Below are 72089 nucleotides of genomic sequence, written 5' to 3'. Positions count from 1 at the left end.
ACTGAGCTTTAATATAGGACAGTCGAGAGATTTAGAAGACAGCAATTTTGAAAAAAAAAACATTGATAAGACTAAAAAAGACTTTTTGTCACCCAAAAAGGGTAAAATACCTAATGACTCGATTTTGGTGCCTCGAAAGGTGGTATATTATAGTGGCCGCCGTCTACCCCCCTCCGTAAAATACCCCCGCGGAAAACAGAGTTTTCGAAATTTAAGAATTTTATTTGAATTGTGTGTTGTTTTTTTTAGTTTAAATTGGAAGTGCTAAGGAAAGTTTACGGATAAAATTCTTGCCAGACAAGTTCATCCCCACTGAAATATAATTATTCCCAAAAATTTTCTACCCAATTTTCAACTTTTATAAAGCAAATATTTTTAAAGGTCACCAAAGGCCAGTGCCCTCTAGAGGGAGAAGGAGTGGAGATTATTACTTCAAAGTACCTTCCCGGGACATACTTTAGTCTGAAGATCCATCCCTGAAAGTTCCATTTTCCTAGCCTAACTATTTTCCAAGATAGCAAAAAGTTGCTTGTCTAGAATTTTACCCAAAAAATGGTATATTAATAACTGTAAATTCTACAGGAGAGCAAAATAACTTACAACTTCGTTTTTGGTAATTTTAAGTAGAATTTTAAGCCATATCTATGCTGTTTTTTTGTTTTTTTTTGTTTTTAATTTACGAGACGTATTTGCAGATCTTTGAAACCTCGTAAATTGAGATTGAGGAATGCTCTGAAGCTGAAAACACTTTTCTTCTACTTCATTTAAGGTATTAAATAAAAAAAACAAGTTTTTTAAACTGAAAGTAAGGAGCGACATTAAAACTTAAAACGAACAGAAATTATTCCGTATATGAAAGGGGCTGTCCCCTCCTCAACGCCTCGCTCTTTACGCTAAAGTTTGACTCTGTCTCACAACTTTATTTTTTAAAAGAATAAAAATTTTGACTTTCTCACAACTCTATTTTTTAAAACAATAAAAAACTTTAGCGTAAAGAGCGAGGCGTTGAGGAGGGGACAGCCCCTTTCATATACGGAATAATTTCTGTTCGTTTTAAGTTTTAATGTCGCTCCTTACTTTCAGTTTAAAAAACTTGTTTTTTTTATTTAATTTTTGATCGTTTTTTAGTTAATGCAGCTTTTATTTGCATAAAAATTTTACTTTTCTTTTGTTAAATTGATGTCTTTACAAATTAACTTACGTAACTAACTTCTATGTTCGTATATTTTTCTTCTGGCAAAAAATACAAAGTTGCAGATTTTTGCAGATATGAGCTTGAAAACTATGTAATATGGTTTTCTGATACGCTGAATCTGACGGTGTGATTTTCATTAAAATTCTTTCACTTGTAGGGGATGTTTCCCCCTCTTTAAAAAATCGAGTAAATTTTCTCAGGCTCGTAGCCTTTGATGAGTAATACTAAACTTAATAAAATTTATATATTTAGGATCAGCATTATAAACACATTCTTTTGATACATTTATTGACATCAAAATTTCGTTTTTAAAAGTTTCGATTACTATTGAGCCGTATCGCTTGTTTTTTTATTGTTTTTTTTTATTACGTATATGTTATTACTTATATGAGGGGGTTCTCCCCTTAGTCAATACCACGCTCGTTAATTTAAAAATTAAAAAAATTTTTATTCAGAAACCCTTGAAACAACAAGGCCGTTTATTTCCAAGATAGAGAAATATTTAAATCACTAAAAAAAAAACTGTACCGTAGAGAGCAAGCTATTGACTTGGGGGAGAACCCCCTCACTTACTGTATAATTTCTGTGGGTTTTAAGTTCTAATATTCATTCTTAAATTTCAGTTGAAAAAACTTGTTTTTTTTTATTTAACTTCTGATCGTTTCTTAAATAATGCTTGGAAATCCGGCGCCCCCTTCATAGAAATGTTCCTTACCCCAAAGAAACATCCTCCACAGAAATATTCTCCAGAGTACTCCCTTCCTCTAGCCCCCCCCCTCCAGAAAAAATCCTTCCTGAAAATGGTTGTATACTTCCCAATAACCAATAAATAATGCTGGCAAGTCCGGCGCCCCCTTCATGGCAATTTCCCTTCCCCCATGAAAACTTCCTTCATGGACAGTTCCTTCCCTATAGCCCCCGTCCCTCGCCTTCCCCCACCGACCAGAAAAAATCTCCTCTGAAAAAGTCTGTATACTTCCCAATAACCAATACTATATGTTAACATTGAGTAAAGTTCATAACTTTCAGCCCTCCCCCTGGGGACTTTGGGGGATCAAGTCATCCTAAAAGACATTTTTATCATATTTTCGACCATGCTGAACAAAATGGCTATCTCAAAATTTTGATCGGGTCACTTTGGGGAAAAAAATGAGCATGTGAAGGGTTCTAGTTACCCTCCATTTTTTTTGGGTCACTTAAAATGGGACCTGGAAATTTTAATTTCCGTTTGATTGAGTCCTCACGCTATATTCTAGGACTACTTGGTCAATACGATCACCCCTGGGGAAAAAAAAAAAAACAAACAAACAAATAATTACATATTCGTGATCTTTCGCTTGATAAAAAATGGAAAATTTTACATTTTTAAAGATAGGAGCTTAGAACCTCTACAGTAGAGTTTTCTGATACGCTGAATATGATGTTGTGGTTTTCATTAAGGCTCTATTGTTTTTAGGGGGTCTTTCCCCCTTTTTTCGAAAATCAGACAAATTCTCTCAGGCGCTAAACTTTTAATCTGTAGCACTAAACTTAATGAAAATTATATATTTGAAATCAGCATTGAAATCTGATTCTGTTGATGTATCTATTGGTATCAAAAATCCGTTTTCTAGAGTTTCGGTTACCATTGAGCCGGGTCGCTCCTTACTTACAGTTCGTTACCACGAACTGTTTGAAAGATCTATTTCGCAAGGTTTCACTTTTATAAAGCAAATATTTTTAAAGGTCACCAAAGGCCAGTGCCCTCTAGAGGGAGAAGGAGTGGAGATTATTACTTCAAAGTACCTTCCCGGGACATACTTTAAACTGAAGATCCATCCCTGAAAGTTCCATTTTCCTAGCCTAACTATTTTCCAAGATAGCAAAAAGTTGCTTGTCTAGAATTTTACCCAAAAAATGGTATATTAATAACTGTAAATTCTACAGGAGAGCAAAATAACTTACAACTTCGTTTTTGGTAATTTTAACGTTATGATTAACGGACTGTTGTCTGGACAAGAAAGGTTTTATGTGACCAATAGTAATTTTGGCCACCTAAAAAGGGTTATAAATCTCATAATTTCTTGATCGAATGAGCGGTCATAGAATTAGTCGGGTTTCATAACTGGTATGTCATAATTGGTAGATGGTATATTACATAGTGTAAATCCTAAAGGGGAGCGAAATAGCTTTAAGTTCTAATTGAACCATAAATTCACAACAGCATAAAATCAACCTTAATATAATAATCCCCCATATGGCTCTATGGCCAGGAAGGAACAGGGGGAAAAAAATACCAACAAAAATATAAGCGAAACACAAAATTCAGTCACCAACCTCAAAATTTCCTGTAACCGTCATCTAGGTAGGGGAGTAGCACATGATTCCACCAAATCGAATAAGCATGAAACCGAGTCAAAAGACACTGCTCTAGGGAAAATCATAAGAAAACTTAATTATCACCTAGAAATTCTTTAGAATTCCTTTCGAAGATACCAACTGAGTAGTAGCTCCATGCTGGCACATTGTTGCCAGATTTTTGGTTTAAAGGATCACCGCCATAAATATGAAAATGCACAGAAAGATTGTTTTTTTAGTGAAAATGCGCCGAATGAATGATCCCCCTTCTTAAGAAAATGTGCCGATTTGAAAAACTCAATGCGCAACTGCATCAAAAAAGCACCGAAATGGCGCAATTGCGCCCCATCTGGCCACTCTACACCGGCAGTGTATTCCAGATCATGTTATAAACTGTCATAAGGTTGACTTTTGACCATACTGATAAAGTATGAGGACTCAACAGGTCGTTAGTAAGTGCGGATATCGTAAGTCGATTGATCAAAAATAAAAGAAATATGTTACATATGGCAGCAGGACGATGGCCATCCAACTGTAGAAAAGTGGAAGAAGCACAGGATAGAAAATAGCGATATTTCAAATCAAGCAAGGGTTTAAAGTAAGAGCGCTTAGTCTCCTGAAAATGAGTATTTGCTTTATCAGAGGGTTTTTAAAGGGGCTTCAGTGACGAGGGAAAGGCTGACATCCAAACAGCAAGACAAAATGAAGCACAAGATTGAATAACATCTTGACGCGTGTATTTCATTTATGCTAAGGCAAGCCTTTGAGAATCTCTCGAAAACGAGAAAACATAACTTTGCAGCATTTAAAGCAAGCTGATTTACATCTAACTACTGGATAACTTTTTATTCTAAAGCGTTATCATCTTTCTACGAAGTTGTGGTTCGTGGTTCTAATGACTTTGCCAAAATTCTGTCATTAGCAAAAGTAATAAGGACATGCGGAAAAGACAAACTCTTGTCACAATTAGTGCTAAATGCTGGTTGACAAAGACGACAGAAAATCATAGGTTATAAATTTTTAACCGAACTGATAAGGCCATTGACGTAGATTGAAAAGAATATTGGCCCAAGGAGAGATCCTTGCGGAACACCAGCAGTATTTCAGAAGGGTTACAAAAGAGCGGACCAATCGAGATGACTCGACCACATAAATATGAAAGAAATAAAAAATAAACAGTTCTCTTATATCAATATGGGACAGTTTTCAGATGAACCTTGTGTTTGTTAATGACTAGAATGCTTTTCGTACATAGGGAAGAATAGCATCAGGCGTAAGACAGGTTTTATAACATTAAAAGGGAGGGGCATGTTTGATCTTGGTGTCCGATTGCCTCTGAACTTTTGGGGGACCGTTCTTTATGCCTGTAGCAAGAAGGACACACATTTGTTACGAAGGGAACATGTTAGGGGATATGGAAAAGCGCTTTAAAAAATCTTGGTCTATTTGAAAATTAAAGATGGAAGTCCTTGATCCTAGAGGAGGCAACGCAACAAATCTGTTTTTTTTTGGCCCGGCTTCAACTCCCCAAAATATGTGGCTAAAAAAGGACTCTAAAAATGAATCCATTCTGAAACGTATATCCTTAAGTCTGTATACTAAGGGGACTTCATTAGAGAAGGGAAACACAGAAGGAAATGTTAGCTCCCCCAAAATAAGAACTGTTCAAAAAGAAAACTTTTTTCTTACCAGCTTGAAACTTAAAACTCGAAGGGGCCAAGGGGAGCATCATATACCGAACAATTTTAATTTTAAGACTTTGTAGCGCATAAAATTCTATACCTTTGATTTAAGCACAGCTAATCCAAAGCATATTTCAAGTCACGTTTGGCTCTTCACGTGATATACTACGTCGGATGATAAAAACTTTCTATCAAACTTTCTATCTTGCCTTTTTTCCTATATTCTAGTTAAATTTTTTGTAAATTTTGTCATCTTTTTATTTTTTGTCGTGTGCTTATTTCACTTTTCATCGCTTTTCTCTGAGCAATCTTCGTCATTTACGTAACGTTTTTGTCCCATTCACTCCATCAGTCAGGTCGGATTTCAGTACCCTGACTGCTTTTCATACTCCCTCAAAAGCTGCCGGATTCAGCTAAACACTGTCACTCGTTTAGTACTTTCAAAAAAATTAAAAAAAATTTTTAGACTTCAAAGGAATTGTTTCTTTTTTGATCGTTCTTATTACCTTTTTATTGGTTCAGAGCGATCACTCAAGGTAAAAATAAGAATCAAATGCATAAAAGCTCATCCGGGACTTTTTATTTCTCGGGAAAGATGCAGGATTCCATACTTTCTTTGCTGAAGGGCCAAGTCATACGCTCCATGAGTTCCAGGCCGGTTTAAACTAACGGTGTGATTTTCATCAAGATCACACTCTTTTTTATGCTTTCCTGCCTGTTTCAAAACTTAAGAAAGTTTTGTAAAGTTTCACACATTAACGATTCGTTAAATCCTAAACACAAACATGTTTGTTTGTTTTAAACGAACAAATTGAGTTTGGTCAAAATTATGAAGTTTTTAGAACAGTATTACATCTTTGTCAGTGTTGCCACAATGAACCGTGGCAATAAATAAGGAAAAGTGTATAATGTTTGACAATGCGTTTTGGCTATACAAATTCTAACAATCTGTTAATTCCAAAAGGCAGCTACACCTTCAAAGGAAAAGCCTTCTTAAGCTGTTGGTGGGAGATGATTTTCGCTTTTTTATTGCTGATTTTTCACCCACGTTCTTTTTTTTATTTGATTTGCCCCACGCTGTAACCATAAACTGCAAAACTACATATGGAGGGTTTTTTCAATAAAATTAATTGCTGTTTTTTTCTATCTTTTAAAGATGTTTTTGACATTTTTTACTTATAAATTTAAAAAATAAGATTTAATTTTCACTGGTTGCGGTACTTTAGTGTCCATAAATAATTCGTATATCACGGTAAAATAATAAAAATAATACAAATTTCTGGATAAATGGCATACTTGCGAAATTTTTTTACCTAATTATGTTATACTTTGTAAACATAGAAAACACGGGAAAAAGAGGATTTTTAATTAGTGGCAAACGCTACTTTTTGCTTATCGAGAAAATAATGTACATATTATGTACGTGATGACAGATTGCCAAAAATCGTCCTTGTCGGCCAAACATCTAGGGTCACACGAAAGCAGGGTGTCCCCGAACGGGGTGGGAGGATGTCGCGAGGAAAGATTTAAGGGATATTGAAACTTCTTAGGAGGATGTAAAGAGGGAGAGCCTTTAATAGACTGAGGTGGAAGAGGAACGTGCGCAACTGTGTTGGTATCAGGTAGCTTGGTGCTGCAGTGAGTTTTTAGTAGCAGTAGCAGAAATATATGGGTTTTTAACCTTTGCTCTTTTCATGGCTTTGATAAATACATGGGAGTAAAACATAGCAGACTGAGATGCCAGAAATAGTGGCAGTAACAGGAGGAGCGTGTGCAGACATGCTGGCGTTAGGTGGCTTGGTGCTGGGATGATTTGTTTGCAGTAGTAGTCAAACAAACAAACACAAAATGAAACGTCCCTACCATGAGCGTAGATAGGGGGGGGGGGGTAAGGGTGTGACAATTCCGAAGAAAACTCAGTGACCCCTTGGCAATAATCCCCTGAAGCGAGTTTAAATCTAACTGGTAAGAGATTCTGTAAGATGTGTCCCCCTCCCAAGGAGAAATCTCTAGCCGTGCCCATGATTTCGCTTATAAGAAATTCCGGTACTTTTGCATTATTCGGTACACACTCAAGAATGTAGATCTACAGATAAGACAATAACCGGTTTTCACCTGTCAGTATCCGAAGAAAACTAACTTAGGCTCAGATGAAATCTACGTTGTAGGTATATTTTTTATTAAATGTTCAATATATAGAGATGGCATTTTGATTGATTAGGTGAGGTTTGGCATTCAATATAATGCGTCCCCCCCCACACCATAATTCTTTGTTATAGTTTTCATAATTTTGCTACTAAAGTATTGTATTTCCATCATATTTCGGTATATTTCATTATGACTAACCAAACTTGATTTCTCGAGTGTGTACTGAATAATGTACAAGTACCAAAAATTGCGAACTTTTCAAAACTAGGTAAAGTTATGCAATTCTGCCAATATTGATATTCAAAGCCGATCAAAATGTATTAGTCGGTCAACGGTACCTTTTTGGGCTTCAAGTACGGTCATGCATACCAATCTAATCATTTGCTTTGTTCACTTTTTTTTGCTAATAGGCCTTAGGGAAGGCCGTTGCATCACGATATAAGCGAAAATAATATTAAGGAAGGACGTTTTTATTTTTTATAATGGGAATAACTGTTTGTCTGTTATAAATTGCTATAAGCAATTTTCTTTTGAAGAAACTATCAATTAGGGTCACTGACTTACAATGGCTATATTTAGTGATTTATAGTTCCAAACAATGTTATATTCGAAGGTAGAAGCGGAATAAAGGAAAGGGGGTTGTCTCGCTATACGAAATATAATAATAACGGTAGAGGGTGTACAAGCCTACTTGACATACTTGACTTAACCCTCTTGCTTAGCAGGGTCGCCAGTGTAGAGGGAACTGGTTGACCACGCTGTCGGTCTTCTCCAAGCAGCCCTGTCCAGGCCTAAGGATGGGGCCTCAGTTGGGTGATGTTACGGTTGAAGAGGCGTTGATTTATAACATCAGCCCATCTGGTGCGGTGCCTCCCTCGAGAACGTTTCCAGACACAAGCCTAGCACAAGCCAAGCAGGGTTTAAATATAATAAAGAAGAAAAAGCATAGGTACTTTTATGATATACGCCCTACCTAATGTTCTTCTAATATATTTTTCTGACGATCAATCCTAATGAAATATTCCAAAGTCAGATAAAAATATTATACTTTAGAAACAAATTTGGGATATATAATTTCACATTAGGGGGTAGGGTGAGGTAAAGTATAGCGGGTCTGCATGCCTAATGTGTTAGGTACAATTATTCTGCATATTATGTAGTAAGAATTGTTGGTACTTGTCAGTTAGCTGGAACCCACACGATATACTGTATGGGGAAATGCTAAAGGAAACTAGTCAAACTTTGTCAATAGAGAATTGAATCACAGACCGTGGTTCCTCATTGCGTTTACAATATTTAAACTATTTTTTTTGAGGGGGGGGGGGTTAAGGGGAAGAAAGTTACCTAGATTGTTTTAGGTTAGGTTAAGTATTTAATATATGCTATTCTTTACCCCCCCATCCCCCTAATGTGCAAATATATAGCCCAAATTTGTTTTTAAACTATTATATTTTCAGCACACTTTTTTTATTTCATTATCATTAACCGCATTTGACTTCTCGCGTGAGTACCAGCTAATTGACAAGTACCGAATTGTTTTCTAACTTCACAATGTCTAAATATTTTATCCCCGCCCCAGTACCCTCCTAGTGTGAAAATATTTAGCCCAAATTATATATTTTCCATCTATTCTGTCACTTTTTTGTCTTGTCTCACGCTAAGCTGAAAGAAACTAACGAAAAAAACCGGTTATATAATGCGTCAATGAATGAAACACTTCAGCGGTAGAGGGTTTGTCATATAAGTACCCCATACTTGACCACTGTCAGGTGGTCAAGTCAGGGTGTTAATTTTCGGAGAACCCATGCTTCAGAGCCATATTTGACTACTGTCATCACTGTAGCTTCCAATATCCTAACCTTGGGTCGCACATCTATCTTCCTATTCTTCCAAACTTTTTTTAACTGTGAAAAAACACCATGGGCCTTTTTACCGTCTTTACACATAACGCTATCTAGGTAAGTAAAGCTGTCCACTTGATCGATCTTCTCATTATCAAACATGACCCCTTCACCATCACTTACTCCTAGGCTCAGCGACTTTTCCTTCTTGTTGTTCTTGACATTAATTTTTTAACCTAGTCTTGCTCCCTGAACTCTCAAAACCTCTAAAAGCTCATTCATTTTCAAAACCCGCCTATATATATATATATATATATATATATATATATATATATATATATATATATATATATATATATATATATATATATATATATATATATATATATATATATATATATATATATATATATATAACACAAGTTTTTTCAACTGAAAGTAAGGACAGCATTAAAACTTAAAAAGAACATAAATTATTACGTGTATGAGGCGGTTCGCCCCCTCGTTGATACCTTGCTCTTTGCTCTAAAGTTCGAATTTTGTTCCAATTCTATAAGAATGACCCCCTGAATCACAAAGGCCGTTTAATTAGAATAAATAGCTCTTTTGAAAGTACTAAAAATACTATAGCGTAAAGAGCGAGACATTGACGGGGGGGGGGGTGAACCCCCTCATTAAGCGAAAAATTTAACATCAAGTGCCCCGAATAGAGCTAAATTCTGCAGTTTGGTGATAATCAATCGGCTTAGCATAGCGCAGATATTAACCTATCCAGTAGGGGTAAATCTGTTGACCTCGATATAAGTCAGCAGAAAATAAAGACGATGGGGACAAGCGGTACTGGAAACACACCCGTCCTTTCATTGCCGTCAAGAAGGAAGCGAACCCTTGATCGAAGGAAAAGAAGTGAGCAGATGGTCGAAGAACCGGTTATGTAGCATCAAACCCGTCTTGGGGGCACTTAGTGGTTTAGGAGTAATGGCAAACACTGCTGGTTACTGATTTCCGAGCCATTGGGGTTGGACCAGCTTGTACCCATGCAGTATAATGTATGGATAGTACTGCTTGAGCAGAGTGAGGATTCCAGTACAGTTTTACAAACTAAGGCCTTTGGGAGGGGGAATATGAAGTGTGCCGTCCTCAGGATTATAATATTGTAAAACTCTGATTACAATTTTGTAAAACTGTAAGAGGTTCTAACTCAGAGCTTAATAATTCGTATGTACAGTAGAGGGGGGGGGGTCTACATTAGCTCAAAAAGATTTCTTAGAAACTTGGAAGTATTGGTCTTTATTTTGCTTTTTGTTTGTTATGACCCCCTCTCCCAGGACAAATGACCTGCCCACCACTACCTGCCAAGGTTTCTACTATTGCCGTTGACGAGGAAACGTGTTGGAGGTTTTTGAAAAACCTGGTTATCTACTATCTGTTCTGATTTGAAGCAGCTTGACGATTTCAGGAATATATGACAGACGCAGATTTTGAGACTAGTGGTCGATCGTCAAGCCATCAACTGTGAAGAGACCCATCTAGAACTGAACATGCCATCGAATCTTAAACGCCACATTAAGCCAAGGTCTTGCAACGAGAAAAAAGTACAAGCAAACGGCTTGAAATTATTAAAAAAAATTTAAACAAAACCGTAAGGACGATACAAGCTATCCTCAACTCCCTCCCCCTTCCCCCACTCTTTATGTTAAAGTTTAACGTATGTCGTCTTATAAGCCTTTTGTAACGCAAAAATACAGCCTATTGGAAATTGTGTCTATTTTTTTTTTTTTGTAAAATTGCCTTTCGAAACAGAACTGAAAATCTTTTTGTTTAAAGCAGAAACAACTATATGAATCTTTTCACTATCCAATAAAAAGGTTAAAATTTAGCGCAAAGTGGGAATGGGGTGGTATCTTTTTCACTTTTAGAATAATTCTGTCTATTCCAAATTTGAACATTACTCTTTACTTTTATTTGGAATTTTTTATATTTTATTCGGTACTTGTGTCTTATAGCCACCGCAGTCAAGAATTGAAGTTAGGTCAATCATAATGAAATATACCAAAATATGATGAAAAATATAATAGTTTAGTAACAAAACTATGGAAACTACAACAAAGAATTATGGAACCAAAATACCAACTAAACATTTAATTAAAATATAGCTACAATGAAGTTTCCCACCGAGCCGAAATTAATATTGTCTGGTGTTACACCATGAAAACCGGTTGTAGTCTCATGTTCGCGATACAAAATTTGGAGAAAATTTTAGTGTGGTGGCTTTAAGACACAAGTACCTTTTATTCTCTTCCAAATATTATTTGAATCTTGTAAGACTAGAAACTCAAGCATATCCTCAAAAAGGAATCCTAGACGCCATCTGATAAATTGCAGGTTACGTCTAACTTTATTATTAAAGTAAAAGACATGGGCGTAGGGAGGGGGGCTGGGGGCAGCTGCCCCCCCCCCTAGACCTTCAAATTTGCATTAGATATGGCTGAAAAAGCAGATGGTTGGAAAAGCAGTTGATAAAAGGCCCTCCATCACACTATCGACTGCCCCCCACCCCTATTCAATATGCTGCCTACGCCCATGGTAAAAGACAAACCCGTTTGACGATATTCAACATCTCAGAATAAAATAGTTAACCGCTAGTCTTAAGGGGCAGGGATAGAAAACTTTCTCATGTATTGAAAAAAATTAATCAATAATAATATCATATTAACAATAAACCATAATAAAATTAAAAACAGACAGAAACTAAATAAAAAAAAATCGGTATGCCTACTTGTCTGTTAAACGAAACACACCCAAGAAGTGAAGTTAGTGAAGTTAGATATTTTTTCTACTTTGATGCCTGATTCGAGCTTTGTTATCATATCTGACATCTCTGACCACTTTCCATATATTACAAATTATTCAATCTCTGGACTACCTTCATTTTCTTCCGCTCTTTTTAACTTACCAGTCCGTTACCAACAGCATCAACTTGAACAGTTTAAATTTCGAGCGACTGACACCTCCTTTGAGTTTCTCACTGATTCAAGTCGGTCTGTTTATAGCCTTTTCAATCAATTCTACGATCTGGCAGCTGTGTAACCTCAGCTGCTAAAGGGTCCAAGCGTTCAGTTCCTCGTACCCCTTGGATGACTTCAGCTCTTCTTAAGAGCACTAAAAGAAAGACTTACTTGTGGAAGGCATTCAAATTCTCTAACTCTCATCATCATCTTGAAAGGTATAAAAAAATATAGAAATTCATTCAATTCCTTAATTCGTAAAGCCAAGTATATTTATTACTCCCAGATGTCCTCTAAATTCGGCAAGAATATGAGAAAAACCTGGCAACTTATAAACACAGTTTTTCGTCCCAATTCCGAAAGAAATAACTTGCCAAATAAAATTAATTTCTAAGGGGGTAGACATAACTAATAGTAAGGTCATAATGGATGAGTTTTGCTTTTACTTTGCATCCATAGGAAAATTAATTTCTGAAGATATTTTGGCTAGTACTTCTTCCATTAGTAGCTTTAGAAAGTACCTCGGTTCTTCTTGTCAAAAATCGATGGCTTTGGATCCAGTTTCCAAGTTTGAAGTCCAGAGAATCGTCTCTGAACTAATAAGACCTTCTTCTTGTGGACCTGACCAAATTCCTGCCAAGGCTTTAAAGTTTATTTTACCCTCTATTTTATCTCCTCTCAACATTGTTGTTAACTCATCATTTTTGAATGGAACTTTTCCTAGTGCCCTAAAATCTGTCAAATTAGTTGTTCTCCATAAGGGTGGTTCTAGAGATGATCCTTCTAATAATCGACCAATTTCTCTTTTATCAGCCTTTAGTGAAATTTTTGAAAAATGTATGTACTCCAGACTTTTGTCGTTTCTTGATAAAAAACAATTTTTTTATTACAATCAGTTTGGTTTTCGCCCTAAACACTCAACAGAACATGCTTGCATGACCTTGCTGAAGTTCATTCACAAGGCACTTGATGAGGGTAGAATTCCAGCTGCAATTTTCCTTGAAGTCAGAAAAGCGTTTGACAGCATATCACAAACTATCCAACTATCCAAAATGGAGCACATAGGGATACGAGGAATCAGTTATCATTGGTTTGAAACTTATTTTCTGAAGGGTCGATTAGTATTGATCCTAAGATTCAAGATCAATTCCGTGTTGGTTTTGGTTTCCCTCAGTGCTCTAACTTAGGACCTATTTTATGCCTTATATTCATTAGTTATGCTCTCATTGCTTCATTTTAGCAAAATATACAAAGTTGCTGTAGTATTTGCGATCACAATTTTGTTTGACCTTGTGACGCAGCTCTAGATCAAGTGCTATTTGCATTTACAGATGATAGTACTCTTGGGTGTTCAGACATTCCCTTATCAAGAAAGTGCATTCTGTCCTAGAAAGAACCTTTGCTTGGTTCGATTCTAATCGCCTTGCCCTAAATCTAGCTAAATCTAGTCTACTTATTGTTTCCAGATCTGGTACTTCTTGTCCTTTGGTTCAAACTACTTATACCACTCAACCCCCCTATATATAACTCACCCCCCTGATAGACATGTTTGATTCCTGGGTATTTTATTGGACGAAAATCTTTCTTTCAAACATCATTGTGCTCTCGTGAAACTTAAGCTCTCCAGAAACCTAGGAGTTCTTCGGAAGCTTCATCATCCATGGGCGTACAGAAGGGGGAGGGGGCAGAGGGAGTCAGCTCCCCCCTCCTATAACTTCAAATTTACACTAGATATGGCAGAAAAAGCAGATGGTTGAAAAAGCAGTTGAAAAAAGGTAGATGATTGAAAAAACTGGAAATAAACAGCTGGAATGACAGAATAAAAGTCAAACAAGAAGTAATTATCCATAATGTCTTGGAAACATTTAGCTCTAATCCAAGAAGGTTGAATAAAGCTGAAGCTTATTGATGATTTCTGATTTTTAGTGATAACTTATTAATAAAGATTTCATAGGTGTGATAAAACTTGCTGGCAATGTAAGGTTTTGTGAACTGGCAATATAATTTCAGCCCCCCACCCTTCGTCAAAGAATCGGCTGCCCCCCCACCCCCCTGGAGAAGATGCTACATACGCCCATGTCGTCATTGCTTCTCTGGTTCAATAATAAGGATTCTTTTTCACTCTCTCATTCAACCTTATATGTACTACTGTCCAACAGTATGGCTGTCAACTTGCTCTTTGTTTACCTTTTCTGTTTTCAAAATATATAACAAAGCAATTAAAATAGTGTCTGAGGTTACAGACCAGCTCACCATGAATTTATTGGATGGTCAATCCCCATACATCTTTCTTTCCTCTTGTTTCATTTTCAAGTATTTTCATGGACTCCTCCCTAATTTCTTCAAACAATTACATCTATTAAATTCTGAATTACGCAATAAATCTTGTGTTTCTTTTTTTCTCAGATATGACATGGGTATTTTCATTCATAGAACCAAAACCATAAGACCAGATTTCAATCCAGTTTTATGTTTTGCCTCCATCTGGAATTCCCTACCAGTTAAAATTCGGCTATGTCATTCTTATGGACAATTTAAAAAACAGCTAACCAATTACCTCTTATGCCTAGACAGTTATTTCTCTCCTCCCTTCTTTTTTCCCCTCTATCCTTCCTGTAATTTACTGAATTCATTTATTTGAATTGGCATGGTAGTTTTTGGTGTTGTTTAGTTTTTTGTTTTTTTTTTCTTGTCCTTCTGTTTGAAATTAGTGCTATTACTTAATGTTGTTTATTCTCCCACTCTCGCAGGCCAAAGAGCCTTTGTGGGGGACTAAAGTTTTGTAATTTTTTCCGTGTTTCTTTTAGATAAATTGATTGATTGATTGAGGTTAATATGAATGAAATATATCAAAACATGATGGTAAAATAACACTTTAGAAATAAAATTATGGAAACCACACAGGGACGTATCTTTTGTTTACAAAACAAACTTTAAAAAACACATCAAAAATTTGTTTATATTCATTTTTATTATTACATTTGTATGAATTGGACAAGAATTTTTTTGGGGGGGGGGGGGGGGGGGCAGCCCCTAACACTCTTTATGCCAAAGTTTGGCAGGTTATTTGTGAATGTAAAGGCAGAGCATATAGGTAAATCGTTATATAGGCTAAATCGTTAAAGTTTCGGTCCTCCACAGGATCTTTTGCATCTTTAGCTACCCATGAAAGCATAAATTCAACTTGCTATGAAAATTACGCTATCACACCTCTTTTAAGACAAGTTGCGACAAAAACAGGGTAATTTTACCAATTAAGCGATGTCGTCTTAAAATTGGTAATGTTACCAATTAAGTGAAGTCGAAGTAAATGTGGCCTGTCTGTTAAATTAAAACAAAATTCTTTGAAGTCTTTCCAGCAACTTTGTAGCTTATAGCATAAAGATGTTAATTTAATTATGATCCAGTACCTTCAAATCCTCTCGCTTCTCCTTACTCTTTACCCAAAGCCTTACAAGTTGTCAGTGAATGTGCTATCAGGACATTTAGGCTACAGTACAACGCTAAAGTTTGGGCCATCCACTGGATTTTTTGTTCTATGGCGTATTTTTGGGAAAGGGAGATTTTTTAAAATGTTTCTTGTAAACCTTCCTCTCCAAAATAGGAAGATCTTTAAAATTTATTTTAGAGGCATATTTAAGGGGATTCGATACCATAAAAATTCAGACTATCTCGTCCATTATAAACTGTTCTTACCATAACTTGTAGAGCTTGGGTAAGCGATCCAAATTCTAGCTGATTTTTCAGCTAGAAAAACTGATTATTCTAGCGTGTGAAGATATTTTCTTCACCAATTGGATGAAAATCCGACAATAAAAGAGAAATCCGACTACTGTAAAAACTTATACCAAGTTGATTTTTTCTCGATCATCAACATCTAATAATATTTATAACTCTATAGCATATTAGTGTTATGATCAGGGGCATCAATAAGGGAAAGCGTAGGGAGCAATTGCATCCTTCCTCCATTTGGAAAAAATACCATTTTCAGTAATGACGTTGCTCTCATTAAAATAATATTTATTTGTATGCCTAAGTTTTTAAGATAATTTTAATTGTATACTAAAAGTTACTGACATCCCAGCTCGTTTAAGACTATAAAAAGCGTTATAGGTTAATTGTTTGTTGTAAGGCTACATAGTCACTTTTGACGCCTAAATCAATATTCTTGTTTTTTATACTTGGCTTTTGTGTTTTCAGTAAAGCGCTAGTTTTCAGGGAAATATTACCAGTTTGTTTATTTGTACTTTTTTTTATCGATATATATTAGATTGGCTGTGAAGTAATAATTTTTGTTCGTTTTAAGTTTCAGCTCCACTCTTTATTCATCCTTCGGAAAACTATATTTTTTAAATTAATCCATCAGTATAAGCTAGTGCTTTAGGTCAGCTTCAAGGTTTCATACTTCCACAAGAAATTTCTTTCGACATCCAAGCCACGTCCAATAGAATACAACAATTATGCTTATCCAACAAGTTACTACGATTAATTACAATAAGCTCTTTTGAATGTAGAGCTTTCCTTTTAAATTTTTGAGGCCCCATCTTAGTTTTTAGCTAAAATTTAATATAGATAGCGATACTTGCAAAGGCCGTTGTTATCTCTAAAATAACCTAGAGGTTAATCTCCTATTGAAGCCAAAAAAGGAAGATGAGTTTGTTGCTGTAATGTTCGCTAGACGAGCTTCAGTATCGATACGAATAGTCATGCATCTGTTGATAAACATTATTGTGAATTTAGATAATAGGTAAGCTGGAACAGCAGGCCTTTTTTTCTTGTTTTTTTTAAAGAAATATACTAATAGGCTGCAGTAGGGTCAAGGGTTCAAGTACTTATTTGGGGAAATTTTACCAAACCATATTATTGCCTTACGAATAAAGTGAATATACCACTCAATGCCTTTTTTATGCTCTTTCCAAATATAATAATCATTTTTGTCGGAAATAAATTTTACCCCCACCCCTATATATACCAATTCAGGGTATAAATTTGCACATTTGGGGGTGGGGTTAAAGTTTTTTTTTGATACAAATGAAAGGTAATTTTAAATATTACCCCCCCCCCCCCGAATATGCAAATATATAGGCTACCCTTAATTGGTATATATAGGGGTGGGGGTAAAATTCATTTCCGACAAAAATGATTATTATATTCGTAAAGAGCATTAAAAAAGGCATTGAGTGGTATGTTCACTTTATTCTTAAGTCATTAATATGAACTGCGAAAAATTTACCAAAGTGTGTCCCGGGAAGGTTTTTTGAAGTGCCTACCTCCACTCGTTCTCCCTCTAGAGGGTCATGAAATTTGCTTACATGACAGGTCTATACCTATTGAAAAACAAAACAACATTTTACTTTACTTTTCAGTTATCAGTTTCTTTTTCTCTTGCTTTAGCTCTTAAGATGCAATTCCTGTTATTTGAGTAGAGTTTTAAGCAATATCAGTGTTTTTTTTCAAAATTTAGGAAATGCATTTGCATATCATAAAACCTTATAAATTGGGATTGAGCAAAGTTGAGAAGCTCAATGTTGTTGTGCTTTATTTAAGCAGAAGATCTATTTTGCAAGGTTTCACTTTTATAATCTTTAATTATCATTGTAGGCTAGTTCTGCTGTTGTGTGTTTTACTTAAAACTTTAATCCTGTCCAATCTAGTCCAGGGCATATTCAAGCAGGGCTGGATAAAACGCAAATGAAGTGATTGGGCCCAATCGGACCCCAAATATGAAAGGGCTCTGCTTTAGTAACATAATTGACAAAAAAATTGAAATATAAAACAAATTGTTATAGACAATATGGGATAAATTATGAATTATTCATATAATTAAAAATACATTTATTTTAAATTTGCCTAAAATTAAAATAGAAGTATATTAACATATATTTTATAATATAGAAAACTGACACCCATAAAAGTTCTTGTCACATTTATCGAACTTTATCGGAATAGTCCTCGTGTATTAGAGAGATTTTGCACTTGAACTACTTTACGTTCTCAAACTAATATGCCGGTATATTTTATTTAAATAATTAAAATATAGAGGGCCCGGCAATTAAAATCTATTCGGGCCCCGCACCCTTTCGATCTGGGCCTGTTCCAATGGTTGGGTGCCCTCCCCCAGGATATCGCAAGTTGCACTAGTTACAGGAGCGAAACATGCTAATGGGTGGTCTCCTTCCCCCCCCGCCCCCAAATAACATTAATTCTGTATCCGCCACTGAATGTAGTTTTAATCGTAACAGTTTTCGAAGTTCTTGCTCTCAGTTGCTGATAACTCTCCTTGCCTGTTTGATGAAGCTATGAAAGTTCTCCTTCTCTTTACTAGATCATATCAAACAGTTCGTGGTAACGAACTGTACGTAAGGAGCGACCCGGCTCAATGGTAACCGAAGCTCTAGAAAACGGGAGAGATACCAATAGATACATCAAAAGTATCAGATTTTAATGCTGATTTTAAATATATAAGTTTCATCAAGTTTAATTCTACCCATCAAAAGTTACGCGCCTGAGAAAATTTGGCTGATTTTCGAAAAAAGGGGGAAGGACCCCCTAAAAGCTATAGAACCTTAATGAAAATCACACCATCAGATTCATCGTATCAGAGAACCCTACTGTAGAGGTTTCAAGCTCCTATCTAAAAAAATGTGGAATTTTGTATTTTTTGCCCGAAGAAAGATCACAGATGAGTGTTTATTTTTTTTTTTTCCAGGGGTGATCGTATCACCCAGTGGTCCTAGAATATCGTGGGAGGGCTCATTGGAGCGGAAATTAAAAGTTCTAGTGTCCTTTTTAAGTGACCAAAAAAAATGGAGGGCAACTAGGCCCCCTCCCATGCACATTTTTTCCCAAAGTCACCCGATCAAAATTTTGAGATAACCATTTTGTTCAGCATGGTCGAAAATATGATAACTATGTCTTTTAGGATGACCTAATCCCCCGAAGTCCCCGGGTGGAGGGCTGAAAGTTATGAACTTTACCCAATGTTAACATATATTATTCGTTATTGGGAAGTATACAGACGTTTTTAGGGGGGATTTTTTCTGGAAGTGGGGGAGGGGTTTATGTGGGAGGATCTTTCCACGGAGGAAGTTTTCATGGGGGAAGAGGCATTGCTAGGAAGGGGGCACCGGATTCCCCAGCATTATTTAAAAAAAAGATAAGAAATTAAATAAAAAAACAAGTTTTTCAACTGAAAGTAAGGAGCAACATCAGAACTTAAAACGAACATAAAATATTACGTATATGATTGGGTTCACCCCCTAGTCAATAACCCCCTAATATACGTATTAAAAATATATGAATATTGAAGTTTGTTACGTAAGTTAATTCGTAAGTTACGTATATTTATTACTAATAAAAACGTTAGTAAATAAATTTAACAAGTTTCGAGAAAGCCATTTAACCAAATAAAAGTAAAATTAATATGAACATTTTGTTGTAATTATTCATGTACGGTGAGCCAAAATCAAAACCTGCATTAATTCAAAAACGTTCAAAAATTAAATAAAAAAACAAGTTTTTTTAACTGAAAGTAAGGAACGACGTTAAAACTTAAAACGAACAGAAATTATTCCGTATATGAAAGGGGCTGTCCCCTCCTCAACGCCTCGCTCTTTACGCTAAAATTTGACTTTCTCACAACTCTATTTTTTTAAACAAAAAAAAAATTAGCGTAAAGAGCGAGGCGTGGAGGAGGGGACAGTCCCTTTCATATACGGAATAATTTATGTTCGTTTCAAGTTTTAACGTCGTTCCATACTTTCAGTAAAAAAAAAACTTGTTTTTTTTTATTTAATATAGGCAAGGCGGGATATTCGACTATGGCTTGCATTAACACTAAGTACAGAAATAAATTGGATATATCAAACTCATTACGATTAAAAACAATTAAAGTTGAAGTTAATGCTGAAACTGTAATGACGAAAGAAAGCGGCAAACACGCAAGATAGATGCTAAAGGAAACCAGTCAAACGGGTATCTGTCAATTGGAACGCGAAGCGTGGTTTGTCATTGCGTTTACAATATTTAAACTATTGTTTTTTGGGGTTAAGGGGGGAAGGTACTTAGGTTAGGTTACGTATTTAATATTTGCAATGCTTTACACACACACCCCCCCCTAATGTGCCCATACATAGCCTAAATTTGTTTCTAAACTATTATATTTTCATCCTATTTTGTTTTATTTAATTAGAATTAACTGAACATCACTTATCGCGTGTTTACCGCTTTCGTAACCAGTACCACAAATACATAATATCATTACAGAAATTACTGTAATGATATCAACAGAAATCATTACGGATATGAGGGGGGTTTCACCCTTCTCAATACCTCGCTCTTCACGCTAAAGTTTTCTTAAAACTTTTAAAAAGCTTATTATTCGAATTAAACGTCCCTTGTGTTTCAGGAGTCATTCTTAAATAATTAGAACAAAAAGTCAAACTTTAGCCTAAAGAGCGAGGTATTGAGGGGGGACAGCCCCCCTTATATCTATAATAATTTCTGTCCGTGTTAAGTTTTAATGTTGCTCCTTATTTTCAGTTGAAAAAACTTATTTTTTCATTTTTTTCCTAAATTCGATTTTTTTTATTATTTTGTCCTTGGTCTAGTTTTAAAGTCATTGATTTTAAAAGATCCTTCGAGCTATCATGGGATTAAGAAATTTTTGTCATTATTAATTTTTTTTTATGTATTTATACATCCCACCGTGTAAGCAAGGAGAATATATTCTTGCGCCCTCTAGATTTCGAAAAATACCCTTTTTGGAGTGTTACTGAAGAGTAGCCCTTTCATCGGTGTTTTCATTAACAAAAAATCGATAAGAACAAAATTTCTTTCCACCTTCGATTTTCAAAAAGATATTTTGCCCCTTCCCGACCTATTCTTGTATTTGCACCACTGAGGTTTAAAAGCCTGTAAAATCACCTACTTGAATTTGGTGAACCACCTTTTTTTTCTCCTTTTCTTCTAAGTTTGTTTTATTCTATTGTGAGATAATCTTATTATTATCTAAGTTTATTATTTTTAGAAAATGGCTATTACGAGCACAGATGTGCCAAAATTACACTTCAGAGTCAAGACTGCAAGAAAAAAGAGAGAGGCAGAGGGGGGCTCACTTAATGCCAGGGGGGTTCAGTTAAATATAACAAACATACCAATCAAATCAGGTGACGAGTCATTTTACAGACCCAGCAAAAAAATTATAAACTGTATAATAATATAAAATAAACCTATATAGGCAATGAGTTTTCATCTGAAGAACCCTGGTATGTGATGATTACTTGGGAATATTAAATTTTGTAGACTTAAGGTGCTATGGCTTGGATTTTAGTGCTGATTTTGCTCTATTTTGGACATGCTTTTTGGATTATCGGGTTGGATATACTGTTTTGTCCTAGGTGATTGTAGGGATGAGTAAGGTCTAGAATCTCAGTTACTAAATTAGGAAGACATTTTTTTTTTACCAATTAATTAGCTGTAATACATTATATAATAAAAAAAATGTGTAACAAAATAAATAAAACACATAAATAAATAAAATAAAATATGATAAAATAATAATACAAAATAAATATGTAAAGATTTCCAGTTGATAACTCCTTTAAAAAATCAACCACCAGACACTTGAAGGTACCAAAGGAATGACAGGCATGACACCCCCATGCCATTGATGGAGGTTATCCTTGTATTATTAACGTAACACGTCATGCATTTACTGAAATTACTGGTATAACTATGTGCCGTTGTGAATGCCCGCCTTAGATCTTAAAATTTTTTTTTTCCTTTTTAGGTAGTCGCTAATTTAGTTATGGTATGATAGTGAAGCCAACCGTCAATCATGGTAAGATATTAAATACAAAAAACCCGTTTTTTAACTGAAATTAAGGAGCAACAAAACCAACAGAAATTATTCCGTATATGAGGGGAGATTTTCCCTCCTCAATACCTCGCGCTTGACGCTCAAGTTTTTTAATATTTGATAAAAGCTTCTAATTCTAATTAAGGGATCAGGAGGGAGCATTAATTGCTCATTAGTTTCAGGAGTCATTCTTAAAGAATTGGGACAAAAAGTCAAACTCAAACAAAAAGTTTTAAGTGTGGGTATGTGCCTCAATGTTTAACTGAGGAGGGTTTTAATCATGTTTACCTGAGGAGGGTTTTAACAATGTTTAACTGAGGCGAATTTAACTGAGGAGGGTTTTGACAATGTTCAACTGAGGGGGGTATAACTCAGAAGGGTTTAACAATGTTTAACTGAGGAGGGCTTTAACAATGTTTAACTGAGGAGTGTTTAACAATGTTTAACTGATGAAATAATGTCAACTATAAAAATGATACGATTGCTCGAGAATCGATAATAGCATATAAATCATAATGTTTAACTGCGAAATATCCGTGGCAGAGGGTTTGGATGCCATACGTGGTATTCTCAGACCGGCTAAAACTCTTCCTTCTCCTTTTGCTGAATAACAATGACATATCGAAACTAATTATTATTTTCATCTTTAGTATGGATTCTGTTCTTGATAGCATTAATTTAGAAAAAAAATCTAATGAAAGAAAAGAGTGACATTAAAACTAAAAAAAGAATCAAAGTATCTTACATACAAATGATTGACATTAATACTAAACAAAATGAAAGAGTAACATTAAAACTAAAAAAAGACGTAAAATATGAATATTTTACAGAAACGAGTATAACTTTCCCTTCGAATCCCGATAATATCTATCTATGCTAATAAATCTTTATGATTCTTTATGATATTTAAATAAAAAAAGACAAGTTTTTTTTAACTGAAAGTAAGGAACGACGTTAAAACTTAAAACGAACAAAAATTATTCCGTATATGAACGGGGCTGTCCCCTCCTCAACGCCTCGCTCTTTACGCTAAAGTTTTTTATTGTTAAAAAAAATATAGTTAATTTTTGAAAGTTTTTGAATTAATGCAGGTTTTGGTTTTGGTTCACCGTATATGAATAATTAAAACAAAATTTGCATATTAATTTTACTTTTATTTGGTTAAACGGCTTTCTCGAAACTTGTTTAATTTTATTTACGAGCGTTTTTATAGTAGGGAGCTATCAATAATTACTGGGCTAACACCGTGCTGCCATCTATAATTGAGTCTAACGGTACCTATCCACATAGACAATGTTATTGAAGTAAGTATGCTAATAATGAATTTGCTGCCTTTACGTTCCATCCAGTGTTATTTGCGGCCTTTACGTTCCATGGTACCTTTCCAGAGCATGTTCCTATGAATCTGGGGCTTTTACGTTCCTTCCTCTGCTATTTGCGGTCTCTTATGTTCCCTCTGGTGTTATTTGCTTGAAGCTTTAGGAAACTTTATGTTATTTGTGTGCGTATTTACACCGTTTCAAAGAGAGTCAGTCTAGCTTGATTTATGATTGAGGTTTGAATAAGAAGGACGATTTCATTAAAGACTCGTATAAGCAAGATACTGGACTTAGGACAGAATATTTTAATTGAGAGGGTACTAGTAGAGAAAAATGAGTAGTGCATTTACATAACTGGATAATAATGATGGAACTGGCATCAGCAGCAACGATATACGAGTAACCAATGTAGCTTTGGAAATAACCACTGGCTTTAGACTATGTCTTGAATGGGACACTATGTATGCTAGATACGTGATATCATTAAGCAAATTTAAACAGGAGGAGCAGCTATGTTTTGCTGGAAAAGCGAATATTCTCCATATAAATAAACTTCGGTCAGCATTAGATGTCCTATCGAAATATATTGATGAGAACAAAATATATCAGCGATTATATTTATCGTAAATATGTCCATTAAAATTTCTTCTAAATCAATTGTATTTTTTTTCTTTCTATAGCTTACACGGATAAACATCTTGAGTAGAAAAAATTCCTGATATTCTGTTAATGATCGTGAGTATGTCAAGACCTAAAAAATGGATGGATTCGAGAAAGAACGAATCATAGGGAATCTAGTGCTTATGAAAAAATGTTTGATTCTACATGACAATTTTCTAGAGTTGTCTATTCAAAGGAAGATATTTTCTCGGAGTATGCTTCTCGATAAAATCGGAAAAGCGTTTACATCATTAGACTATTGTATGAGGCTTCTATATTGTGACCCAAATAAATTTAAACAATGTATTGATATATTGATCACGACAAGGCAAAATGATATTGTTGATATGCTTTTCAACATTAGTATAGAATTTAGGATTTTTTTTTCATTGGAAAGGTGGTGTTCCAGGATGATTTAATCCTCTCTCTCTCTCTCAGACAGTTTTTGTTGTTGCTAGCTCAGTTTCATTGTGGCTGTGAGAGTGTCAACACATGACAAAATGTTCCATACATGTACGTTATGTATGTACACACTGGGCAGCTGGTCATCATGTGAGAATTGCACAATGATTGATGAGTATGATGAAAAGTATAGATTATACAACCCGTGTAAATTGCATAGAGGATATTTTGAACAAATTAAAGGTTGTATTTCCTGATTTGAAGAAGTATGTGAATCTCATTTTAGAGGTCTACTATGCTTCAATTGTCACTATGATAAATGTGATCAATTAGAGAATGCATATCCCGGTGTTATTGGAAAGAATTCTAACCGTAATTTTAGTTTATTGCTACGAGAGTGGTATCGTCGTGGTTTTTTATTCTTCTGGGAGGAAGCGCAGGGTCAGCAATTTAAATGTTGGAAAAACAAAAAAATTTGGATTATGCCTTAGTGATGTGAAGACACATTGTACTTCGATAATAAACACACCGATTTTTTTTTGTTCGCGACGGACTGCTATGTGACACCTCAGGAAACTGGTCACGACGCATTAGAACATTGACATATTAAAGTGCGAGGCTTACGTAATAGGGCTAAGAATAACGTCTTTGACTGTAGGACGCGGTATTACAGGCATGTATTTACGCTCTATTGTAGAAAATGTGACCCTGACATTGCAGTACATGAGGATCAGTACACTGTGAATTCAGATAATCTACCTGCACTAGTTCTTGTCGACAAATACCTAGTAGTTGATGAAATCTAAAGAGTAGAAAAGTTTTTTTATCATGTATATAATTTTTTTTTTTATTAATAAACAATTTCACATACATTTTTAGAACATTCAATTCTTAGGGCACTAAAATCAATATTAAATACACTTGTAAGTATATTCTCCTCTATAAAGTTGTTCAATCGAGGTAATTCAACGTAGACGCTGAAAAACTGTTCGCAGGTGTAGCCACGACATTTGAACATAAAAAAGAGTAGTTCATGAAATTCAAAAGTCTTAGTCGTTAAATCCTGTACTCTCCGTTGGATTTGAATGATAACTTACCCACTGCAATCAATAAAACTGCTGATGTATGGAGCGTAGAATTTATACGATAGACCAAGAGGATCAAAAAATTCAATATTCTTCGCTGTTCGAAAGATGTATAGCCAATTGACGGTCTTCAAAGTTGATGGACTGTTTTTAGCAATGATTAGGATATTACTAACACTTGGAATTATTTCAATGAAGCCCAAAGGTCTACAATGTGACTTTTACGATGACCGCTCTGATTCTAGTTTAAATCCATTGATTATTTGATTTCTGTTCAGGACGGTAGGTCTATTAGTGCACTACCGTTGGTCGTGATTTTCCAATAGTTCTCAAATTCACTCAGTGATATTAGCGTAATACTCTCAGTCAGAACATTGGCAAATGTACACTCTAAACGTACATTCCCTGTTCGTACTATGCTCATATCCTGTGTGCCGGACAAATCCAAAACAATAACCCCATGATTTTTTGAAAACATCGCATCGATTATTCCATTTTCAAATAGTTGAGAGTCATGATCTAGGGATTGCATGGCCAACTCGTACAGAGTTCTATAGGATTTTTTGTCAAATGATAGAGTGTACAGTGGAATACCATTCACTTTGCACACAAGGCTAGATAGACCGAAAAAATTAAAATCATGGGGGGATTCAGTCCAGGATCCAACGGCGCTGCCACTCTTCACAAAGGCCAAAGCCAATTTTGATGGGATTTCTCCATTGATAAAGGATAAAATGCATTAGTCACAAGAGCTAACTGCTTTGTGGTGTTGAGTGGTGATTGTAATTAGAACGAGAAGTTTACTATTATGGCCGGAGGCTTTTTGCTTCCTAACTACCAGTAAAACAGAGCTTATAACTTGTTGTTTTTAAACGTGGAGAATTGCCGATGTTGAAATAACGGATGCACTTGATATTGGTGGACGTGTTTTTATCTAAAAGAAATTCGATGGGGCCATCTGTAACTTTATGTCAATCTTGACATTGGGGGGTAGCAATTGGGATATATTGAATATCTCATGATTTAATTTTCCAACCAGATGATACTCCTGGGTCACTGCTGTAGTCAGCTCACCGTCAGTATCAGCACCTGATCGATATTCATAGCCCAACGATTGTCCTCTCATCTCCTTGTACGCCTTTGGCGTCATCATCATAAATTGTATGTAGCTTGCATAGTTTGATAAATTATTGCTAGTGCTCACCAATCTTCCATTAATAAATACATTAATTTGTTTGAATAGGTTGTTTAGAATACAGTTTTCATAGGTGAGACCATCGCCAGCATTTGGAGTTGTATTATCTGACTTTTTCTTCACCACAAAATTTAAATCCATAAATGTTGACGACAAATCAATTAAATAGTCTTCATTGGAAAATATTTGAAAGTGTATATTTTTCGAGAGGGGTTGTTGGGTATGAAATTGTTCATAGTAGCCATATTTGACACTGATATCAACATTTTCAACATTGAATAGATTCAATGAAGAACTGTTTGATGAATATGATTCTTTGTGGGGGAGATAAGTTATCTTAAGAAAACAAATTGTTCATTGATCCAACCATAGTTTTCTTTTTCCTGTTCTGCTTATTGGCTTTCGTTCTTTTAATCCTCAAAGTCCTTTTTGATGTCCTTTGCTTCTTGCCTGGGTGGAGACCGATGAATGAATGACGCGAACGCATCCTTTTCAATCCCTCCCCATTTTTTCAAGATTTTAGTTGCTGATCAACGGCTCTTGCTGAAGATCTAATATTTTCCTTTACACTCTCCTTTAAATTCTTGCCCGACCCCCAGTCCTGTAGTGTAGAGGTGTCACAATTTGACGCAGCATATATAAGATATTTTCAGGAAAGGGGTAGTGCCGAACCAAACAACCTTGCAAACTAGTTACTAAAATCACAAGACGATATCTTGGTACGACTCACGCAACAGTTCAATTCCTTACTTATCTGAATTAGACTAATAGCATCGACAAGACAATCAATATTAGGTTTAACAAATGAACTTCACCTTTTGTTTATTTTAGATGATTTAGCTATTGCCAACAATGGATCGGAAACGACGCGTAATCAGTACTAGGCCTTTTTTTATTGCTAGAGTATCACCCAACTCACCTCTTAGTGTTAACTGACAGAGTTCCAAATAAGAAGTGCTTACATGAACATACTGAAGATGCTTTATATTATAGTAATGAACAAGTTCATGAGTTGTTTTTCGCTCAAGAAAACGTAGGAGGGGGACATTTGAATTAATGACTCTCGACGTTTCAAAAAAGGATGCGTAGAGAAACATGAAAGAGTCCGAAGCGAAACCAGGTGGATAATCAGCAAAAATAACTTGATCCATCCCCTAAACGGTGCAAGCATTTTTCCCATTGATCATATTCTGTTTACGGCCAAGAACATTTCTCAGATTATCATTGAGAATAATTATTTCAGTGTCAACAGGTGAACTAATGTAAATCCTATCATGTTCCAATGAATAATTAAAAAGGAATGTACCATTCCTACGATATAAGATTTTTCTATTGATTGTACGACACAAATCTCCCATATTATCATATTCAATATATTTCAATGTGACATGTTGAAATTAGCTAGACGTATGTACTTTAGCCCATTCAGAGCCAACAAAGAGTTACCAATGTAATAGTATAGCGGCCTCGTCGTAGATTCAATTCTTTTTCAGTATTTCATAGTTATTTGCGGAAACAAATTCAAAAAAAACTAGTTAAAGCACATTTTAACATGAAAGGGCGCAGGGGAGTTTTGTATAATAATCCATTGTCACATTTAAGTTGTTGTAACGAGGTTCGAAGACGTGGGATGTGCAATCTAAGTAAACAGCACTGGACATTTTAGATATATTTAACACTAATCCAAGAACCAAAATCAGAGTTGTAAACTAGCCACCGAACAAGTAACTGTTTCTTACCCCTGCGAGTACGTGTCTTTAATATCTTTTCAATTTGATAGATTTCACTAGCATTTTTAACTTTTTGCAGTTCATAGTCATAAAGGCCACCGAGAATCTCTTCATCTCTGGTATCACGCAGGCGATAAGTTATGGGTTTAGTGTTTAGGATTTTCTCCACTTTAAAAAGTTCTGTGGACCACAAGAAAGTCCCATTTTCAAAAATATTAGTTGTTCTATTAATTCGAACAGTATCACCGACCTTGAATTTATTTTTATTATTGACATTCGATTCATTGTAATACTGTTTAAGAAAGGTGTCAATTTTATCATGATCCGAATGATGAAATGCCGTTGGCGTAGAGTTGGACAATGATCGATGAAGTCGTTGATTATAAATCAGCACGATTTTATCTAGATCATGAATAGAAGTTGATGCATTTTTCAGTGTACAATATCTTGAAATTAAAAGCCGAATACTTCTTATAAACCGTTCGGCCATAGCAGCCTTTATAGGACCGTGACTATGATAGAGCAGTTGACTATATTTTTCTATTACTTTTACAACATGGGGATTAACAAATTCACTACCGCGATCCGTTTGAATTTTTCTATATGAATCCTATTCGAGAATACTTTCAATGGCCTGAGCAACTTCAACACCTCTCTTTGATCGCAATGGAATTGTATATGCAAAGCGACCAAAAACACTGATTGTAAGTAGACTGTATTTTTACGGTGTATTTTGACGTCTTTGAAGCTCATCTAGGGTCGGGATATCTGTTTGCATTATATGGAACGGGTAAAAGACTTTAAGTTTTCGATCTTTATTGGAGTAAAGTCTATGATTTCTATGCAGACTCTAAATTGATTCATTTTTCCAGTAGTCTCTTAAAGTTTATGTTCGAAACCCCATGACTTTAAAAAGTATGATTGGGGAAATTAAACTAGCCGCCTAACCGATATTTTCATAAACATCTTTCAAAACTTCAACCATTTTGAACATAAACACGTTGTGTAATGTCCGCTACCCTTTTGTATACTGGCGGGTGGTGGTGGCAATGGTGACGTTGACTTGATACGTCTTTGCTTTTGTCTAGCTATCATTTGTGTTCTAGTATTTTCCAAGATTGATTTAAAATCTTCTTCTTCTTCAACTTCATACTTTAATATTGTCGATGTTGATGATGATGATGATGCATTTTCATTTAAATTTTTTAGAATTTGCATATTGCCAATAAGACTTTTGGGTAAGTTTAATGTATTTAAAAAGTTGTATAGACGAGAGTCAAACGATAATATTCCTTAACGATTTGTAAACATGTCATACATCAAATTAACTAGATTAAAGCTCTTACCCTGAATTATAATCCCTTTCCCATTGCTCTCAACTTGAATATGATCTTGACCACTTTCCAAGAGATAGGTTAGGAGTCGTGTACTTTGTTCACGATATGAGTGGGGCCTTACATTTTCAATTTTCCATAAAATTGAATACAACTCTTCCTACTGTAATTGTTTCCCAGCAGCAGACTCTTGAGGAGATCATTTTTTTTTGTGGTCAATACCAGCAGCAGTGGGATACAACCAATATGACTTATGTTTGTCCACTTGACAAAATGTATCTTGAAGTAAAAGAAGTTTTTTTACCATGCTTAATATTCTCATTGTCAAAAAGTTAACTCAGCTTGTTTTAAAAATGTTCTACGGGAGAGAAAGCGTGCTGTATTGGCATCAATTTACACTATATTGCTATCTAGGGAAAATTGTTTATAAGTCCTGCAATTCTCGGCAGTAAATGTGTGAAAAAGCTACCGCCCGCCTGAAGAAGTCGTTTCCTTTTAAAATTCTTTCCTTTCTTTTTAGAGGTCAATGTACGTACAAGGGAACGATGTAGCTTTGCCTGTTGCTTAACTACTTCTGGAACTTGAACATGACCCTCGGTCAAATTGAAGCTAATTTCAGATATTGGGTTAATTAAATTATTGTCAAAATCATGTTAGACCATGGCTTCCCTAAGCTGGGGCTCGGAGGTACTTCTAACAAACAATAAATGTATATTTTCATGTAGTTTTTTCAAGTTCATTATTTCGACAAATAGGTCTTTTTAGTGTTCACAGGGAGATATACTGTAATTTCAGAGTCGAAAATATCTGTGACTGCACGCAGATCCTCGGGTGTATTTTAATTAAGATCCAATTGGATATAGCCTTGGAGTTTATTGGGTGCCTTATTGTATGATGATAGCATAAATTTGGTGGCACCTTGATTTATCTGTTTATTGAACGTTATTAGCGAGAACCCTGAACCGTTCTGTAGTTTCTATTGAATCGATAGCTCAATGCAAGTGTTTGTACGAATGTTTTCCTATGAAAGATATTCTATTTAAACGGAAAAACGGAATTATGTTCGTTATGAGAGTAAAAAGAGAACAATTGTATCCCTTGCTGGAGCCGTAACTTTATAGATTAAGACAGATCATCAATAATCAGCAAAGAGTTTGCTTCAATAATGCTTAAAACATGAAGTCCCTGTATGAATTGTATCTGCACCAAACCGGTAGTGGCACCAATTGCTTTTATTTTATCGTATGACTCCTGCCAAATACTGTAACAATAGTAGATTTTTTTCGGCTTTTCCACAAACTTTTTATCGCAATTTTTAATTATTTTAGTTAAGAGTGTTGTTTTGCCCGAATTGAGGGCCCACATAGGAACGATCTGAATGGGGTTTAAAAGTGAGACATGGTTCCTTCAACAGTTCACCATGACAACTAACTGCAGACCACAATTGTATAATTACCAAATAATTTTCACTACTACTACTCCGTTCAAAAATAAAAATAAGAAGAAGAAGACGACGCATAAAGAATCAGATTTTCTTTTATTATGTAATTAAAAAAAAGTAATAACACATTGAAATAAGCACATTAAACATGAAAAAATAAACTTTTTTTAAATTTATTTATGATAAAAAAATACAAAATTTACATAGGCACACAGAGAAAAAACAATTAAATAAATACTTTTTTTTGTTTATTTATAGAAAAAAATACAAAATTATATTAAAGCATTTGAAATAATATAACTTTTTTTTTGAATGAAACATTTACAAAAAAAATCTACTCTAAGTAAAAAAAAAGATAACTTTGATAGTGGTGGTGCGCCCCGCGCTGGCGGCCGACCCCCCCCCCCCCAAAGGCCGCGAGGCCCCCCCCCAAAGGTTTTAGGAAATAATTTACAGGACTTTATTCAAACCGAGACTTTCCCTATGGATAACACATTCGGCCCGGTCTGAAGTTAAATAGTGTCCAAGGGGGAAGGTTGTCACACCATCTTGACAAACACAGACCTTGTCGGAGATGGTACTCATGGCAATTTTTTCTACATTTACAGTAAAGTTCCTGTAGTTGAAGGAACGAATTGCCAGGAATTTGGCTCGTTGAATTGTATTTAGAACAATACAATTCCTATAAATGTTCATTTCGAAATTCTTATCCACATAGCGCGTGCGTACTCCTTTGTAACGTTTCTTGATTTCCTCGTCATGTGATTCCATAAAATACACCTTTGGACCTACAAAAACACCACTGGAAATCATGTAACGTAACGGTTAATTTTATCATAAAAAAAGAATAGTGTTTTCTAAACGATTAAAAAGCACATGGTAAAGTCCACTCCCATTGGAGTAGTCTCTCCGGGAGCTGATAGATTAAACCTTTACCAAATCATTAAATACATGTGGAATTTTTATTTTTAATACTAGAACATCTAATTCCCCGTAGCTCACCTCTACGTGCCCCCTTTCCGGCCAATGTACACTAGCCAAATTGTAGTAGATTTCCAACATGAGCTTTTTAGGGGTCTCCAAGATCGCACTGCCTGCAGCAATATTTTTATTCAGGACAATGCGTCTTTTTTTCCTATTCAATAGTACCATGTCCGGGCCAATGAATGTGAAGGAAGTGTAATTTGGATCGGCAATAATTTGAACACATTGTTCGGGATCGGTCACGACGTCACAACGATTCCTATTGCAAACACTCACACATTTTGCTGAAAGCCGAATTCAAAATGAGTATAAATTTCTTTTTCGGCTTTCGTCTGCGCTTCAGAACGTTTCTTGACAAAAGTGTCAACAAACATTTTCAGATAGGATTTCGATTAAACTGGAGCGATTTGTGAATCTTTATGACGTTGAAACCGTTGTTGCACATCCATTTTAAGGACACCTGACGAACAACTATGTTTTTTTTCGGCAGACAATCAGCAATAAGTTTTTGTTTTGAAGGTGCCCAATGCAATCCGTCTAACTCGACTAAACGCCTATTGTGAGGGCTCTAAGAGTCCTTAGCCAAAGCTCTATTGATGCACGAGAAAACAAAATCCTTTACTGAATCGTGAAGTTCGACTGGTATCTCTCCATCAATTTCAAAAAACCATCCAACCGGTCCATTCTCCATAACACTGTCAATGTTGGGGAAATGGGGGGCTTGAGGGTCATCCAGCCATTTATAGTCACCGCAAGGTAGCGCATAATGGGACATGGCCGAGGGGTAGAGAGAATTCATATCAAGGAAAACTGCATCCGATTTTGTCCCCATTTTCTCTCCATTTGGATCAGTTTCCAAGATACGATCCCCTAGAAAAAAATAACCACCCCTCATTGATTTTTCAATGAAAAGGTGCTGATAAATTTATGTGATCAGTCAAATTTTTTCAGCGCTAATTTTTAGAGTGAGGTCCATCACCAGATGAGGAGATGAAAAATAATAGCCCAAATCAAGATTAAATTCCTCATAGATTTTTATTATAGAATTCGTCAGTATTTTTACACATAATGTCTAACAGAGTTAACACGTCACTCGACAAATACAGCTTGCAGTAGTCAAAGCCATTTTTACACCCTCCCTCTGCTCAAACTTCTTAGCAAAACTGTATTCATCGGGGGTGCAACTACGATCGTGAAGACTATCGTAAAACGATTCAATCGGAGGAATAGTTTCCTCGGCGAATCTCGACATGGAACAATAATAATCATAAGGATATATGCCCTTGACCGTCAACAAATCATATAAAGCATTTGGAAATTGCTGCTTGAGAAGGGGAAAGCATTGCAACCGTCATCGTTTTTATGCATTTGAATTAAATCGCTCAATGATTTAGGGAGAAATCTGTAGGAATCTCAAAAGCGAATTTTATTCGTGTACTCAATACCGGCTTCAACAAATTTCCATATAAATTCCAAAACACGCAACTCTTCCGCTGATTTAAGAAGGATATTGTAGGAAAAACTGTCTATCACTCATGCATCATCCACTGTTCCATTTCTGTGAAGATATGCCATTGCTGGTAGCACAGACATCAAATCGTAGTTAAAATTATGTATAAAAACCGGAAGAAAAAGTTGTTGTTTTATTTTTAAATAACATGAATTGTGAGCCAATCCCTAAAATTTACCTTTTTCCGTTGAATTGGGATCTATAAGTTGATCGTGATCCTGGAGCGCGTCTTTTGGGGTGTGAACATCTCTACAAACCCAACAAATCGTCCCCTTTTCTAGTGACAGCAGCTCCTTGTCTGATAATGTCATTGGGTAGTTGATGTGACGCAATCTTGAAATTGCGGTGTTTGCTGTTTTTATTAAGTATACAAAAAAGTTTTACATACTGCCCTCCTCATCCATAGCCAAAAAAAACTCTCCCAACTGCATTTTATTATTGGAGTTGCGACGAGCATGCGCATAGGAACACGCAACTAGTTTGTGTTCCTCGACTCTATTTGACTTTGATGGGTCTGATACCTCAAACATTCTTGATTCACTGTCGAAAGACACTTTATCATCTTGTATAAGGGAATTTACGAAACTTTTAAACTGTAAAGTGTAATTACGTTATGCCGGCATTTTTATTCTTTGATTCCCATGAATTTTGCAATGACCCATGTGATCTGAGAATGTTCGCTCAGATCTAAATGAGGAAAGGCACATGGGACAATAGAGACATTCTCCTTTGTTCTTGCTTCTGGATAGGAGTCGATTTATTGCCGCAACTGTGAAAAAATTACCACAGGAATTTAAATCTTTGGGAGGCTCTTAAATAACCCAAACCGAATTTATAAAATTATCCATCATCGGTGACCTACCTGAACACAAAACCCCTTTTTTATTTGGCTTCTATCCCCCATCTACAAAGTCCGTGTCATACTTCAGAACAACCACCCCCAACCCAAGATTTTCATTTGCTTTTTCAAATATGCTTATTTCTTTCAAGGACACAGGATATTTCCCCTCTAAATAGTCAAATTTTACTATATGAAAATTTTTTCCACCGTTGCGAGCAAGTCTGTCGAGGTTTTTTATCGTTGAATATTCGTTAAATGTTTTATGGGCTCCCGCGAAAAACGTATACTTAAAGCATTTCAGCCCTGTTTCAAATCTCAAGCCTTAAACTTCGCTTGCAGCCGAAAAATCTGGGTGGCATTGTAGTTTTAGATTACCCGCTCCCCCCTTAAAATAAAGTTTTTTTAAATCTACTGAGATTCAGATCCAGGTATTCAATGTATAAAATTGTGGACCCACTTCCCCTCTCTTTAAACGTGTCCAAAGTTGAAATTAATTTATTTACCCAGTTGAAAAAGTTGCCCTCAAATTCATTTAGACCAGGGTAAAAAGTCTGGTTGCCGGTTGAAAAAGGAAAGTAAAAAATATCCCCGGATGTCCCCTTTTGTAAATAAACTTTTTGATTCACTGATGCTTTAATCCCCCCTTGACCCCCCCATTTCTGAAACTGAATATCAATTTGTGGTTAAATTATTTCGATGGAGCTCTGAAGAACAGTTAATGGAGCTGTTAAAACAACACCCACGTCCATCGCGATTTTTTTGGGAGGGTTAAAATCTGCCCTATAGAATTGTAAGTGACTTAGAGCAGACTCTAACAAATAAAATTCACGTAACTCCGGGGACATGACACTATTTTCATGTCCTGCACCTATTTGTACAGGACTCAATTCACTAATAGTAAAACTGTCGTCAAAAATGTCCCCGGAAAAATTAGACCCAACAATTTGCATTGTTGTTGCTGTATCATTAAGCGGAATGGTGGGGGTGACATAGAATTGTCAATAACGCCACCCCCAGTCTGTTCAACTGCAATGGTTGGAGATGGCATGAGGTCCCCTAGTACATATTCCAAGGTGTTTGGGGACAATTGATCGGGCCAGCCTGTATTGTCCTGTGACATAATTTCTATATGAGAATCCGGTTCAGTTGCACTAGTAACATCGCCTGAATGTTCATGCCTAAATCTATCTACCCAGTCCGGATCCTCTATCATGTCAATATCGCAAGTTAAATCGTCTAGGCTAGCTATGTCCCCAAAAACATCATTAAGGAAACCCCTACACCATTCCATATTATCTACAACTAATGTAGGCTCGTCTCTGAATTCCATTGGCGGTGATGGAATTTGTCCTGTAAATTCTGATGTTTCATCATCCAATGGCAGTGCTATTTCATTAATCTGTAGAAAAAAGTTTTATTTTCTATGTGAAATAAGCATTATTTTTATTAGGCTAATAAACCATTTCAATTTTTCGTAGTCGTAGTCCCACCACCTGAATAGTTAAAAGAAGAAGAAAGAAAACTTACATTGGAATATGTCTTTCATAATGACAACTGAACATGTTAAAAATATATATTTTTTTAGTCATAAAAATGAAGTTGTATTCTTAGAGCATAAGTTAAAACAAGAAAATGATATATAAAACTAATGGTTTTATTCAAAAAAAAAAAAATTTCAGAATAAAAATGCAAAATAGGGATCCAACTCTAGTGCTTGTCCCTCTTGATTGTAATTCTTAATAAAACCCGACCATCGTTCAACCCATGCAGTGTGTTCTATGAAGCATTGCTCTTCAGCCTCGGTTCATGGGCATGAATCCCATACATTGGTTGCTGGTGTTGGTGTAACTTTCTCGACAATCCGAATTTTCCTATTGCTTGACGACGGATTTGATTGAAATACTGGACGCAGTTAACCTGGACTAAATAAATCATTGTAAGTGAAGAACTTTTTTTCTCCTTCCATATCAACAATTAAAGTGCAATTAAAATGCTGGATGGTCCTTTTGAGAGCTCTGGGGAGGACCTTTGGGGATCGGAAGCTTCCTTCTGGGTTGGAATCGGAGCCCCCTTGAGTTGGGGTAGAGGAATTCACAACACTATTCAAATAGGACTTGTGTGTTTTAACGACCCTAGAGTGTAGGCCTCAAATCCTTTTCGAAAACATATTCTAAAATCATCTTTTAAAATGTCTCTAACTGTTTCGCCGAAATAATTGCCTAAAATGTCTAAAATGGTTTCATCCAAATAATGTTTTTTTACATCTCTGCGCTGTCACATTTGAAATTATTAAGAACCTTTTTCTCGCGTTAATATCTCTTCATCTAAAATAAAAAACATCCGGTTATTTGAAACCCACTTTGTAACGAGCGATTAACATTCATTTTATACCTGTCAGATTAAAATTCAAATTTTTAACCTTTCCGATGGGTTATTTTGATAAGAACCAAATACGCGCAAAGCCAAGTTCGAAACATATCCCAGTTTAAGAAAGTTTGTTCAACCGTCAACTGTGAAATAGTGTTGTTTTTTTTATATAGAGTTTGTTTAATGAAATAATGGATTTTTGCATTGGAAAAAATCTTGCTTAAAAGAGAAATTACAAGTAAAGTGTTTTAGAAAACTAGGATAAGCTATTTTCTACTTTCGTGCTATAAGCACTCTTTTATATACTAGTAATGTGGCTAATGGTAATGAAAGAAAATGAAATAGGATTATTATTGAATAGTTTAGAAACAAATTTAAGTTTAGTTTTACTCATCGAAAGTTACGTGCTTGAGAAAATTCGCCTTATTTTTGAAAATACGGGAAAAAAATATACATTTACAAATTCTGACTGCACTTGTACATCTGAAGTCCCTGGCAAAGCATGAAGAGGAGTGTCCTCCCGATCTTGACCAGATGAGACTGATGCATTATGAGAATCTATCCATTCTCTCTTGAATTTTCTGCCAGGTTGCATAGAGGTTTTTGCGCAGAGCTGACACTGGCTTGAGAGGCTCCTGGCAGGTCCATCGAACTTGTATTGGAGCTAGCATATGTGATGATTGATGGTCTTGCAGCTTGCATCGATGTGATATCACCCCATCTTGGTCTCTTTTCGGAGGGAGGGTAATTGCATGAATCCACCTCAACATCCTTAAAAAAGAAGAAAAATTTAGTAACGAAATAATAAGCCCTCTTTTACAGATAAATTGCCCTCTAAAGTTTATTCTGGTGTTTGTAGCACTCTATGTCTTAGCACTTTAGAAATATTTAAAAAGAAAAGCTTTTAAAGTAATTGTTGGAGGGGAGGGGGGCTAAGTCCCCCTGAAATTTGAATTTACTAGTAAAACTATTTTTTTTTATATGTAAAGCTTTTAAAAATTATATACTAAAATTGCGAATATCACGGTACTCAACCCCCAAAATTTGAAAAAAATGACACAGAATATTAAAGGAGGGCATTTGGCCTTCAATTCCATAGTATCAAACACAAAAAGTTGACAATTATAAATTTTTTTTATATGCAAAGCTAATAAAATTTATATACCTAAATTACGAAATACTTTAAATCACAGAAAAAGGAAGAAAAAGACTCCCGGACATGGCCAAAGCTAAAAATTATTAAGTATACAAAGGGTTTACCCTCTAACCAATACCTCACCCTTTACGCTTAAGTTTTTTTTTAGCACTTTCAAAAGAGGTATCTATTCTAATTAACCAACCTTTGTGATTCAAGAGTTTGTGATTCGAACAAAATTCGAACTTTAGTGTAAAGAGCATGATATTGAGGAGAGGGGCGACCTTTAATATCTGCTGAAACTAATATGCAAATTCTATTTTAATTTTTCATATACAATGAGTCAAAATCAAAGTGAACCTGCCTCTCTTTTTTTTGAATTTTTACTAAAATTGAAATACATGGACTGTTTAATTAACATTTAAAAGAAGGAAGCTTTTTAAAAGAGCTAACAACACGATGAAAAAAAAGCGTAAGTAAGGAATGTAGTGGATATTCTTCCTTGAATTTATGAAGGGAAAAAAAATATATTCCTCTTTATTATAATAATGAGGAAATTTTACTTACCAGAATTGACTTAAAAGATTCCATGTCTCTATCAATATAAATAATGGCAAAATACAGATACTGTTAGAATGAATGAACTATTCAAACTGTAGAAAATTCTAATCTGAAACTTGAATATATACAAAAAAATAATTGAATATATTAACATCTGAACAAGACACACTGGTTTTTTGACATGGATTTACCCTAAAAGACATGTATAAAATATATATCATGAAGTAGAAATATAGTCTACGTAAATTATGTCAGAAAACTTGTCCTTCATAACATATTACGCAATACCCAACTAGCACAAGATGGAACATAGTCTACCCGAAGTATAATGCCATGTGAGGGAGCTCTGAATCTCTTTGAATAGATGTAGAGACGTATGCGAATAACATAAAGATTCCGATAGCTTCAAGCAAATAACACCGGAAGGAACATAAAAGGCCCCAAATAGCACAGGAAGGAACGTAAAAGCCCCAAATCCATAGGTACATGCTCTGGAAAGGCACCAAGGAACGTAAAGGCCGCAAATAAAACAGGATGGAACGTAAAGGCCGCAAATTCATTATTAGCATACTACTTATTGATCCACGAAGGGGGACAGATTTCTGAGAAATTGATTTGCAAAATCGAGGGGAATTATTGATTCACGAAAGGGGAATTAATTTGTTGTTTCTAAGGGGAATTATTGATCCAAGAATGGGTAATTTATTTGTTTTTTCTAAGGGGAATTATTGATCCACTAACAGAAATATAAACGACATCACATGTTTCCTAGAAAGTATGCGGTACTATAAAGATATAGAAATTATATTGTTAAATATGTATTCTCTTGTATTTAGACTTATTGCTGAATTAATCATTAGTCGATCAATTAACTTTGAATTATAAATTACATCAATTGTTTCATAGTACGTAGATGTGACTCTCCAGAAATCGACATTTTGTTTTTAAATATGGCTTCTCTGATCTTTAGTGACAGAGATAAATTGAGGAATTCTATCGAAGCCATAATAGTGTAACCAAGAACACCTTAGAGATGAAGAGATTAACGCGGGAATTTTTTCCTGGGAATTTCAAATGTGACAGCGCAGGGATGCCAAAACAAAAGGAACACGCAGAAATTACGCTTAGGGATTTTTTGGGCGAAACCATTTGAGACATTTTAGAAGATGATTTAGGCGTAACAATTTGAGATATTTTAGAAGATGATTTGGGCGAAACAGTTTGAAACATTTTAGAAGATGATTTTAGAAGATGATTTAGAAGATGATTTGGGGGGAAACTCTGTGGTCGTTATAATACACAAGTTCCATTTGAACAGTGTTGCGAGGTCCCCCACCCCAAAGGCCCCCGCCCCCCCCAAAGGCCTCTGGGCCCCCAAAGACCCCCTTCGCCCCCAAAGGACCCCGCGCCCCTAAAGGCCCCCCGAGCCCTTCCCTTCCTCTCTTCTTTTTTTTGAATTTTTTCTAAGTTTTTTCGGACTGAATTTTTTAGACTTAGAAATTATCCAACATTTTTCCGGTTTTTTATTTAACCCATTGACATACAGTTTTAACCTAGAGTCTTAGCTTAGTTTTATTTAGAGTTGAAGTTTAGTTTAGTTATAGTTAAGAGTTTAAAGTTTAAGCTTAGAGTTTTAGTTAGAGTTCTAGTTTAGTTTTAGTTAAGAGTTTTAGCTTAGAGTTGTAGCCTAGAGTCTTAGCTTAGAGTTTTAGTTAGAGTTGAAGTTTAGTTTAGTTATAGTTAAGAGTTCAGAGTTGTACCTTGGAGTCATAGCTTAGACTTTAGTTAGAGTTGAAGTTTAGTTTAGCTATAGTTAAGAGTTTGGAGTTTTAGCTTAGAGTCTTAGCTTAGAGTTTTAGCTTGGAGTTTTTGTTGAAGTTCTAGTTTAGTTTAGCTTTAGTTAAGAGTTTAGAGTTTTTCCTTAGAGTCTTAGCTTAGAGTTTTTGTTAGAGTTCTAGTTTAATTTAGTTATAGTTAAGAGTTTGGAGTTTTACCTTAGAGTCTTAGCTTAGAGTTTTTGTTAGAGTTCTAGTTTAGTTCAGTTTTAGTTAAGAGTTTAGAGTTTTTAGCTTATAGTCTTAGATTAGAGTTTTAGTTAGAGTTGAACTTTAGTTTAGTAATAGTTAAGAGTTTAGAGTTTTAGCTTAGAGTCTTAACTTAGAGTTGTTGTTAGAATTCTAGTTTAGTTTAGTTTTAGTTAAAATTCTAGAGTTTTAGCATAGAGTCCTAGTTATAGTTTTAGGTAGAGTTCAAGTTTAGTTTAGTTATAGTTAAGATTTTAGAGTTTTAGCTTAGAGTCATAGCTTAGAGTTTTAGTTAGAGTTGTAGTTTAGTTATAGTTAATAGTTTAGAGTTTTAGCCTAGAGTCATAGCTTAAGGTTTTTGTTACAGTTCTAGTTTAGTTTAGTTTTAGTTTAGAGTTTTACCTTAGAGTCTTAGCTTAGAGTTTTAGTTAGAGTTGAAGTTTAGTTTAGATATAGTTAAGAATTTAGAGTTTTAGCCTATAGTCTTAGCTTAGAGTTTTAGTTAGAGTTCTGGTTTAGTTTAGTTTTAGTTAAGAGTTTTAGCTTAGAGTCATAGCTTAGAGTTTTAGTTAGAGTTGAAGTTTAGTTTAGTTATAGTTAAGAGTTTAGAGTTTTAGCTTAGAGTCTTAGCTTAGAGTTTAGAACTTATATTGTCCCCCTCTTAGCTTAGAGTTTTAGTTAGAGTTTTAGTTTAGTTTTAGTTAAGAGTTTTAGCCTAGAGTCATAGCTTAGAGTTTTTGATAGAGTTGAAGTTTAGTTTAGTTTTAGTTAAGAGTTCTAGTTTAGAGTCTTAACTTAGAGTTTAGAGCTTATATTGTCTCCCTCCTCGACTCTAGGCTAAAACTCTTAGCTAAAACTCTTAAGTAAAAATAAACTAGAACTCTTACTAAAACTCTAAGCTAAGACTCTAAGCTATAACTCTAAACTCTAAAGTCTTAACTATGACTAAACTAAACTTCAACTCTAACTAAATCTCTAAGCTAAGACTCTAGGCTAAAACTCCAAGCTAAAACTCTTAACTAAAACTAAACTAAACTAGAACTCTAACTAAAACTCTAAGATAAAACTCTAAGCTAAAACTCTAAACTCTTAACTATAACTAAACTAAACTTCAACTCTAACTAAAACTCTAAGCTAGGACTCCAGGCTAAAACTCAAGACTCTTAACTATAACCAAACTAAACTACAACTCTAACTAAAACTCTAAGATAAGACTCTAAGCTACAACTCTAAACTCTTAACTATAACTAAACTAAACTAAACTTCAACTCTAACTAAAACTCTAAGCTAGGACTCTAGGCTAAAACTCTAAACTCTTAACTATAACCAAACTAAAATACAACTCTAACTAAAACTCTAAGCCATGACTCTAAGCTAAAACTAAACTCTTAACTATAACCAAACCAAAATTCAACTCTAACTCAAACTCTAAGCTAGGAATCTAGGCTAAAACTCTAAGCTAAAACTCTTAACTAAAACTAAACTAAACTACAACTTTAACTAAAACTCTAAGCTAAGACTATAAGCTGAAACTCTGAAACTCTAAGCTCTTAACTATAACAAAACTAAAATTCAACTCTAACTAAATCTCTAAGCTAAGATTTTAGGCTAAAACTCTAAGCTAAAACTCTTAACTAAAACTAAACTAAACTATAACTCTAATTAAAACTCTAAGCTAGGACTCTAAGCTAAAACTATAAACTCTTAACTATAACTAAACTAAACTTCAACTCTAATTGAAACTCTAAGCTAGGAGTCTAGGCTAAAACTCTAAACTCTTAACTATAATCAAACTAAACTACAACTCTAACTAAAACTCTAAGCTATGACTCCAAGCTAAAACTCTAAGTTAAAACTCTTAACTAAAACTAAACTAAACTTGAAATCTAACTAAAGTTCTAAGCTAAGACTCTAAGCTAAAACTCTAGACTCTTAACTATTACTAAACTAAACTTCAACTCTAACTAAAACACTAAGCTAAGACTCTAAGCTAAAACTCTAAACTCTTAACTAAAACTAAACTAGAACTCTAACTAAAACTCTAAAATATGACTAATCTAAAACTCTAAATTCTTAACTAAAACTAAACTAAACTATAACTCTAACTAAAACTCTAAGCTATGACTCTAATATAAAACTCTAAACTATTAACTAAACTGACCTTTAACTCTAACTAAAACTCTAAGATAAGTGTCTAAGGTAAAATATCAAACTATTGAATAAAACTAAACTAAACTAGAACTATAAATAAGACTCTTAGCTATGACTCCAAGCTAAAACTCTAAACTCTTAACTATAACTAAACTTCAACTCTAACTAAAACTCTAAGCTAAGACTCTAAGGTAAAACTCTAAACTATTAACTAACACTAAACTAAACTAGAACTCTAACTAAAACTCTAAGTTAAGAGTCTAGGCTAAAACTGTAAGCTCTTGACTAAAAATAAACTAAACTAGAACTGTAAATAAAACTCTAAGCTAAGACTCTAAGGTAAAACTCTAAACTCTTAAATAAAACTAAACTACACTAGAACTCTAACTAAAGCTCTAAGCTAAGACTCCAAGATAAAACTCTAAACTCTTAACTAAAACTAAACTAGAACTCTAACTAAAACTCTAAGCTAAGACTCTAAGGTAAAACACTAAACTAAAACTAAACTAAACTAGAAGTCTAGCATAAACTCTAATCTGAGACTACAAGATAAAACTCTAAACTCATAACTAAAACTAAACTAAACTAGAACTCTAACTAAAACTCTAAGCTAAGACTCTAAGGTAAAACTCTAAACTAAAACTAAACTAAACTTCAACTCTAACTAAAACTTTAAACTAAAACTCTAAGGTAAAACTCTAAACTCTGAACTAAAACTAAACTAAACTTCAACTCTATCAAAAACTCTAAGCTATGACTCTAAGCTGTAAAATCTAAACCGGTAACTATAACTAAACTAAACTTCAACTCTCACTAAAACTCTTAGTTAAGACTCTAAACTAAAACTCTTAACTATAACTAAACTAAACTTCAACTCTATAAAAAAATCTAAGCTATGACTCTAGGCTAAAACTCTTAACTAAAACTAAACTAAACTAGAACTCTAACTAAAACTCTAAGCTAAGACTAAGCTAAAACTCTAAACGCTTAACTATAACTAAACTAAACTTCAACTCTAACTAAAACTCTAAGCTAAGACTCTAGGCTAAAACTTAACTAAAACTAAACTAAACTAGAACTCGAACTAAAACTCTAAGCCAAGACTCTAGGCTAAAACTCTAAACTCTTAACTATATCTAAACTAAACTTCAACTCTAACTAAAATTCTAAGCTAAGACTAAGGTAAAACTCTAAACTAAAGCTAAACTAAACTACAACTCTAACAAAAAATATAAGATAAGACTCTAAGGTAAAACTAAACTAAACTAGAACTCTAACTAAAACTCTGAGCTATGAATCCAAGATAAAACTTTAAACTCTTAACTAAAACTAAACTAAACTAGAACTCTAACTAAAACTCTAAGCTAAGATTCTAGGCTACAACTCTAAACTAAAACTAAACTAAACTAGAACTCTAACTAAAACTCTAAGCTAAGACTCTAAGGTAAAACTCTAAACTCTTAACTAAAAGTAAACTAAACTAGAACTCTAACAAAAACTCTAAGCTAAGACTCTAGGCTAAAACTCTAAACTCTTAACTAAAACTAAACTAAACTATAACTTTAACTAAAACTCTAAGCTATGACTCTAAGCTAAAACTCTAAACTCTTAACTATAACTAAACTAAACTTCAACTCTAACTAAAACTCTAAGCTAAGACTCCAAGATAAAACTCTAAACTTTTAACTAAAACTAAACTAGAACTCTAACTAAAACTCTAAGCTAAGACTCTAAGGTAAAAGTCTAAACTCTTAACTAAAACTAAACTAGAACTCGAACTAAAACTCTAAGCTAAGACTCCAAGATAAAACTCTAAACTCATAACTAAAACTAAACTAAACTAGAACTCTAACTAAAACTCTAAGCTAAGACTCTAAGGTAAAATTTTAAACTCTAAACTAAAACTAAACTAAATTTTAACTCTAACTAAAACTCTAGGCTAAAAATCTATGGTAAAACTCTAAACTCTTAACTAAAACTAAACTAAACTTCAACTCTATCAAAAACTCTAAGCTATGACTAAGCTAAAAACTCATAACTATAACTAAACTAAACTTCAACTCTTACTAAAACTCTAATCTAAGACTCTAAACTAAAATTCTAAACTCTTAACTAAAACTAAACTAAACTTCAACTCTATCAAAAACTCTAAGCTATGACTCTAGGCTAAAACTGTTAACTAAAACTAAACTAAACTAGAACTCTAACTAAAACTCTAAGCTAAGACTCTAAGCTAAAACTCTAAACTCTTAACTATAACTAAACTAAACTTCAACTCTAACTAAAAATCTGAGCAAATACTCTAGGCTAAAAATCTTAAATAAAACTAAACTAAACTAGAACTCTAACTAAAACTCTAATCTAAGACTCTAGGCTAAAACTCTAAACTCTTAACTATATCTAAACTAAACTTCAACTCTAAATAAAATTCTAAGCTAAGACTAAGGTAAAAATCTAAACTAAAACTAAACTAAACTAGAACTCTAACAAAAACTCTAAGCTAAGACTCTAAGGTAAAACTAAACTAAACTAGAACTCTAACTAAAACTCTAAGCTAAGACTCTAAGGTAAAACTTCAAACTCTTAACTAAAACTAAACTAGAACTCTAACTAAAACTCTAAGGTAAGATTCTAGACTAAAACTCTAAACTAAAACTAAACTAAAGTATAACTCTATCTAAAACTCTAAGCTAAGGCTCTGAGGTAAAACTCTAAACTCTTAACTAAAACTAAACTAAACTGGAACTCTAACTAAAACTCTAAGCTATGATTCTAGGCTAAAACTCTAAACTCTTAACTAAAACTTAACTAAAACTACAACTTTAACTAAAACTCTAAGCTGTGACTCTAAGCTAAAACTCTAAATTCTTAACTATAACTAAACTAAACTTCAACTCTAACTAAAACTCTAAGCTAAGACTCAAAGCTAAAACTCCAAACTCTTAACTATAGCTAAACTAAACTTCAACTCTAACTAAACTCTAAGCTAAGACTATAGGCTAAAACTCTCAACTCTTAACTATAACTAAACTAAAATTCAACTCTAACTAAAACTCTAAGCTAAGACTCTAAGCTAAAACTCTAAACTCTTAGCTATTACTAAACTAAACTTCAACTTCTAAACTGGAACTCTAACTAAAACTCTAAGCTATGATTCTAGGCTAGACTCTAAACTCTTAACTAAAACTTAACTAAACTACAACTTTAACTAAAACTCTAAGCTGTGACTCTAAGCTAAAACTCTAAATTCTTAACTATAACTAAACTAAACTTCAACTCTAACTAAAATTCTATGCTAAGACTCAAAGGTAAGACACCAAACTCTTAACTATAGCTAAACTAAACTTCAACTCTAACTAAACTCTAAGCTAAGACTCTAGGCTAAAACTATCAACTCTTAACGATAAATAAATTAAACTAAAAATATAACTAAAACTATAAGCTATTAATATAAGCTAAAAATCGAAAATATAAACTAAAACTAAAATAAAATATAACTCTAACAAAAACTCTAAGCTAACACTCTAGGCTAAAACTCTAAACTCTTAACTAAAACTAAACTAAACTAGAACTCTAACTAAAATTTCAAAGCTAAGACTCTAGCCTAAAACTCTAATTTCTTAACTAAAACTAAACTAAAACTAGAACTTTATCTAAAACTCTAAGATAAGACTCTAGGCTAAAACTCTAAAATCTTAACTATAGCTAAACTAAACTTCAACTCTAACTAAAACTCTAAGCTAAGACTCTAAGATAAATCTAAAAAGTAAAACTAAACTAAACTAAACTTCAATCGTTGAAACAACTCTGCTTTATGAGTCTTGGTTAAAACTCTAAACTCTTAAACATAACTAAAACAAACTACAACACTAAATACAAATTTTATATAAATCTCAAGGCTAAAACACCAAACCCTTAACTATAACTAAACGAACCTCTAACACTAAAAAAAACTCTAAGCTAAGACTCTAATGTAAAACTCTAAACTCTTAACTAAAACTAAACTAAGCTAGAACTTCAACAAAAACTCTAAGCCAAGACTCTAAGCTAAGACTCTAGGCTAAAAATCTAAACTCTTAACTAAAACTTAACTAAAACACAACTTTAACTAAAACTCTAAGCTATGACTCTAAGCTAAAACTCTAAGTTATTAAGTATAACTAAATTACACTTTAAATCTAACTAAAACTCTAAGCTATGACTCTAATCTAAAACTCTAAACTCTTAACTAAAACTAAACTAAACTAGAACTCTAACAAAAACTCTAAGCTAAGACTCTAGGCTAAAACTCTAAACTCTTAACTAAACTAAACTAGAACTTTAGCTAAAACTCTAAGCTAAGACCCCAGGCTAAAACTCTAAACTCTTAACTATAGCTAAACTAAACTTCAACTCTAACTAAAACTCTAAGCTAAGACTCTAAGCTAAAACTATAAAGTAAAACTAAACTAAACTTCAACTCTAATAAAACTCTAAGCTAAAACTCTAAGTTAAAACTCCAAACTCTTAAATAAAACTAAACTAAACTAGAACCCTAACAAAAACTCTAAGCTAAGACTCTAAGCTAAAAACTATAAACTCTAAACTATAACTTAAATAAACTTTCAACTCTAACTAAACCTCTAAGTTAAGACTCTATGCTAAAACTCTGAACTCTTAACTATAACGAAGCTTTAACTCTAACTAAAACTGTAAGCTAAAACTCTAAGGTAAAACTCTTAGCTATAACTAAACTAAACTAGAACTCTAACAAAAACTCAAAGCTATGACTCTAAGCTAAAACTCTAAATTCTTAACTATATCTAAACTAAACTTCAACTCTAACTAAAACTCTAAGCTAAGACTCTAGGCTAAAACTCTAAACTCTTAACTAAAACTTAACTAAACTACAACTTTAACTAAAACTCTAAGCTATGACTCTAAGCTAAAACTCTAAATTCTTAACTATAACTAAACTTAACTTCAACTCTAACTAAAACTCTAAGCTAAGACTCTAATGTAAAACTCTAAACTCTTAACTAAAACTAAACTAAACTTCAACTCTAACTAAAGCTCTAAGTTAAGACTTTAGGCTAAAACTCTAAACTCTTAACTAAAACTTAACTAAACTACAACTCTAACTAAAACTCTAAGCTAAGACTCTAAGGTAAAACTCTTAACTATAACTAAACCAAACTAGAACTCTAACAAAAACTCAAAGCTATGACTGTAAGCTAAAACTCTCAACTCTTAACTATAACTAACCTTAACTTCCAACTCTAACTAAAACACTAAGCTAAGACTCTAGGCTAAAACTCTAAGCTCTTAACTATAACTAACCTTAACTTCCAACTTTAACTAAAACTCTAAATTCTTAACTATAACTAAACTAAACTTCAACTCTAACTAAAACTCTAAGCTAAGGCTCTTAGGTAAAACTCTAAACTATTAACTAAAACTAAACTAGAACTCTAACAAAAACTCTAAGCTAAGACTCTAAGCTAAAACTCTAAACTCTTAACTATAACTAAACTTCAACTCTAACTAATACTCTAAGCTAAGACTCTAAGCTAAAACTCTAAGCTAAAACTCTTAACTAAAACTAAACTAGAACTCTAACTAAAACTCTAAGCTAAGACTCTAAGCTAAAACTTTAAACTCTTAACTTTAACTAAACTGAACTTCAACTCTAAATTAAACTAAGCTAAGACTCTAGGTTAAAACTCTATGTCAATGGGTTAAACAAAAAAACCGGAAAAATGTTGGATAATTTCTAAGTCTAAAAAATTCAGTCCGAAAAAACTTAGAAAAAATTCAAAAAAGGAAGGGAGGAGCTCGGGGGGCCTTTGGGGGCCCGGGGGGTTTTTGGGGGCTTTGGGGGCCCGGGGGCCTTTGGCTGGTCGGGGGCCTTTGGGGTTGGGGTAGGGGACCTCGCAACACTGTTCAAATGGAACTTGTGTATTATAACGACCGCAGAGTTTCACCCCAAATCATCTTCTAAATCCTCTTCTAAAATCATCTTCTAAAATGTCTCAAACTATTTCGCCTAAATCATCTTCTAAAATGTCTCAAACAGTTTCGCCCAAATCATCTTCTAAAATGTCTCATAGTGTTTCGCCCAAATAATCCCTAAACTTAATTTCTGCGTGTTCCTTTTGTTTTGGCATCCATGTCCTGTCACATTTGAAATTCCCAGGATAAAATTCCCGCGTTAATCTCTTCATCTCTAAGGTGTTCTTGGTTACTCTATTAAGGCTTCGATAGAATTCCTGAATTTATCTCTGTCACAAAAGATCAGAGAAGCCATACTTAAAAATATAATTTCTATCTCTTTAGAGTCCTGTATAATTCCTAGGAAACAAGTTATGTCATTAATTCCGATGGCTTCGATAGAATATTAAATAATTTATCACTAAGTCTAAAGACCAGAGAAGCCATATTTAAAAATAGAATTTCTATCTCTTTACAGTCCCGTATAATTCCTAGGAAACAAGTGATGTCATATCTAATTCCGTTAGTGGATCAATAATTCCCCTTAGACACAACAAATTAATTTCCCTTTCGTGAATTAATGATTCCCCTCGATTATGCAGATCAATTTCTCAGAAATCTGTCCCCCTTCGTGGATCAATAACATTGTTTATGTGGATAGGTACCGTTAGACTCAATTATTGATGGCAGCACGGTGTTACCCCAGTAATTATTGATAGCTCTCTACTTTTTATTAGTAGTAAATATACGTAACTTACGAATTAACTTACGTAACGAACTTCTATATTCATATATTTTTAATACGTATATTAGGGGGTTCGTCCCCTAGGCAATACCTTGCTCTTAAAGCTAAAGTTCGCATTTTGTTCCAATTCTTTAAAAATGGCCCCTTAATCACAAATGCCGTTAATTAGAACAAATAACTCTTATGAAAGTACTAAAAAATCTTTGGCCTAAAGAGCGAGGTATTGACTAGGGGGTGAACCCAATTATATACGTAATATTTTCTGTTCGTTTTAAGTTTTGATGTTGCTCATTACTTTCAGTTGAAAAACTTGTTTAAAAAAAAATAAATTTCTGATCTTTTTTTAAATAATGCTGGGAAATCCGGCGCCCCCTTCATGGTAATGTCCCTTCCCCCATGAAAACTGTCTTCATGGAAAGATCCTCCCACATAACCCCGACCCCCCCCCCCGACTACCAGAAAAAATCCCCCCTAAAACGTCTGTATACTTCCCAATAACCAACACTATATATTAAGATTGGGTAAAGTTCATAACTTTCAGGCCCCCCCCGGGGACTTTGGGGGATTTAGTCATCATAAAAGACATATCTATCATATTTTCGATCATGCTGAACAAAATGGCTATCTCAAAATTTTGATCGGGTGACTGTGAAAAATTAGCGTGGGAGGGGGCCTAGTTGCCCTGCATTTTTTTTTTGGTCACTTAAAAAGGGCACTAGAACTTTTAATTTCCGTTCCAATGAGCTCTATCACAATATTCTACGACCACTGGGTCGATACAATCGCCCCTGGGAAAAAAAACAAACAATGAACACGCATACGTGATCTTTCTTCTGGCAAAAAATACGAAAATCCACATTTTTGTAGATAGGAGCTTGAAACCTCTACAGTAGGGTTCTCTGATACGCTGAATATGATGGTGTGATTTTCATTAAGGTTCTATAACTTTTAGAAGGTCTTTCCCCTTTTTTCGAAAATCTTCCAAATTTTCTCAGGTGCGTAACTTTTGATGGGTTGGCCTAAACTTGATGAAACTTATATATTTGAAATCAGCATTAAAATCTGATTCTTTTGATGCATCTATTGGTATCAATTTACTTAATTAATGCAATATTGCGTTTATTAAACTTGCTCCTAACGCAAGTTTATCAGATCAACCTATTTTGCCCTTCCCCCCCTAAAAAACCTTGATTCGCCCCTGATTGTTACAACGCTTTTATTGGTTTAAATACAATTCAGCTGTGTCGTTTTTTACTTATAGTTTGTTACCACGAATTGTTTGAAAGATTGGGCTGCATTGGCTGATCGTAAGGGCTGCACGGTTATCAACACATCATCTTCAGTTAACAAATATGGTTGTTTTCTTCCTTTTCTTATTAATTGTATTAATTATTGCTAATAAAAGCATGGAAGCACAATTTTTGACAATAGATGTACGCTCCCCGCTCCTGCACACAAATCCACCGGCCTTCCTCCGTAATGATCAATGACAATTTATACACCACTGTACTTAATAAGGTGTAATAAACATACTGGATTGTCCAGTATTTTGCATACTTAAAATCCAGTCTGAATATAAAAAATAGTTCTAGAACAGGGGCTAATTTGTTTCCAATCTTTTTCGACTTCGAAAAAAAAAAAAAAAAAAAAAAAAAAAAAAAAAAAAAAATCTCAATTTCCGATTGGATGAACACCCTCTAAAGATTCTATAATCACGAGGGATAAGTTAAAGATGAGTAATGAGCAGCCCCCTCCTTATGCAAAACAAATTCTGCTCATTTTGGGGTTTAACTTTACTCTTTAGCTGATCATAATAACAGCCTAGACCAGAAATATAACCAGAAATCAAGAGGGATTAATTATTATATCGATTTGTACCTCCACGCCCCTTTTTAGAACTAATTGTATATTTATCTTAAGGCTCAATTAGAGTTAGGATGTTTTGGCATTAAACTGTAAGCTTTGAGGCATCTGCCCCCTCCCTAACTACAAATCAATCAGCTAACCCTACTGTAGAGGTTTCAAGCTCTAATCTACAAATATTTGGGATTATATTCAAATATTTCTTGTATTTTAGTTTTTTTCTGCCGAAGAAAGATCATGAATGTTTGTTGTTTTTTTTCCCCTGGGATGATGGTATTGAACTAAGGTTCCTAGAAAATCTAGAGAGGGCTCATTCGAACAAAAATTTAAAGTTTAAGTGCCCTTTTAAATGAGCAAAGAGAATGGAGGGCAACTACGCCCCTTTTCCTAAAAGACATCCGAATAAAATCTTGAGATAGCCATTTGGTTCATCATAATTGAAAAAATGTATTGACAATGATAATCATCCCTGGGAAAAGGATCCCTTCAATTATTTTACAGGAGGGGGGCCTGAGACATTTTATTGTCATTTTGAGAAATTTGAGTACTTATTTTGTACTTTCTCTGTGGCTGCTCAGTTTTGCACACAGGGGAATTTTTCGCTGGGAAATTTTCGGGGAGGGGGTCACCGGCCCTGTGTTCTCGTATGCCTTAGTATTTGTTATTGGGAAATACACGAAACATTTTTTTTTGGGGGGGGGGGAATTTTTTGCAACGAGGAAAGTTTCCAGGGGAAATTTCACGGGGGAAGGGTTTCCTGGCACGATTTGATAAACGATTAGAAATTAAGGTACTATTGCGCTTAATGGTTCACACGAAATAAGTCAAGTTTGGTTAATGCTAATAAAAAAAAATAGGATGAATATATAATAGTTTAGAAACAAATTTGGGCTATATATTTGCACATTAGGGGGGTGGGTGGGGGGTAAAGCGTAGCATATATTAAATACGTAACATTAGCTAACCTAGGTACATTTCCCCCCTCCCCCCCCCCCTAAACCCCAAAAAACAACAGTTTAAATATTGTAAATTCAATGAGAAACCACGCTCTTTGATATATTTAGATAGCAATTACCCGCTTTACGGGTCCACTACATTCCTTCGACAGTCTATAACGCTGTGTACCATTAAGCACAACTGTACCGAAGTTAAATAAAAAAAAACAACAATTTTCTGAACTGAAAGTAAGGAGCAACATTAAAACTTAAAACGAGCTGAAATTATTCCGTATATTGGGGGCGGGGTGTCCCTTCCCCAGCCTTCGCTCTTTACGCCAAAGCCTGACTTTTTGTCAAAATTCTTTAAGAAAGACTGCTCAAACACAAGGGCTGCTGAATTTGAATAAGAAATATTTTAAAGAACTTTAAAACTTAAGCGCAAAGAGCGAGGCTTGTAGAAGGGGCAGACCCTCTCATATAAGGAATAATTTCTATTCATTTTAAGTTTTAATGTTACTCCTTACTTTCAGTTGATTTTTTTTTAATCTAATGACTGTTTCACGATTATGGCTGTAAGGTAGCTTATACTAAAAAAAAAAAAAAAAAAAAACGGTTTGAGAGGGTTTTTAGGGAAAGGCAATGCTTGGGCCCTTAATTTTTGATGAAAGAATTAGAAATGCTGTTGGCCAGTAAAATATTTTGTAAGAAGTCCCGGTCAGTCAGTATGACGAAAGTTTTGCAACCTCATTCAGTTTACTGCAATGAGTAGTCTTGGGAATTTGAAAATAAGCTTCCTAAGAAGGACACTAAATTTCATCTGAAATAAAAGTAGCCATACTTGTTGTATATTTCACTACTAGAGTTTCAGTGACTACTTTGTAATGGCTATCTCACACTCAGTGTTGCCACCAGGTGAAAAAAATCACTAGATTTTAGTTATATTTTGTGTTGATTTAGTGATTTTCTTCAATAATCTAGTGGTTTATGTGTTTATTTAGTGATTTTTTAGGAATATAAAAATCACTACAAATAGTGATAAATCACAAGGGATGGAAACCCTGCTCTCACTACACAGTATTACCTTTCACACTAGCATACATTAGCTGCGGTGCGTTATGTAATCTTACGGAGCAAATTTTTTCCGTAACTTAGGCAGTTTAGACTCGAACTCTACACGTAAATTTACGATAGTTTAGTTTACGTAAGTTTACGTAAATTACGTATATTTACGATAGTTTAAGTTTATTTTACGTCATGGAAAAGCCAACATCGTAGTATCAGAATGTTATTTCTGGTTGAGCTGTTAATAAAGTTTGAAAATAAACTAATTACCTTTCCCAAGAAAGCCTCTCCCGCTTTATCAGAGATTGGATCTCAATCTTCAAGCGTATATTTATCTGCATTCAAAATTTTATCTCCGGTCGTATTTTTATCTCCATTTGTTTTTTATCTCCATTCATAATTTTATCTCCATTCGTATTTTTAATTTTTGAGATGTTAGCTTATAATGATTTTGATAATTTTAGACGGTGACCCTGAGGGTTTTATGGATTTCTCCGTGATCTTTTAAAAGGACATGTGAAAGATTGCACTAAACGAACGTAACCTAACCACTTAACATAAAAAATTACGTACGTTTGTGAAAGCCGCGTAAAAGTTTGTACGATGTAGTGTGAAAGCAACATTAGATGTATCTTAAATGGGTAGGATTCGACTATTCATTAGGTGGCTCCGTGCCCTAAATTTAGGTTTCATTACAAGGCCGTATCCAGGGGGGGGGGGGTTACCTGGTTTGAACCCCCCCCCCAAAATTTTTGACCGACTCGAAAATAAGTCGAATATTAGTCAAACCTAGGTAAAAATCAGTAAAATCAGTAAAATTAGTCGAAAACTGAGTCAAAAATTAGTACCCCCCCCAAAAAAAGTCAAAATTAGTAAACCCCCCCCTGAACAAAAATCCTGGATACGGCCATGTTTCATTAGATGCGTCATTTACGCTTTAATCAGATGTATTTTCATTTGAAAAGCACCATCACAAGCAAAAAATACTGACTGTATCTCTCGTTAACCTACACATCAATTAAACACCAATTAAAACAAATTATAATTAAAAATCAATTAAACAGGTCATCAATCAGTACCGCAACATGTACTTAGTTGTCAGGAACCTGAAAAGAAATAACATTTGTCAAAATGCTAAAATCATACTTAAGGATCAAAGCGTAAATGGCACCGTGTGTAAGTATGGTAAAATGGGGGTAAGTCTGAAATTAAAGGGGTTAAACGACTCAGAAATCAGGGATTGGGGGGGGGAATTTAATTACATTTTTTGTTTATATTTTGACGTTAAATAGCGACGAAGACAACACTGCCTTTCCATCATAAATACAAACAACAGGTAGAAACAACAGGGAATGGAGTCTCGGCTGAACTTCCCTGAAGTAAGGATGCTGGGACTGTTTTAAAAGAAATTTTAGCTTTAATGGTCTTAATTGTTATTAGTTTTAGTTTTATTAGTTTAATTAGTTTTGGTTTTAATTAGTTTAATTTAGTTTTAAATTTTAAAGCGAATTTCTTTTAGATTTTCATTTGTTTTTCTGGGTAGAAATATTCATTTACGGTTAAGATTCCACTGTCTTAAGAAAAAATTCCCTGTTGTTTCTACTTATTGTTTGTATTTACATTTTAACGTTAGTTACTAGGATTAGTTACTAACGTTAGTTACTAGGATTATTTCTTTTCGGAGACTTTGCAGGTTAATTTTCGATTTCTACAACTGAATCTCTACAATTACAGTTTTATCTATCTTGTTTTGTTAGGATCATTAAAATACAATTAATTAATATTATTTATTTCCAGAAACTCTTCAATTTGACTTTAGTTTCTACAATTGCAGCTTGAAATAGGTTATTTTGTCATGATTTTGACGTTATTATGATTTTATTTAGTTGATTTATTAAATAAGTTAATTAAAAGTATTTAGGTAATTAATATAATTTCTTTTCAGAGACTACACAGTTTAATTCGCAATCCAACAGTTACAGTCACATTTTTTGCAGTTTCAATGTTGATTTATACTATTAAGTTGATTTATTTAACAAGTCAATTAAAACTAATTTTATTAATTTTCAGAGACTCTACAAAGCAAGAAGAATATTTGTGAGTTTTATCATCATCAGCATTTTACTAACAATACAAGTACTGCACAAATATACAACGAACGAGTCATCTATGTATGTCGACTTACTCCAAAAATCCGTCAAATTTTCTGAAAGTGAAAATGTCATTGATCCTGAAGAATTGCTACTCAGCACTGAAGAATCATTCTTTCCGGTGACAGAAGAGTTGAAAGCAGTGAGCAGTGGCAAGAGGGAGATATACTGGCCAACCTCACTCTATCTTACTATTTTAGTATATGACCCACCCCCTTATCTAATTTGGAGGGAGGGCAATAAGCCCTTTCGAGAAGCAAGATGTCAAGAATATCGATGCTTTTTCACAACTCAGCATAGTTTGGTGAAAGATATGCGTTTTGATTCTATTTTGTTCTCACCAGATAAAAATTTGAAATATTTGCCAATTTTTGAAAATAGAAGAAAGAATCAAACTTTTGTATATTTCAATTTAATACCACCAACGTTTCATTCGTCATTCAAAAATGGTAAGGACTTCTTCAATATTTCAATGACGTATAGAAGTGACTCTGATATATACTTACCACTGGGGAAAGTTGTCCCAAAACCGTCTGCTCCAAAAAGCGAGTCTTTCAGAGAAAGATTAATTCAATATGCAGGGAACTCATCGACCAAATATAACAAAAGTAAGTTAATAGCAACTGCATCAGTGTGCAAAAACCCTTATCTGAATGAACTTCAAAAGAATATAGAAGTTGATAACTTTGGAGATTGTGGCTCGAAAAGCTTCAAGTTATTATATAACGCAGATAATTCAGAGTTTTTTAATAATATATCAAACACCTACAAATTTTTTTTGATTCCAGAAATTTTTGCGTGTACTCATTATGTTCACATGTTGGTTTTTGAAGTGCTGAAATATGACCTAGTCCCGGTTATTTATGCCAGTGATGTAAGGAAAATCCTACCTGTGCATAGTTATATTGATGCTACAAGTCTTAGTCCACAAGTCTTGGCAAATAAATTAAAAGATATTGACGAAAATGATGTAGCATATCGCCAGTATTTTTGGTGGAAGAATCACTTCAATGTAAAAAGTTTTAGGGAAAGCACGAGGGATGCATTTTGTGAATTATGTGAGCTCTTACATAGAAAAAAGAGTAGTCAAATTAGGGACATAAATCAATGGCAACTTGGAAATGAAAAGTGCCGGAAAATATGATTATATCAAAGAGGAAAAGAGAGATTACTTTTCTATATTTCCACGGTAAAAAGTGTTCTTTAACTTCATTGGTTTACATTTGTGACGTGTTTTCGTAAGCCAATCATGTTGTTTATGATTTCTTGAGAAACAAAATACCCCGCTTTTTTAAAACCCAATTGATTCTAAAGCCACCTGCATAAGCCTGTAAAAGAACTCTTCCACCTGAATGGTTCTTCTGTATGAAATCTTAAGCCAATTATAAATAATGAAGATTTTTGAGTCACAAATACATTACAAGTAGTCCCTCTATTTCTCTGTGATTATTTTCTGTGATAATATCTTTTACTGTATTAATTAAAAACTATATAAGGGTGCGTAACTTTTTCAAGTCTATATTTTTTCACTTAAACACGTCAATTAACAATTAATTTACGACTAACGAGCAATTAAGAATGATTAAATACTAATTAAATTATGATTACTTGTCAATTAAATAGTTTCTTGTGTATGGTTTTGGTACTGTGTGTTTGATAGGTTCATAACTTTACTGGTAGGCTGGTAGGTCTGTAGTTGCAGATTGTAAAGACAAAGGCTTTAAATTAATAGTTTGATAGGTTTATGATGATTTTAGCAGTCGCTGTAAACTAGTAAAAAATGGAATTTCAGCCCATAGTAACCCGAAATCTAAAAACGATTTTGAAAAATCTGTTAAGTAAGAAAGCATTGCCATTTGAAGCTGATTCAAGAATGGTAACAATTATTTCGGTTGATCGAAAACGAATTCATGAGAACTTCAAAAACTAACCTGAAAACCTTCGAAAATGGTGCTGGATCAAAGTTAAAATTAAATGAGCAAGCATTCTAAATTATTCACATGGGAGACCCCTCCAAAAAATGGTAAAACTGGGAACTCACCCTCTCTGCCTGAAGATAAAAATGCAGAAAACTGCCAACTTTCTTGTACATTTAAAGGAAATGACACTTTTTTTGCCAAAAAAGGTAAAGCCTGTGGCTGATTTTGGGTTACTCGCGTTCATGTATCTGCACAAAAGAAACTTCAAAAGCTATAAAATGGCTAAAGACCCTAACCAAGAAGTAAAGCAAGGGACGGCAGCCTTTGAAAATGCCTGCTAAAGCTAAAACCTGCAAACAGGTGTGTCAAGGAAAGTACGAACTTTCAATAAAAGTACGAAGAGCTTATATATTACCTTACAAAAAATATGTAACTAATACAAAGCAATCATTCTGATCAATGATCAATGACTGATCAATCATTCCGCATAAAACTTTCCAGGGGGTAGGCTAAGATTTGAATTTTTTTCGGTGCACTATCTCTGTAGAATCCTTTCCTGAAGAACAATTGTACCTATGTCCAAATCTTTCATAGGGTCAAGGATTTCAAATAATGTTAACACTTCGTCCTCAAACGAGAATCGGCACAGGAGCTTCTGATTTCCATTCAATGAGCCTCCTCAAAAATTTAGGCGACCACCCCTTCCATTAAAACCTTATAGTTAATAAGGGGAACAAATATAACTTATAGCCCTTGCCCTGAGAAGCCTGAGGACTATTTTATACGCTCGATATGTGATCTACATTTGACAGTTTCCAACCAAAAATTGACACTTTGAATTCAATAATCGAAAATTGAATCTCAATAGTGACTCAATTTGGTGGTAGTCATTCAATTGCAACCAAGTTGCAATTGGAATTGAGAAGGACAGTTGCTTATCGTAAGTTGATTAATACGGGCAAAAAAACCAGCATTTTTATTAGGCCCTTATTGTTAGGAGTGACATTTGGGGACAATACGGGCAAAAAACCCAGCATTTTTATTAGGCTCTTATTGTTAGGAGTGACATTTATTGTCCAACATCTAGCGTCCGCAATTAAAAAACGGTGTTTTAAGCCAATATTTAAATTATCACAGTAATTGCTTTACAAATTTTAAACCCAGTATGTCAGTTATTATTCCAGTACTTGATCCTTCGGAAACCGAATATAACAGTTGCTTTTAATTTTGTTAAACAGTGTAGGATAAATGGGATATTTCTACCTCTTTCATTTGATTCAAATGATCCCGCTTTTGAACAAAACAAACCTTAGGATTACCCTCAAAACATCAAGACATGGGTCCCAACAAACCCTTCAACTCCTCTCAGTACCACACCAGTTAATCCTCCAATAGAACAGCCTCAACAGTCCCAAGTAATAGGATCTTTAATTGACCCCCTTACAGTAATAACCCCACTCACAAAGGCAGAAAGTGGAAAATAATTGAGTTTGTTTCGTAGTTACAAAAATTTCAGTTGTTGTTAAATTGATCTGATTCAAGAGCTTTACAGACTTTTGGCCCATGGTTTGTGTCGCCCCTTTTTTGAGGATCTGGACTCCTCAATTACAAATTTGTAAAGTTTAAAATGTGGATTACTCGTAGCATATGTCCCAGACAGAACAGTAGGGAAAATGGTTGCAGAGTTTGTAGGTGCGGTTCAATTTAAGGATGAAACGGCATATCTGTTTTATAGAAGAATACAAACAATTAGAAAGGCCATGTTGGACGTCCTTAGAAGCCAGTGATGACGGTTTAGTCCTTGGAAGACTTGCTCTCAATGCATTCAAGGAAGGGATCAGGCCGTCGTACAAACGGTATTTGTTAGAGCACAGTGCAGAAATTTCTTGGATGATGCGTATAGGGTTGCAAAACAATATGAAAAAATTGAACAGATAGTGGGGGATGGAGAGACGTCTTCTTCCGACAAATATTTTTCTGCTCTGAAGAGGACTCAATGAAATTAGGACTCAATGATGAAAGTTATAATAAAGGTCGTGGTAGTGGAAGTGTTCGTGGTCGGGTAAGCTACAATAGTAGGCCTGGTAGTGATAGATATTCTGATGAAAGAAGATAAGAGTTTCCCACTTGTAGGGGGAGACACAGCGTCATGGAATGCTATAAAAATGCGGATCATGCGGGAAACCATGTCACCCAGCGTTTTAATTGTTTCAGCAAGTATGAAAAGAGGGATGCGCGGTATGAAAATGTACAGTGTTATTTTTATGAATATGGACATGTTAGAGCCCAATGCGAAAAAGCGAATGCTCTTAGAAGTGCTACTCCGGGAAACGAGTAGACCGAACAAAACTGGGGCAAATGGTTGGTGGTAAAATTATTCTCCAAAAGAATCTTACTCCTAAGGAGTAAAGATTTTTACTCCTAAAGATTTTTAAATGTTCAATTTAAATCAATAGAGCAAATAATGTTAGATTCCAGTAATATTTTGACTAGCAATAGTAAACAATCCAATCGCAGTCTGGAGAGACGCCAACAAGACGTTCTATGCTAACTTGGGCTACCTGCCAAGTTAAATAATAGCATTCCGTTCAAAATGCTCCATCAGATCAAGCTTGGTGACCAGGGTTGCCACCGAGGTTACATTCGTACCATTTTTGTACGTTTTAAATAAAACGGTACGTTTTACGTTACGGTCCTAAAAACGTTATATTTTGTTACGTTTTTGAATTTATGTTACAATTATGTTACGCTTTTGAATAATGAGGAAGTTTCACATTTTTGAGTAATCCATGTTTTCCAAAAATAACACTTTAAATTGTAATGTTTTTCACATTCACACTTCAAAAGACCACTCACACAGGGGAGGGTTCATATCAACTATTTACTCGTCCTCCTCTTCCTCCTCCTCATCATCTTCATCTTCTGCCACGGCACCGTTCTTGGCGGGGGCTGCTAGTTTCTTTTTGTAGGTTTCTATTTCCTGCAGGAGGAAAAATTAAAATGTAACCAAAAGAATGTAGTTAAATGAAAAAAGCAGATGTAACGCCAAAACAGCATTATTTTTCAAACTGAACATGCAGAATTAGTAACAAGCTTTAAATACCAATAGCAATGACAACTGATTTTGTCAAATGGTTGAATAGAAAATTACAAAAAATACATATATCTTAGAAAATAACAGGTATATAATATTCAATGAAGAAGAGCTCCAGACGTAGTCATGAAGTTTTTAGACACAGTGGCTGTCAAATTTTAAGAGATGAACATGGGCAGCAAGCTAAAAATATATGGCACGAAACAGCTTAAGAAATAGATAGCAGAGTCAAACTCAAAACGAGCAGAAAATAATATGGATAGGGTTCTAAGCCCTATGCTTTCTAAAAGCCAGAATATAATTTATTCTTTACTGAGAAACATTCTTTTAAATGTTTTCATTTTTATAACTTTAAGAAATCAAAAATTAATTAAGGTTTTAAAGAATAAATATCAGCATATGTATATTAAACTGACAATGCACATTTTTTTCAGTAAATTCACTTGAATTTTTTTTTCAGTAAAATACAAATTATCTTCTGGCTTTTAAAAAGCATAAGGTTTAGAACCCTACTCAGATTAATTTCTGCTCGTTTTGAGTTTGACTTATTTTAATTTCTGTTTGTTCTAGGTTTCATTCATTTATTTATACTGATTTGTGGTAGTTGTATGCTTGGTAGATTATTTGATTCTATTTTTGTTCATTTTTGGTTTAATGGAGTTCTTTACTTTTTTTTGAAAAACTTATTTTGTGGAAAAAGTTTTTTTAATTAATAAATAATATACAATCTATATTAAGAATGAACTTAGTCTAATTGGCTCTATAAAAGACAATTCAATAGCAAATATATATATATATATATATATATATATATATATATATATATATATATATATATATATATATATATATATATATATATATATAATATAATACAATCTAATAATATTATATATATATATATATATATATATATATATATATATATATATATATATATATATATATATATATATATATATATAATACAATCTAATATTATTAGATTGTATTATATATATATATATATATATACATATATATATATATATATATATATATATATATATATATATATATATATATATATATATATATATATATATATATATATATATATATATATATATATATATATATATATATATATATATATATATATATATATATATATATATATATATATATATATACTACTACTACTACTAACAACTCACCGCAGTAACAAGCCGCTTGAGGCCAACACAGCTACGCACACTCCTCCTCCACCCCAATCTATTCAAAGCCTCCCTTTTTACACCCGCCCACGAAGTTCCCATTTCCTTTAAATCTTTGTTTATGACGTCCTCCCACCCCAGACGGGACGACCTGCTTTCCGTTTAGCCCTAGATGGTTGCCAGAAAAGAACAATCTTCGGCAATCTGTCATCCTTCATCCGCACAACGTGCCCTAACCACCTCAACCTTCTCTGGCTTTTCTCTGTCTACAATTACCCAGCCCAGTCTTGATGCAACCGATTGCCCAAAATACTTGATAAATTCAATTCAAAATCAACGGACTCGGTCGAGCACCGCTTTCTGTACTTCTTCACATGTACACGGCTGGAATTCCATATTTAATGTTTCACCACGGACATCACTTATAGTATTGCACTGCATTTCATTTATTTGTCAATAACACTAGATTGCATTTCAGAACCAATATTCGAGAAAAAATTTGCAAACTTGTTTACAATCCCAGTTGTATCATCATGGTTGCAACCATCCAAATGAATATCTGCCGTGGTCTCAACCCATACTCTCATTCAAAACATTCCATGTCTCTTTCATATTTCCTTTACTTTTCTCCAGGGAAAATAAAAATACAAGGAGGAACAACAGCTCAAGTCTTAGTGACATCAAATACAAAGGAGGGTATTTGATGACAAAAAAACCAGTAAACCTTACAAAAAAAATCTTTGTCGAACTTAGGTGATGCAACTATAAGTAACTGAATATAATCTAGGGAAGTCAGCCAGTTATCGCCTCGGCCAACATGTGCAACTCTGGAAAAGGCCAAGTCAAATCTCCCTGTGTAATGCATCACAACAAAGATTCCGGTAACAATTTGAATGATAAGGCAGAGACCTAATAGGGATCAAATAGTCATATGGAATTTCGAAATCCAATTATTTGTTATTTCATGGATTTCTTCCTCTTAAGAACATTCGATATCTTAAAAATCATTTTGCCGGCCTCAACCTTGGCTGAACGTGTTAAAGACAAAGAGTTCTTAGCGAATTGTCACAACGGACTATTGAAACTTACTAAGGGGGCTGGTAGGTTTAGTGCGCATAGATTCAAGTGGAATTTATACCCCTCCTCCTCCTTTTATTTCTTCTCTGCCTTGAAAACTTTAACTCCCCACTTTTCGTCTATTTAGAATTATTACTACATTCCTTGCTCTTCCTTAAAATACACCTTAAACTTTGAATTATCTTAAAAGATAAACCTTTAACTCTCCTAGACTGTCTTGGAGGTAGATAAATAAATATAAATAAATAAATAAATTATAATGGTTAATAGACTTTGAAGTTGATACCACGAGCCTATGCTTTACTCCCCCCCCTCTAATATGGAAATATATAGCCTAAGTCAGCTTCAATCATTAGTCAGCTACATATGACCTATTTTTCTCTCTAGCCAGTTATTTAAACAAGCAAATTTTTGAGCATAGGGTTACTAGGTTTCTATGGGCTGTTCTGAGCCTTCTAGCCCCTTCAGGGCTCAAAATTAATAGTCCCTGTCAAGTGATTATTTAACTATAAAAAAGCGTGAAAAATACTCATTATTTTGAATTGTGCTGAAACGCTAAATTTTGTTGAAAACTGCAGTCTAGGCTATGTACCAAAAAATATGGTGTTGATTTATAATTCAGGGTATATTTTTCACTATTATGGAGGGAGGGAGGAGGGGGGGTCTTGATAAATTTATCAATTTATGCATAAATCTCTTGTTTTAATTGATTGCTCCTCATTTCTTTTATAATCAACATAAAGTAGTTTCTTTTCACATCTTGTCCACATCTAGATGCAAATTATCTAGAAATTTTGTTCATAATTGGAAAATTATCTGTTTTCTAATTCATGTTCATTTCATACAGCTCCTTATTTCTTTGATTATCAGCTTGATTATCAGATATGAAAAAATCTGCTATTTCCATTTTAATTGCACTGACATGAGTATCAGTATTATTTCACATCGCGGTCATTTAATCTTATCAAACAATCACTCAGTTTTTAGGATGAGAAAAATACCCACTTCGCTTACTCGCATAGTTAGTTAAGATAACATTCTCTCTCATGAGCATACGATTATCATTTGTTTAGTGACAAGTGACAATAGTCAGTTAGTCACCTCACCAACTTTTAATTTCATCAGTTGACTTTGAATCTTGTTCCATCAACAGTCATACTAAAATTATATGGAGAAGGAGCTAGTTTCATTTGTTAATGCTAATGAAAGAAAACAAAATATGATGAAAATATAAAAGTTTAGAACCAAATTTGGGCTATATATTTGTACATTAGGGTGGGTGGGGGGGGGGGGTTAAAGCATAGTATATATTAAATACGTAACCTAATCTAGGTACGTTTCCCCCCTTAACTCCAAAAAACAATAGTTCAAATATTGTAAACGCAATGACAAACCATGTTTTGCGATCCGATTCTCCAGTGACTGATACCCGTTTGACTAGTTTCCTTTAGAATCTATCTTGCGTGTGTATCATCTAATTGACAAGTACCGATGAAATAGGCATTATTCTTTCCGTAACAACCTCATACCCCCCCCCCTCTGATTGGTTTGACATAATATCAGGTGATATACAAAAGTTGCTCTTTATATATGGGATTATGAACAGCTGGTATTGACAAAATATATGAAACTTTAAAAATGAGTCATTTTATGGTCATTTTAAGCATTGAGGAGGGGGGTGGGTTAGTTGAGCCGCAATTTTCAATTTTATGCTAAACTTTTTCCAAATATCATGGTCACTTTTTTGACATTATACCCCCATCCCCATCTGCGGTCCCATATATAACTGTATAACTATAAATACATTTCATCGTTGTTTCGAATCTTGTGGTGACATTCTTTCTTGTTACATTCTTTCGTGTTCTTTCATATTGTAAAGTAAGAATTTTATAGGTTGATTTTTTTTTCAATATATTCCCAGGGCTATATCCCGGACCATCAGGGGGATGGGTGTATTTTCAGAAAAAGGGCCATGATATTTGGAAGTACTATAAAATAAATAATTTAATGGTACTGTTTGTGTGTTTAACATGTTTTCTTCAGAAAAGGACAACCACTAAATATTTGGCTTTAGAAAGCGACAATTAGACTAATGCCCATTTTTATGAAGAAGATAAACAGTCTTGTATCTGTATAGGGTAGGCATGCAGTTTACTTAAAAACTCATTCATAGGGACCACGCAGGCTGGACTGGGGCCCCAACCTCCTGAAAACGTAAATTTCTCGGCATTTTTTTATTAAATTATAGGTTTTTTATTATGCTCCTTAATTTTCTTAATTAAATCATTTCCAGTTCATTTTTATTAACTCACTGATCTTTTTGTTCCATCTTCCTTTTATTTCTTTGTCACACATTTTTTTTTTAATTTGTGAACTATTTTTCAACCACTTCCGAATGTTCAGTTACTTCCCACTTTTATCAGTATAGCACAACGGTAAGAGCACCATTCGAGGCTGTGTTAACTTAGCTTGTAATCTTGGATGAGACATAATATTTTTTTAAATTTGAAAATTACAAATTTGAAAATATTAAATATAGGCTAAGTGAAAATCCGGGGCAAAAAATCGGTTCGTTTTTGCATAATTTCATCTTTTTTATTTGTTTTCCTCATTTCATCGACTTTTTCCGTTTATGTATTTAAAACCTAGATAAATTTGGTGTTTATGTTATGTAAAGCCCAATACTTTTTGTGCCCCTCATGTTAGCTTATATTCATATATTCTCGAGAAAAAAATTCTCTACTTTTTGGTTCATTTTGAAAATGAGTTTTATTTTATTTTTTTTTTTTGTTTGACCTCCTCCCCCATAAGTTCTTTGTATGTACCTGGACTTGTGAGACTCATCAAAACAGCTTTAGGAACATTCCTGGGATTGAATTGTGTAAACTTTTCTTTTATCTCTTACGTTCTTTTAGTTGGGAGGTACGATTCTAATTACAAGCCGAAAAATGCATATTATGCAAAATAACAGTAGAAAGGCCCCTATTGATACAAACAGCACCACGTGGTTTATGGTTTTCTCAGTGAGAATGAAAAAACAGGATTTTTCTCACTTGAAAAACCATGAATTTTGTCACATTTATGGTTGTTTTCATGGATGGTTATGTGTGTTGGTCGATTTATTTGATGTTTTTCTCGGATGTCAACATCAAATTATGGATGTTTTATGGTTTATGTCAGTGAGAATTTGAAAAACATGAACTTTGTCACATTTATGTCTGTTTTCATGGTTTTTGTCAGTGAGAATTTGAAAAACAGGAACTTTGTCACATTTAAGAATGACAACAGCAATTCATGTCTGTTTTATGGTTTTCTCAGTGAGAATGGACATGCTTGACGCGAATGCTATGGGATTGTTCGGCGAGCCTGCCCTGAAAACTTGATTTACATAATCGCTAGGGGAAATTATTGATTCGCGAAGGGGGAATTAAGACACAAAAATGGCTTCAGTGTTGTTTGGCTCGCCTGTTCTGAGAAATTGATTTACATAATCGCTAGGGGAAATTATTGATTCACGATGGGGGGAATTAAGAAACAAACATGGCTTCATTGTTGTTTGGCTAGCTTAACCTGAGAAATTGATTTACATAATCGCTAGGGGAAATTATTGATTCACGAGTGGGGGAATTACGAAACATAAAAGCTTCTTTAATCTTAGGTCTGAGGGATAAACGTTCTTTAGGACAGAGAGAAAAATTAATATTCTATTTTCAAATAGGGCTTCATTGATCTTTAGTGTCAGGAATTATAATTGACATCACTTGTTATCTTGGAATTATGCGGGAGTCTAAAGAGATAGAAATTCTATTTTTAAATACGGCTTCACGGAGCTTTAAGTCGGAGAGGTAAATTGATATTCTAACGAAACCCTAATAGTTTAACTAGGAAAATTTATGAGATGAAGAGATTAACGTAGGAAAGGGTTTCCTAGAAATTTGAAATGCGTTAGCGCACAGATGACATACAAAAGGAACACGCTGAAATTACGTTTAGGGATTATTTGGGCGAAACGGTTTTATCCATTTTATGGGATTATTTCGGCGAAACCGTTAGAGACATTTTGAAAGAAGATTTTAGAAAGGGTTTTAGAAGAGGTTTTGAGTGTGGTCGTTATAATATACAAGTTCCATTTGAACAGTGTTGTGAGGTCCTCTACCCCAACCCCAAAGGGTTCCGATCCACCACCACAACCCCGAAGGAAGCCCCCGGTACTCAAAGGCCCCCCAAGCTCCCATAGAGCCCCAACCCCCCAAACGCCCTCTTCAGACCCTCAAAGACCCTCCTCTGGTCCTCACAGGGCCCCCGGACCCCCAAAGGGTACCCCGGACCCCAAAGGGCACCCCAGACCCCAAAGGGCACCTCGGACCCCAAAGGCCCTCCTCCGGTCCCCAAAGGGCCCCCCTGGCCCCAAAGGCCCCCTCCCTCTTCCTCCCTCCTCCCCCTCCCCTCCTCCTCCTCCTCCTCCCCTCCTCCTCCTCCTCCTCCTCCTCCTCCTCCTCCTCCTCCTCTCCTCCTCCTCCTCCTCCTCCTCCTCCTCCTCCTCCTCCTCCTCCTCCTCCTCCTCCCCTCCTCCCTCCTCCTCCCACCCCCCTCCCCTCCCCTTCCCTCCCCCATTTTTTATACTTTTTTTGTGCATTGAGACACAGAAGGGACATCCCTCCCCCCAGGGTGCCCCAAACCCCCACCCCGGGCCCCCCCCAAAGAGTTCCCCTCTCCATTTTTTTTTTTTAATAATTTTTTATTGCTTTATTATATATTTTATGAACAAGTTACATTAATAATTTCATTCCTAAAACCATTTTACAACCAAAAAAAGTCCCCATCCCCAATTTGTAAATAATTTCTTTATTTTTTTAAAATGGTATTTTTTTAACTTTTTTACGTATATTAAAATGACATTAAATATGCTTACGGTTCTACAAGTCAAACTCTGAGCGGGTTGATGGACACGACTTGGCTTTCCTACTGGTACTCTATGACAGGTTATCGACACTACATAGTTTAGTACATGCAATACACCAGCATTTCTTGCACAGTGAAAGGATAAACACACAATTAATATCTGTAAGAAAGTGAGGATGAATTATTCGACGAACGTATGTGCACATGAAAAAATTTTTGTTGTATTGAATGCTGACAAGCAGAAATACCTGTACTATAAAACGAGTGCAATCGGTTACACTATTGGAAATGTATGTATGAGTGGTCATGACAGCGAGAAGTTAGATTTCTTTGGAGTACACAAGAATTTCAATCGTTTAAACGGTGGATATTCAAGAGTATCAGTACCAGAGAAATTAGTGCTCAAAGAGACTGCCAACTTAAAAATAATTGTAAATGATCGGGGGCACCTCCTTGCTAAGGCTTCCGGTAACACATTAACTGTTGATAAATCCTATCATCCTCTTTCCGGTAGTAGCATTTTCAAGAGAACAAGAAGAAGACAAGCATAATCCTGCACCAACATCATAAATCATATCTTGTCAATGTGTCAAAACTGCCATCTATGTAAAAATAATGTGACAATAGACAGTGAAATCGCAGGCAGAATAAAAAGGATATTAGCAGACAATATCATCATTGAATATAAAGATGAATTGACGGACAGTGACGCGCAAGTGAACTAATAATGTGTAATAATGTATTTAACGTATTTTTATATTAATATTCTACATGTCATCATTTCATTAAAAATATTTTACGCATTATTTTGTTAAGTGTTCCTTATTTTTTGGGTTTCGTAGACCGTTAAAGTTCAGAATATATATTAAAATGGTCAAATATGAAAGAAAAAGAATTTTAAGAGATAGAGTTGCTACTAGCAGACTCAATTTTTCACGGAAGATAAAAAAGTTCAAGTTAACGACTGAACTTTATCAAATAACACATTTCATTTCTAATTTATACAGAAAAAATAAAAATCTTCCAAAACAGTTATATATTTCACAAAGACATAAAGAAATCTAAAGTTCAATTCTAAATTTTTAGGTGTTCGATAGAAAAAGTAATACAATATGTATGAATATTTTCAATGCAGATAAAAAGTTCTAGTTCAGTAAAAAATTGAAGGGAATAAAAAATAAAATTCTATACTGAACTTTACCACCTAACACGCAACATGTATAATGTCCACAGTGAAAACAAAAATCTTCCACTTCAGTTCTTTATTTGACAAATACATAATGAACTTTAAATTTCAAGTCTAATTTTTCAGCGGCAGATAGTACAAGTTATACTATGAGTTTGATTATTTTCTATGAAGTTAAAAATATCTATTTTAATTTAAATTTTTATCAATAAAGTCGACGAAAGTTCAAGTTCTCTTTTGAATTTTACCAAAGAACACTCTAAAATCCTAATTTCTACAGAGAAATCAAAAATCTTCCACTTCAGTTTATTATTTCACACAGACATAAAGAAATTTAAAAGTTCAATTCTAATTTTTCTGTTGGAATATAGAAAAAGTAATACCATATTTGTGAATATTCTCACAGAAGATAAAAAGGTCAAGTTCATTTTTAAATTTTCTCAAAGAAGTGAAGAAAAGTTCCAGTTATCTTCGTAATTTTACAAACTACCGCGCTACAATTCTAATTTCTAGAGTGAAAATAAAAATCTATAACTTCATTTATTTATTTAACACATACATAAATAAATTTAAAGTAAAATTCTAATTCTTTGGTGGAAGATAGAAAAAGCAATACATTACGTGTGAATATATTCACTTAAGATAAACAGTTCTATTTCAATTTAAAATTTTCTTGATTAAGTATATTACATTTCAAGTTCTCTTAGGAATTTTACCAAAGAACGCAATACAAGTCTAAGTTCATCAGAGAAAACAAAAAATATGACACTTCAGTTATATATTTCAAAAAGACATAAAGAAATTTAAAGTTCTATTATAATTTTTATGTTAGACGATAGAAAAAAAGCAATACCATGCTTATGATTATTTTCACGGAAGATAAAAATCTCTAATTCAATTTAAATTTCCTCAACAAACTTAAGAAAAATTCAAGTTCTCTTCAGAATTTAACCGAAGAATGCACTTCAATTCTAATATCAACAGTGAAAACAAAAATCTTCCAATCCAGTTAATTATTTCACAAAGGCATAAAGAAAATTTAAATTTCTTTTCTTAAATTTTGAGTGTAGATATGAAAATAAATACCCTACGCGTGAATATTTTAAATTAAGATAAAAAAGTTCTAGTTCATTTTAAAATTTTATCAACGACGTAAAGGAAATTTCAAGGTCTCGATTTAATTTTACAAAAGAACACTATTAATATCTAATTTCTACAGAGAAAACAAAAAATACTTCACTTCAGTTCTTTATTTCGCAAAGACATAAATAAATTTAAATTTCAATTCTAATTTTTAGGTTGGACGATAGAAAAGTAATACCATGATTATGATTATTTTCCCGTACGATAAAAAGTTCTAGTTCAATTTAAACTTTTATAAACAAAGTCAATGAAAATTCAAGTTATATTCTTAATTTTACCAAATAACAAACTTCAATTCTAATTTTGCCAGAGAAAACCAAAATCTTCCACTTCAGTTCTTTATTTCACAAAGACATAAATAAATTTAAAGTTCAATTATAAATTTTCTTCGTAGGAAGATAGAAAAAGCAATAAAATACTTGTGAATATTTTCACGGAAGATAAAAAGTTCCAGTTTAATTTAAAATTTTATCAACAAAGTCAAGGAAAATTCAAGTTCTCTTCTGAGCTTTACCAAACAACACGCTTCAATTCTAATTTCCACAGAGAAAACAAACATCTTCCACTTCATTTTTAAGTTCACCAAGACATTAAAAATTTAAAGTTCCATTCTAATTTTTCGACGTCAGATATTAAAATTTATGCTCTGATTTTCATTATTTTCTATGAGGGTAAAAAGCTCTAGTTCATTTTAATTTTCTCAACGACGTGAAGAAAAGTTCAAGTTATCTTATGAATTTTATAAAAGAACACACTTTAATTCTTATTTCTCAAGAGAAAACAAAAATATTCAGCTTCAGTCGTTTATTTCATACAGACACAAAGAAATTTAAAAAGTTCGATTCTAAATTTTTCTGTGGTTGAGAGGAAAAGCAATAGCTTACTTGTAAAATATTTTCACGTAAGATAAAAAGTTATAGTTAAATTAAAAATTTTACCAATTAAGTAAAGAAAAGTTAGATTTTTCTCTTCTTAACTTTAAGAAAGAACACAATAAAATTATAATTTCTCCATAGAAAACAAATCTATTACACTTCAGTTCTTTATTTAACAACGAAAAAGATAAATTAAATCTAAAGTCTAATTTTTCGATTTGAGATATGAAAAGCAATACCATACGTGTGAATAATTTCATGGACGATAAAAAGTTCTAGTTCAATTTAAATTTTCTCAACGAAGTCAAGTAAAGTTCTAGTTCTCATCGTAATTTTAACAATTAAAACACTACAAGTCTACTTTCTCCAGAGAAAACAAAAATCTTCAACTTCAGTTATTTATTTCACAAAGAAATGAAGAAATTTCAATTTATATTCTAATTTATCGGTTGGAAAATAGAAAAAGCAAGATCATCCTTGTGAATATTTTCATATAAGATAAAAAGTTCTAGTTTAATTTAAATTTTATCAACAAAGTGAAGAAAAATTCAAGTTCTCTTCTGAATTTTACCCAATAACTCATTTCAATTCTAATTTCTACAGAGACAACAAAAATCTTACACGTCATTTTTTAAGTTCACCAAGTGATAAAGAAATTTAAAGTTCAATTCTAATTTTTCGGTGACGGATAGGAAAAACTATACTATGATTTTGATTATTTTCTATGAAGGTAAAAAGTAATAGGCCATTTTTTAATTTTCTCAACAAAGTCAAGAAAAGTTCAAGTTCTCTTAGGAATTTTAGCTAAGAACGCACTTTAATTATAATGTCTAAAGAGAAAACAAAAATCTTCCACTACAGTTGTTTATTACACACAGACATAAATAAATTTAAAGTTCATTTCTAAAATTTTCAGTGGTAGATAGGAAAAGCAATACAGTAATTCTGAAATATTTTCCCTGACGATGAAAAGTTATAGTTCAATTTAAAATTTTATCACTGAAGTAATTTAAATTTAAATTTCTATTATTACTTTTACCAAATAAAACAAGAAAACTCTAAGTTATCCAGAGAAAATAGAAATATTACGAAGAAGTTCTTTATTTCACAATGAAAATTAAATATAAAGGTCAATTCTATCTTTTTCGGTGGCAGATGGA

The 72089-nt window shown here is 34.0% G+C and overlaps 1 protein-coding gene across 2 annotated transcripts; it reads left to right on the top strand.

The window, feature by feature from the left end:
• The first annotated feature begins 16829 nt into the window (after nucleotides 1-16829).
• Nucleotides 16830-57169, top strand: LOC148941151 (lewis-type alpha-(1,3)-fucosyltransferase-like). 2 transcript variants are annotated; one of them, XM_089103930.1, is made up of 3 exons: nucleotides 16850-16958; nucleotides 22002-22052; nucleotides 55458-57169. In XM_089103930.1, the coding sequence occupies exons 2-3, from the start codon at nucleotides 22050-22052 to the stop codon at nucleotides 56679-56681; spliced, it is 1227 nt and encodes a 408-aa protein (XP_088960056.1). In that variant the 5' UTR covers nucleotides 16850-16958; nucleotides 22002-22049; the 3' UTR covers nucleotides 56682-57169. The 2 variants fall into 2 exon arrangements, with proteins under 2 accessions (XP_088960057.1, XP_088960056.1); XM_089103931.1 differs by lacking the exon at nucleotides 22002-22052 and having other exon boundaries at nucleotides 16830-16958.
• Nucleotides 57170-72089: the final 14920 nt, after the last annotated feature.

Source organism: Artemia sp. Qi Xiang Cuo, chromosome 18 (genome assembly GCF_049724085.1).
Source record: "Artemia sp. Qi Xiang Cuo chromosome 18, ASM4972408v1, whole genome shotgun sequence".
Classification (NCBI taxonomy): domain Eukaryota; kingdom Metazoa; phylum Arthropoda; class Branchiopoda; order Anostraca; family Artemiidae; genus Artemia; species Artemia sp. Qi Xiang Cuo.
Note: the sequence above shows the minus strand (reverse complement) of the source record. Positions and strands in the feature narration are given on the sequence as shown.